Raw genomic sequence first — 71,226 nt, forward strand, 5'->3', positions numbered from 1 at the left:
TGCTTCCATTTCAGTTTTCAATTCTTGAACTGTTTCCATTACCTGTTTGTTCATTTTTTCTTGGTTTCCCAGGGTCTCATGTACGTATTTACTCAATTCTTCAAACTTTTTGTTATACTTCTCATCCATTTCTATAAAGGTGTTTTTTACATATTGTTTAAGGGACTCTATTGCTTTCATAAAGTCGATTTTTTCCACTTCTTCTGTGTTAGGGTGTTCAGGTCCTTCTGTTGTAAGATCATTGGGTTCTGGTGCTTTCATGTTGTTTTTCAGCTTATTGGGACCCACTTTCTTCCTTGGATTGTTCCCACAACATGAAATGGGTAGCAGGCTCCAATGGGCTTCAGAACGAGCTCTGAGTCCTCCCTGCTAGAGCTGATCTGAGAAACCAGGTCCTAAGAGGTTCTTAGGGCTAGGGCTCCCCTTTATTTCCTGACTCATTCTTGCAGGCACAAAGGTGTCTCTCAAAGCTAGGATCACTTCAGTCAGGTTGCGGAGATGCACATTCTCCACATTCTTGGAATCCCTGAGGCTCCTAACCTCCCAGCTTCCTGCCCATCTCTCAGGAAGGAAAACCAAGACCACTGGGAAGGTGGAGAAGCAGGGGTGACAGAGTGGTTCAGGTGTGGCAGGTGACCTCAGGCTGGCTAGGACACAGAGCTTGGCCTCCCCTTCTGACCAGGCATTGCTTAGCAGAAGGCCAGCATTGAGCTTTCTGGGGCAGCTGGGGTGTCCCATGGTCCTGTGTGGGGACATCAGTGTCAGGCTGCACAGCCTTATTATTAGGACATCTCTGAAGGCAACGGGGAGGGGCTCTTCTGGAGCGGAAACTTAGAGAGCAGGCGGTGCCGTTCACTAGGGCAGGGCTATGAGAGGGCCGGAGGGCAGCCGGCTGGGCTCAGGCCAGGAAAATGTCTGGAGTCCGGATTCCAGGCCAGAGGCCAAGTTCTTAAAGTGCCCCTAGCAGTCACTCTTTTTTTTTTTTTTTTGTTACCTCCAGGTCCCTCTCCGACACCGGCAGAGGTTAAGGCAGGAGTCACCTTGGAATTAAATACTGCTCTGCCCCTCACAGCTGTGTAGTCTTGTGGACGAGATTTAACTTTTCTGAAACTTGACCCTCCTCCACATTCATCCACCCACAGGGTCGTGAGTGGGTAAGTTCATGTAAGTTGAAGCCCCCATTTTAATAGAGCATTGATTGTACCACGCCCCTTGCTGATACACCCCTACTTTGGGCGGAGGATGTAGTTGGAGTGCACAGAGTCCTTGGTTTGGTCCCCAGCACTAACTGAAATGGGTGCAGTGTGTGCTTATAACCCCAGCACTCAGGAGGTAGAGGTGGGGAAATCACCTCCTGCTGAGCTGCCTAGCGAGTTCAAGGCCATCCTGGGCTACTTGTCCAGACTGGGCTACACGTCCAGACTGGGCTACATGAGGCTCTTTCTCTAAATCAATCAAAAATAAAATAATAAAAGTTTATGCTGGACCAGAGGGGGCTCCAGTGGCTCCATCCTGTGGTGTTGAAGATTAAAGGAGGTTTCTGCAGAGCATCGAGTCACCAGTGTCTCTGCGTTGATAATAACGATGCTGAGTTCTGTACCTGATGGTAAGTCTCAGGTACCTGGCATCTAAATGCAGTGGCTTTCCCAGTATGTGGGACAGAGAACACCCTGCTGCCTCCCCTTTCCTGGAGCACAGAGTCTGCCATGGAGTAGATTTAATGGGATACACGCAGGGGATTTTACATTTGGTGGTGGAGGACCAGCAGGATAAAAATCCCCCCACTCCCAGGTTTACAGGGAATTAGTGCTTGGCAACTGAAGCATTATTATTATTTTTTGTTCACCTCTCTTGTCTGGAATGGATCTGTCCTGTCTTGTTTATTGGTTTCTTCCTAGGTCTAGGACAGCGTTAGTCCCATCATTGTAGTTCAAGTGTCACTCAGTGATGGGTGAGTTACTGAAACAGTCTAAGTATGAAGTGGACTCCACACAGCCTCACTCACCGAAAGAGGTCATGACAGGGGCTAGGGAGCAGCTGGGTGAGTAAAGTGCATGCTATACACGTATGAAGACCACTTACATGTGGGAACATGACCTTTGCCTATGATACTGGGAGCTGAAATAGCAAGTTACTGTTCTGGTGAGTGTGATGGCTAATCTTGCTAGTCAACTTGACTACATCTGGAATCGACTAAAACCCAAACAACTGGGTACAGCCCTGGGACTTGATTGGATCATCTGAGGCCAGAAGGCCCACCCTAAATGCACACACACCCCTCCATTTAGGTGGAGCTTAAAAAAAAAAGACATGAAAGAAAGAAGTCTTTTGCCTTTTGCCTGTTTGCCCTCACTCTCGCTGGCAAGGTCATCTACCCTGCTGCTGAGCATTCCTTCGCTGGTGTTAGGACCTACTTCTCCATATACACAGACCACCTGAGATATCCAGCATCATAGACTGAACAACTACTAGATTCTTGACCTTTCCGTTGGGAGACAGTGATTGTTGGATGGACCAGAACACAGCTGTGTTAGTCAGGGTTCTCTAGAGCAACACAACTTATAGAAAGAATCTCTTCATATATAGACAGGATATTTATTAGAATGATATGCAGGCTGTCCAACAGTGGTTGCCTATGAACCAAAGGTCCAAGAATTTAGTAGTCATTCAGTTAATGAGGCTGGATAAAGTATGCTCTAATGCTATTGGAGGAATGGACTTACTAGTGTGAGCAAGAGCAAGCAGGCAAAGAGCAAAAACCTCTTTCTTCCACATCCCTATATAGGCTTTCAACAGGAAGCATGACTCAGATTAGAATTGGAGGATTCCTCATTCAAAACATCTGGATTAAAGGCATGTCTTCATACCTCAACATCTGAATTAAAATTGGATCTTTCCACTTCAAAGTAAGCAGAAATCCCTCATAGGTGTGCCCCTTCACTTCTGGGTTTTGGATAGTTCCAGATGTCAAGTTGACAACCAAAAATAGCCACCACAACAGTCTATAAACCTCTGTAATGAATTTCCCTTTGACACACACACACACACACACACACATACACACACACACACTTCCTTCTATCTCTTCTGTTCCTCTAACTAATACAGTGAGAGAACCAGTCTCAAAAAGCAAAGCAGACGGTAACATTGGAAGTCATCCCGTTGTCAACCTCTGGCCTCCATACGCACACATCTGGGTAAGCACATATGCAAATAACACACACACAAACACACATTCATGCACACACTCACACTCATGCACACACACACACAAGCTCACAGACACACTCTCTCTCACACACTTTCTTACAAACTCTCACAATACACACACATTACCACTCACCTATACTCTCACGTAACACTCACATTCTTTCATACATACACACACTCACACACACTCACATGCCCCCCCCCACGCACCCATACCACCACACACACTCCACACTCACCCCCAAAGCACCCATACCAACATACACATACAGACACACACATGCACCATCACACACTCACCCCCTTACACCCCATGTGTCATTTGCAACTTTGAATTCCACTGTTTTTGGAATGTATCCTCTCCAACCCACATCTGTCTAAGAAGACAGGCATTTGTCTTCCGCTCCCTTTCTTTCTAGTATAGTCTGGCTTGGGCTCAGCTCCCTTTCTGCCGGGAGAGACTGCAGGTTGCAAAGGCCCAAATGGCTATCAGCTGGAGCAGCCAACCTGAAGTCAAACTCCCTGGTGGGGTGGAGGGAGAGAGTTTTACATGCTCATTCCATTTTCCCTCATCTGCCTGGACTCCTGCTGATAGGTGTTGCAAGCTGCCCAGGAGCCTAGGGACTGAGCTTTCTCTTGGACTCTGAAGCCCAGCTCTGGCGGACCCAGTGCAATGTCCAGACAACTGCACACGAGCAGGAGGTAAGAGAGTGGTCCCAGGGAAGAGGAGGGCCAAGGGTCAGGTGTTTTCTGGTCCTTCTCTGTACTTTTTCACTGGGTGGCTCCACACTCCCTAACCTCTTTCTCTTCATCCACAAAATGGGGATAAATATCTTCTTCTTTCCAACAGCCAGTTGCGGGAATCCAGGATCCGAGAGAGAGACAGAGACAGAGAGACAGAGACAGAGACATAGAGAGGAGAGAGAGAGAGAGAGAGAGAGAGAGAGAGAGAGAGAGAGAGAGAAAGAGCGCTTTGGAAAAAGATACTCCAAACCCTGTAATCAACTGGTCTCCATTCCTCCCAAAGCCACGATAGCAGAGACCTGGGATGCTGACTCTGAGGTCCTGTTCAATTTTCAAATGTCCTCAGAGGAGTTGCACAATGGGGAGACCAGAGGGAGGGAAGAGAGAACCAGTTACCTCAGAGTGGCTTTAGGGTAATGGTATCTGAAAGGTGCGTTTCCAATGACAACAGAGGCCGGCTGAGAGTCCAGTCCTTATTCTGAGGCACTTCACCTCGGTGGGTCTGGGCAGGTCACTTGGCCTTTCTGACCCTTCTTATTGTGTGTGCACAGGAGTACTGTGGTTCCTATTTCATGATGTTGTCCTGAGGTTGAAGTGAGAGGTAGGTGATGAAGTGAGGCTCGATCCTCTCCAGTGGTGAGGTGTTGATGTTATCAGTAAGGGTGGCCAGTAACTTCTCTTTCTATTGGTGAGACTCAGACAGCCAGTTCAACCTCTTTCCCTAGCGCGGAGGGGCCAACCTTGCCCTTCCTTTCATTCCTATGCTGCCATCTGCTGGTGAGAATCAGAATTTCAGCCCCTGAAGAGAACACGGTGATGCACAGGGCCTAAGCTTCACTCTAGAGGCATGCAGCAGGCCTTGGCAGGGAGCCAGGGAGCATGTGCAAACCTCAAATCCAGAGGCCGCCATTAGTGTGAAGAGATACTTGACGCTTGTCTACAGCAATGAGCAAGTCAGCCTCAAGTCTCATTTATTTTACCTTCTGCTAGACCCCATCCCACATTAGCCTGTCATCTTCTGTTCCTTGATGACGCCGAAACTTATTCTTGGCCTCTCTACATAACACTGAGGAATCAAAAGATAAAACAGTAGCCATTCCATGTCCAGTTTAAACATACACATCACCGCTGTCCCAGATCCAAGCTCTCTGCCTGGCACAGAAAACTGTTTGGTGCTCAGCCCACCCATTCAGTCTCTTTCCCGCGCCCAGCCCTCCAGCCTTGTTTACAGTCTGCCCATCCAGCCACACACCTCTGTCCCATCTGCTGTCTGATGGAGAGGCTCCCGTAGAAGCTACCTTCTTTCAATGCTTTCCCCGCCCCAAGAATGGAGAAGGTGTCTCGGGTCCTTCTCATTCATAACCCTGGAGCAGTCACATTGCCTTCTGATGTGTACGTGACCCTGCTCCATGGGTCCTGCTTCAAGAAGCCCAGCGGATGGTTAACGACTGAGGAGTGAGGAAACTGAGTCAGGGGGATGTGGACCCAATACTCCGCAGTCACATTCTTAGACTCAAGTTCTTTCGGCCTCCATCCTGAGCTGAACCGGTCATCCTTGCCATGGCTGCCACACCCTGAAAACATGGCTGACTCTCACAGTGTTGGTCATATTTGTGACCCTCACCCCTGCCAGGCTGTGTGGCCGCCTCCGGTGTCAGTCTCCTTGGGGGCTTCAGAGAGTCAGGTGCTGGACACGCGAGTTCATTTTCTACACTGCATCTGAGGATATGTCAGTGGGGCATTGTACCTTGACAAGGAGGGGGAGATCAGTGGGTCTTGAACGTGCCATCTGCCTGGCCCTTCCAGCATGGGACAGCATGTGTCCTGTTCCATAGCAGAAGCCATGTGGCAGCCTCAGGCGAGGCTCCTGGCCTACAGCTCCTCACTCTTGGAGAACGGACCCGGACACTACAGCTAGCTGGTCACAGAATGGCGCTCTCGTCTCGTAGCCCAGGTGCAGACGGAGTCTCATCTAGCTAGGCGCACTCAGGGACCTCAGTCCCTGTCAAAGTCTCCTGTAGATGATTTATTAGGGCCTGGCATCTAGGGAACCCTGCTAAGGGAGAGGAAGGACAGGATACTTCAGGCTAAGTGCCAGCTTCTGATGAAGCTCATGGGCTCAGGTTAAGACAATGAGCCAGCTTTCTGTCTCCACTGTCAGTGACCAGCTGATGGCCCTTAGGGGTGAGGGAAACCCAGGCGTCTAGGAAGGCATTTCTCTAAAGAACAGGTCAAGCTGACCTTTTGTGACGATGCTTCTTGACAATTTAGCAGGTTCTAGACTCATCTAGGAGACAGCCCTCTGGAATGTCTGTGAGGAACATCCTGAGCTAACTGAAATAGGGAGACCCACCCTCAAAATGGACAGCACTGTTCCTTGAGACAGGGGGTCCCAGATTGAATAAAACTGAGCAAGCAAGCTGAGCACAAGCGTTTATCGGTCTCTTCCAGACTGCTGTTGTCATGTGACCAGCTGCTTCATGCTCCTGCCACTATGACAGACTGTGAGTATCAATTTCCTGCTGTTTCCAGAATATACTTTGTCACAGCGATGAGAAAAATAGTATACCATAAGAAGCCATCATAGGGCTGGGGACCTGGGTGCGGTATTGCGGTTCCCCCTCCTCTGCTGCGTCTTCAAGCACTTTCATCTGTGGGAGGCTCCTTCCTCGGTTCTGAGCTGGTCACAGGCTCTCAGCCTTGTCTACACACCCAGGTGGCCACCTAGGTCTCTTCTTAAAATAGCGACCACCACCAAGAGCTGTCTGCCTAGTCCTCCTGTCTCTGGCCGGGAACTCACTTTGGAAGTCTTTATTGGCTTCTTTTAAATCCTCTAAGGTATCTCAGCTCATTGTAAGTAAACATTTTCAGGAATCCAAAGGTGTTTGTGAAAACTGTCTGCCAATGTGAATTCCCACGGTGGGCTTCTGAAGCATTGTGTTCATGTGGACACAGGTGTTTCTACAAAGCCCTCTTTGTTCCTGAAGACATTCTGGGTGAGTCCGAATCAGAGGGGCTAATGGGCTGGCTGAGTGGGCATCTTCTAGTTTCCTGAGCTCAGCTTGTCCAAAGCCTGTGTATCATAACAAATAAAATCCCCTGGTCCAGAGTCCCCAAACTCTATCTTCTCTCCACCAGGCCCTTGACATACCTGAAAGCCCTCCCTGTGCTTGGGGCTTAGAAACTTACCATTTGAGACTACTGGGGATTTTCCCCTAGTAAAGCTTAACATCAGTACACACTCCTATGAGCCCCTACTAGGATTTGGTCTAGAGCCTGAGATTGGACTCTTCTCCGAGACCCTGGCATCTGCTACGATTCTTTTTCCTCTCATTGCACCTACTGGTCTACCGGCACCTGGCGTTGGCATCTTTTGGCCGGTGACTCACTGTGAAGACATCGATAGCCTTTCATCCCTACGTGGGGTGGATAAGTCCGTCCCCCCCCCCCCCCCAGGAAGGATGACACCAACAGCCTTGCCTTGCCAAATAGTTGGCTGCTCTTGGTATATAAACAGCCTTCTTCTCCAGAGCGGAAGGACTGCCATTCCTCAGGTGTGTGTGTGTCAGACAGAGTCCCTGTTGTGGAAGAATTGTTTGTATAGACATTCTACTGTGCTCATAAAGCCTCCTTGAAACAAAGGACGGAGTCAATGATTGGGTAACCGGGATTAGCCATAGAGTTCTTGGAAGACTGAGGAGGTCTGCTAGAGAGGTCAGGAAGAGAGAAGAAGGATTTCTGGAGCTGATGGTTTGGGAAAAACATGGAGAGAGGGTCAGCCAATCAACTGTTTGCTGTCCTTGGATTTATCAAGTCTTTATCTCAATTTCTAACTCTCGAGTTTTTATTAAACTGGAACAATTTAGGTAAGTCGTTACAAGTCCCAAAGTTTCCGGTGGGATCTCACTCTAGTCTCCAGTAGCTGGGCTGGCAACACTGGGGGGACACGAGCCCACTTGAGCATGTGGCTCCGGTTGGCCTTGCCCTTCTCCCCCCTTCCCTCTGCCTTGCTGAACACGGTTGGGTTACACTCGCAAAGCTAACCACCAAGGTCTAGTCCCTTACTTGTCTACTTTCTCCTCCTGAGGCTGACTACCAAAGTCCACCAATCAAAAGTCCCCTTCGGCTCACCTAATTAACATGCTCATCCTAACACGGGGTTTCCCCATTTACCTTTATAAACTTCCATTTGCCTACGAGCCAACTTAGTCTCCCCTCTCTGCAGAGGCAGTCCTTCGTCTCTCCAGGACAAAGACCTCTGCTCCCTCTCCCTTGTTCCTTCCCCCTTTCCCTCATCCCCTATCTCCATTACCACCACATTCTAGCCCATCCCAACACAGGGGGATTTTTTCCTTTTCTCCTCTTAAAAATTACACCTGCAAGGTCATTTGCTGCTGTTTTCTGCCTGAGTCAGAAAGCAGCCACGCTGACTTTTCTCGCCGCTTAATAAAGGATCTCTCTGTGAAAATAGGTGTTTGGGTGTGATTTGTGCCTAATCCAGGGTGTGGGAGGGAGTCCCTGCTTTTCAGATGGTCCCCATAAAACACCCGTTATTGACTGTCTCTTTCCCCAGACACAATACCTGCCCTCAAATGCTTGTTTCCCAGTCTACCTCCGGGGAATCCAGAGCCAGGCAGATGTTAGACACCTGTTCAGTGCTGCAGACCCTTTCTCTGCCTTAGATCCACTCCCTTCCTCTTTTTCTCCAGCTCTGGGTTACCTGTGACTTGTCTTAAAAGAGTATGTCAAGAATGATGTCCCCTAGGCTTCCCTGCTCCTGTCCATCTTGAGAACCCAGGCTCCATCCTGGCTGCCAGATGAGCTTCCCCTACCTGTCCAGACCCAGAACACATGCTACCTGAGACTAGACCAGTACAATCCCAGGGAGAACCACAGCAAATCGGAGAGGTTGCAAGGTTCAAAACCAGCAAAAATTAGAATTTAATCCTGCTTAAGTGTAGGCAGCCAGTCCTTCTGGAGACAACCAGGGGCAGCCTTGGAAGGTCTCACTTGTGTCCACCACAGCTGGTTCTGCAGGCCCCGTGCGGCTGCCCATCCCCAGGCTGGTCACTGTGGGGCATGGGAAGCTGTTGTTTCCTCAGAGAAGTGAGTCACATTGTGTGTGGGATGGTCAGCGCATCTCATATGGCTTCTCCCTTCTTCCTCCTAGTCAGCGTCCATCAGCACAGATCCAGCAAACCTGAGCTCTCAAGTCAGTTGGGTATGTCTTTCCGGCCATGGTCACTCTAAAACACCTTCCGTGGCACACAGCCCTCCAGCTCTAGTAACTCCGGCCAGCCTTCATATTTGTTTGTTTCTGGGTTGTTTTTTAAGAACTGGGGAGAGAAGAGAGGTGTTTCAGACAGTGGGCAAGGCTGTCTAGGACTTGTGCAACGGCATTTACACTGACCCTCAGCACTTGGAGGGCTCTCTGACCTTTGCCACAGCCTCATTTTCCAGATGGGGCAAGAAGCTCAGAGAAGAACCACAACTTGCTTGAGATCCCAGAAACGGGATTGGAGCCTACTATGCCAGACAGGGGCACCAAAGACGGGGAGAGCTTGGAGAGCGCTCACCCTTCTCCCTTAAAGCCCCAAATCACAATGATAAAAGCATGGAAAGGAAGAATCCTAAGAATTATTGATCATCTGTGGCATGCCTGGTGCTATCCCAAGCTGCCTTATGTATTTAATCAGCACAGCAGCCCTGGGAAGCACATACTGTTATGGTTCCACCCTACTGCATGGGAAACTGAGGCACGGAGAGGAATTGTTTCTGTGTGTGTGTCTCTCCCAGTTGGGGAACTCTTCATGTGATTTCTTTAATGTGTTACCAGTATGGGAACATAGGATATCTTCGGGTCCTTGCTGTATGGCCATCTGCCTTTGATGAATCCGGACCCTTCCCAACAAGGAGGAAGAAAGAATATCTGCCTGGCTAGTGCAGCGTAGCTCTGCCCGGTGTCCTGACTTCCCTGTGTGTGCTAGAGCCCAGTCTGGGGCCTGCATTCCCACCCAGAGGCCACGGATATTCTCTTTCTCCTCCTCCAGTAGGCTGTCTTGAAGTAGGCCTGATGTCTAAATGTGGGTGATGGTTAATCTGATTGCCCATTAGCTGGACTGAGAAGTGGCTAGGAGGTTCATAAAATATTCCTCTGGATATATCGGGGTGAGTGTCTCCAGGGAGGATTAATGTAAGTTGGGGGCCTGACTAAAGGGAAAAAGGAGCAAGTCACTAGCTCAGGCACTTGCTCTCTGCTCCCTGGCCTCCGTGGGATGGTCCTCCCTTCTGCTTCTGGGTGTAGTTTCTGCCCAACAATGTAGCCTATGGCACTGACTGTCCTTTCAGCCGCTGCAGCACCTTGTCCACCCGGCCCTTTCTCAGACAGGGAGGCAGCTAGGAACCCACCTGCTCATATGGGCTTTTATTCTTGAGGTCTTTGGCACCTAAGAAGACCCAGCTGTCCCGGAAGCCCAGCTGATTTGCGTAGGAACTCCCCAGGTTGGAGAAGAGCGTCCTGATTTTGTCATTCATTCTGCAGAGGACCAGAGAGAACATTTGCGGTGAGGCTGAAGGACATTGATGGGGGTGGGAACAGAGTGAGGCTCTCAGTGGGGGAGCCCACTGTCTACCTGGACACATAACACCTACTTTTCGAGTCTCTCAAAGTTAACTGGATTGGGCTGGGGGCTGAGACTTTCTAAGAGAGCTTTGGGTGGGGCTGGACAGCGGTTTGAACAGTACTACCCTGTCTGCAGGTACTGCACATGTTCATGTGGGAAAAATGGGACGTCGTGAAGAGTTAAGTGAAAGGTGGGGCTTACCCCTCCCCCTTGTGGAAATCATAAACATTTTAACATGGCCACAGGTTGTTTAACAATGGGATCCGTTCTAAGATTTGTGCGGCTATGTTTTCACACAGATGTGCTATTAGGTGATCCAATGTGTGAACACCAGGGGTGTGTTTACACAGATGTGCTCTTGGGGGATCCAGTGTGTGAATACCAGGTGTGTGTTCACACAAGCCAAGCTGGCTATGGCATTCACTAAATGATTTGTGCAGTTAGTCATAACAAGCTGTGTAGCACAAGTGGATGTTTTCTTTTTCTCATATGTTTGTACATGCATGTACATGTATGATTGATGTGTGTGGGCAGATGTGTGTATGTGATAGACATGCGTATGTCGAGAGTCGTTCTCATCCCTCTTCTGATTTATCCTTTTGAGTCAGGGTTTCTCAGTCAAACACAGAGCTCACTGATATGACTAGCTTGGCTCGCCTACTTGCTCTGACAATCCTTTGTTTTGGCTTTCAGAGGCCAGAATTACAGGCTGGCTACTATCTATAGATATGAATAGATATCTATAGATATGCCTACCCATCCCTGATGTTGGTTCTGGGAATTTGAACTCAGCCTTACTCAGCAAGCTCTTTACCCAGCGAGCCACCTCACCAGTCTAAGGAGCTCATGTATTTATTTTACTCCTTCTGCCCTAGAGGCTGTGTGTCATGGTTTGAATAAGAATGTCTCTGGTAGACTCATGTACTTGAAAGCCTGGATTATGCGGATTAGGAAGTCTGGCCTTGTTGGAGAAAGTGGGTCACTGGGGATGGGCTGTGAGGTTTCAAAAGCCCATGCCAGGCTCAGGCTCATTCTCTCTCCCTCCTCTCTCCCTGGAGATTAGGATGCAGCTCTCGGCTACTTCTGCAGTACCCTGCCTGCCTGTCTGCTGCCATGCTTCCTGCCATGATGATGATAATGGACGAAATCTCTGAAACTGCAAGCCAGCCCCAATCAGATGTTTTCTATTATAAAAGTGGCTTTGGTCACGGCGTCTCTTCACAGCAATAGGACACTAAGATAGCAAGTACCCTTGCAAGTCCTTAATATTTTTCCCACCATCATTTGCAATGCAGCGCATCTTCTTATATGCACATATAATATATAACACGATGCTATAATTTCTGCAACCAGACAGTGCTACTGGATGGGGAAGACTTTGCCATCATTGTAATGAAGGTCACAGCATACACCTGGACTTCATTTCCCAGACTTCTCTGATTCTTTCCTCGGGCTAAATTAGCTGGAGGGCGGGGCTTTCAGGAGAGGGAGAAAGTGTGTGCAGGTGTAAAGTATTTGGTTTGCATCGCCGCATGGGCCTAACAAGTGATGTTTCCCACTTACTTGGTGCCTGGGTCATCATAGGAGGCCACTAGCACCAGCGTGCTATCTGGAATTTTTTCAAGGAACTCTATCAGGAATTTGGGTTCTGGGAAAAGAAGAAAAGAAAAGTACTGGTCTTTAGGAGAAATGCAGCTGGATCCTTTTTCTCTTCTACCCTAACAACTCAGGGCGGTTCTGGGCCAGGCTGATGGGGAGCTTGGAAGTCAGATGGGGGCCAGCATTGGGGGGGGGGGTTTGGAGCTTCCTGCAGCTTTATCTGAGGGCAGGAAAATATGAGGACATCAGGGACTTCATTTGTGTGACCTGGAGTGGTGGCAGTAGCATTGTCAAGTCCCCTGGGCGTGGGACTAGGATGCATAGCTCCGTTGCCTGGCATGTCTGGCAAACTGAGTTTGGCCCCCCAGCACCATATAGACCTAGTGTGATGGTACACACCTGTGGTCCCTGCACTTGGGGGGAAGAGGCAGGAGGATCAGAACTTCGTAGATCTCTACTATCCAAGGCCTCACAGCATCTTCTAAATTACCACAGTCTAGGCTGTTGCTCATCCTTGGTTACATAATGAGTTTGAAGTCAGCCTGGGCTACATGAAACTCTGTTTCAAAACAGCTCTCTGTGGTCTGAGACAAGCATGGCCCATGGCCCTGCTTATGGCATCACTGTGAAATTTACACGTGACAATCTGGGACATACAATACAGGCCCTTAAATGGAGCTATAAATTGTTAGCAGAACTGGCTACATAATTTGTGCGGTACCGTGCCAAATAAAAATGCAGGGCTACTGATTCAAAAATGGTTAAGAATTTAAAGACTGCGCCTACAGAGCATCAAGCCACCAGCCAAGCTGTTCCTGGGACTCAGATCCCTGGATTCCAGCCCGTGGTGAGCTGCTCTGCCTGTTGTGTTAAAGCAAGGGGACAGTGATGTCCTCAGAGCCAGCCACAAGCAGAGGTTTCAAAAAAAAACAAACCAAAACATGTCTATGCAGAACATCTTCTACAGAGAGATGGAGAAGAGGGGCACCTCTCAGAGGCCCTATCTGGACCTTAGGAGGTTGTGCCCTCTTCGTGGGTCTACCAGAGAGCTCTGCAGCCTCAACTTTTCTCAGGTGCTCTCCCTAGCAGGGCTTGAGTAGGTGCTAGGGCCATATGCCCTCATCCTCAGCACAACACTGGGGGCACACTTGTCTGGTACCAATGACAACAATGACTTTTTTTTTTTTTAAACCAAGAACTCTGCATGGCTTCAAGAGTCCACTTGTCAGAATTGCCAGGAAGCGAGGAGAAACCAGTACTTCAAGTACACCCCCCTTGGGTTATGTCCAAGATGGTGGTGCAACAGCTCTCTAATTCCCCAGCTTGGCTTCACATTTCTCCGGTCTTACTCCTTGACCCACCGTGAGCATTTCTTGAAACCAGATTCTACATAAGCCATCATACTTCAACTCTCTTCCAAGGATCTGTGCCTGAGTCTAACTCAGACCCCAGGAAGGTGTCTAAAACAGAACAACCCCCACCCCCCAACCTTCCCATCCTAGTGTCCACACGTTCCCTTCCAGAGCAAAGGTTACCCCCATGACATCAGTGCCAACAGAGGTGCCTACCTCCAGAGTACATGTCAAAGCTGCCCTTTTTCGTCACCTGTCCCGTGGATCCTAGGGAAAAGAGAGAGAGAGTACTTCCTATAACGTGAGTCACCCTGCCTGTCACTTCGCTGAATCTGGCCCACGGGTAGTGTAAACCCTAAAACCAGAATGAGAGCTGAATGTAACTAGGTCTTGGGAAGGTCATCAGGGGCACAGTGGGGGCCTCATACTGTCTGGGCTGGGCTTTATTTGAGAGGTAGATCGCACAAGCTGAACATCCAGTGCACAACAGAACATAACCACCCAGAATCTGTGTTCCGCCGTGACAGCTGCTCACACATGATTCAGCATTTTGTCCTTAATTTCTGCACAAATTCAATGGGCTGTTGGTTTGAAACGGAACAAATACATCGACAAGAGAAAGTGTACTAGATATATTTTCTGAGAAACTGTCCTAAGGACATGGTTATAACTGCTCCCACACAAGTGGGAGATCTGCAAGCCAAATTCTCCTTTTGGAGGCATTAAATTTCCCATGATAAAAAGGTCCTCAGATTTCCAGGGTCTGAATTGCTTTTGTCGTTTTTGGGGGCAAAAACGGTGATCTGAAGGAAAGACGCAGCTCTCAGCCTTCACCACTAGATGGTAGCATTGCAGAGGGCATGGCAGGGCTAGGGGCCCGTCTCCCTGTAGACGGGAGCAGGCTCACCTGGCAAGCCCTCTCAGTCTCAGAGCCATCTGGAGTAACCCGGGGGCTTTGGAAGGGGTTGTGCGTCTCTGAGAGCGTGCTCATTTGTGGGTTTTTCTAGTATCAGGGTAGAGGGGAGCAGCATAGCGTGAACTGTTTCTCAGAGGGAGCTCTGAGCAGTAAGAGGTTAGGTGCCAGCCATTAGTATCCGCGAGGAACCTGAGGTCCCGTCTATACACAGACCGAGAGACCCTGCAGTGCAGGGAAGAGTTGCTGGAGTCGGCCAGATCTGGGTTCAAGCTGTACGAAGGACATGCTCAACACATTACTTTTTATTGTCAGGGATGATTATTTTTTTATCCTGTTGGCTTTGTGAGAGGCCAGATAGGAAGTCCCAGCCTGGGTCCTTCCTTCCCTCTTCTCTACCCTGCTGCCCGGAAGGGGTGTTTCCTTTTCTCCTTGCTGGTTTTTTTAGCTGTAACTGACCATCGCCCACTCTGGAACCTTCTGTGATGACACCTGCGACCACTCACCGTTCACCAGCGCAATGTTCAGGCCTCTGCCCACGTTGTTTCTCACTGGACTCATGATGCTGCAGACAAAGAAGGGAAATAAAATAGGCCAGCGTTCCCAGGAGCAGAAGGAATTTGTTCTGCTTTTGTGAAGGGGACCTTGGGAGGCTTACTCCTGGGGCCCAAGGTCACTAGTGTTGTGAGATATTTGATTATACTGTGTAAAGATGAGTCACTGTGATTGGCTTAATAAAAAGTTCAACAGTCAATAGTTAGGCAGGACTTTTGGGGCAGAGAAAATGCTGGGAAGAAGAAGGGTGGAGCCTCCAGGAGATTCCATGGACACGGAGCAGGTAGCATGAACTTTACTGTGTACAGGTTACCGAGCCACGTAAAATAACATAGATGAAAAGAAACGGGTTAATTTAGGTTATGAGAGCTAGTTAGAAACAAGCCTAAGCTTTCATATTTGATGAGAAGTCTCTGTGTTGTGATTTGGGAATTGGCTGGCGGGGCAGAGCATGACTCCCTGCACACTAGGAAACACAGCTTGGGCTGTAGGATTTATCCTGGAAGCCTGTGGTGTGGGCTGTGTTCTTCGTGGTGAAGCCCTTTGGTCCATGACACATTTGGACCAGTCTGCACAGAAAAGAGGCTGAGCCCCTACCTGGGACTTTGAGATGCTAGGGTAGGGTATTCCCCCACCCCAGGATGTAAGAAGCAGAAACTGGAGAAGTTTATTCGTCCTAGAGTGGCTGGTTCCCCTGTGGAGCCCAGCGGGGTTCCCACCAGCTCAGGGTCTGTTCTCTCCCTCCTGAGGAGGGCAGTACTTTTCCACTCCCAAGGGAATGAGGAGACCCAGTCTGGGGATGCTCTGCTCTGGTTCTCGTGAGGTGCTAGGGTGGTGCTAATTTGTCAGAATGTGTGGCGGCCTCTCTCATCCACAGAGAAGTCCCATTTTCAGTGGAAGAAAAAAGCAGCCAGCAGGAGAAAATAGAGCCAAGGACGGCGTGAGAGCAAGCTTGATGTGCAGTCTGAGCTGCTGGATCCCGCACATCCTGAAGCTCAGAACTCTGGCTTCAACTACACAGACCAGTACTGATTGTGTAGATTCAGCATCGTGTTGGAAAGACCCATTTGTTCTCCACAGCAGGATAAACTTAACTGTTGAGCTTGGGAATGGGTACATAGATATCACCCACAGGGCATCCCTTACCCCGGAAGCCCAGCAACTTGTCTGTTGGACAGACATGCCTTCCGCTTGGCAGTTGTCCCTGTCTGAGCCTCACTTTTTTTTTTCCCAGCAGGGACAACAGCAGCTCAACCCCTTGTGCAGGGAAGGGATGGGGGCAGCTTAGCAAGGGGTGGCTGAGCTGGGAGCTCTTTGGCTGATGGTTATTTGTTTGAGCACCTCGAATCAAAGGTAACCTGGGAAAGGCATGGGCGGTTCCTTAAAGGCCTGCTCTGATGTCTGACTTTTCAAATGGATGAGAGAGAGAGGGAGGGAGGGAGGGAGGGAGGGAGAGAGAGAGAGAGAGAGAGAGAGAGAGAGAGAGAGAGAGAGAGAGACAAAGCAGCACAGCCACCCTGGGTACTCACATTTCATTTTCAAAGCACATGGAGGGGCCCACGACGTTGGCAGCCCCAGTGCTGAGTTTAAATGCGAAGAAGTTGTCTAGGCAGGGCTTGCTGAGCCCACACTTGGTGTTCGGGACCCCTGGGAAGGTAACACAGAATTCTCACATCTGGGGAGGAGACTGGGCCTTGGGGGTTTTGTTCTTTTCTGGACACTGTGGGGCCTCCATCAATAGTGTCAAAATATACAGGACTCTGTCTGAAGTTCTGGCCACTCCAGGATTAATCTGAGAGCCTCCTAAGCGAGGTTGCTTCTGCAGAGCTTTTGAGAGCCTGGCACGTGCCGTTCTGAATCACCCCAGCAGATTCTGTGCCTGGGCTTTGGCCCTTCTTCACAGGCTGAACATGGAGCCTCTTGGTTTGGAAGGATGATCCAGACAGAAAGACAGCAAGCTGTGAGTCTCCCTGGCCCTCACTGGCGGGGAAGAGTCCTAGGCCCCAGGGACCGCAGATGGAGTTCTCAGGGCTTGTTTGCTCAACTGTAGCTAAGTCCAACAAGTTCCATGTCAAGAGCACAGCTTAGGCAGGCTTTTCTGGGAATGATTTCCTGTCCATCAGCCTCCACCACCAGGCTGCTGCGTGAAGACAAGTGCTGTCCTTGGGGGAGATCTCAGGGGAGCCAAGATCTGCTTTCTGGGATCTGATGGAAGGGGCTGTCTCAATAACTGTTCTGAACCCTGGTGCCATTGCTCTGGGCCTGAAGTTGGTGTACTGTCTTGAGCACTGTGTGTGTGTGTGTGTGTGTGTGCGCGTGCGCGCACGCGTGCGCACGTGCACATGCATGTATGTACATTGGGGTGATATGAATTTTCTTCTGCCAATCTGCTTTGTGGTTTTGCTAGGAGCTTCTCCAATTATCTTTCCTGATTTATCAAGTCAGGAAGTTGGTTCCAATCTGAGCTAACTAGTAAGTTCTCTCTCTCTCTCTCTCTCTCTCTCTCAAAGATTTATTTGTTTATTATGTATACAAGTTCTACAGTGGCCTACATGCCAGAAGAGGGCACCAGATCTCACATGGTGGTTGTGAGCAACCATGTGGTTGCTGGGAAGTGAACTCAGGACCTCTGGAAGAGCAGCCAGTTCTCTTAACCTCTGAGTCATCTTTCCAGCCTCCATCAGGCCTTCTCTCTCTCTTTTTTTAAAAATATTTATTTATTTATTATGTATATAATATTCTACATGTATGCCTGCAGGCCAGAAGAGGGCACCAGACCTCATTACAGATGGTTGTGAACCACCATGTGGTAGCTGGGAATTGAACTCAGGACCTTTGGAAGAGCAGGCAATGCTCTTAACCGCTGAGCCATCTCTCCAGCCCAATCATCAGGCCTTCTCTTAAATGACAGTTTGAACTTACTGTGAAAGGCTTAAGGATAAAACTCTTGAGGATAGCTATGGGCTTGGCGAATGAGGATGTGGGGATTGACTAGTGATGTCTGCCATGGGATCAGAAAGGGCAGAATGTAGCACACATGCTTGAGTTTTCTATTTATTCCAGCAGATGATATCTTCAAGATGTCATAACTCTGTGAGTCTGGTTTAGAATTGGACTGAGGAGGCTTCAGATGGCTAAGATCAAGGATAAAATGGTTTATTCTGTAGTTGGCTCTCGGCAATGCTGTGTGCATTGGGTTTCCGTGTCATCTTAGCCAATAAAACCCTAACCCTGAAGCTCAGCTCTCTTTGGAGTTACCATGTTGGGTTATGGGGTTTTGCAGGGAGGTCTTATGAAAAAAAGCTGTTGGGGAGATGATCTATGGGCTGGCAGGGTGGGGGTGTTTGACTCCCCTACTTATCACTACAACTTTTTGGCCTTAGCCAGGAGATTTCACTTCTCTGAGCCTGTTCTCCTACCTAATGGAACCTACATGGGAGTATGTTAGCTTTAGATGAGATGCCTATGAGGACAGAATGCATCATCTGGCTCAATCTTAGGATCAGTAGCAGCCATGCTCCCCCTTCTACCTTCTTTGTTCCTTGGAAACCCGCATCCTTGCTGAAGACGTCTTTCAATTTTGGCTCACAATGAGGTTTTAGAGAGGAAGCAGGGTGCCCTGCAGAGTGCCCTGTGGTCTAGACGACCCAGAAGGAATTGCAGAAGGGAAAGAGCTAAGTCATGTTCCTGCTGGTCTGAGTAGCTGAGAGAGGCCACTGTCACAGAGGAGTGGGTTAGGAAGACAGACTCTGGATACCTGCATTTCTCTGGGGCCTGCAGCACTGGAAATAGAGGCCTTGGGACCTCCTGCCTGAGGACTGATGGGGGTACTTACGGGGCTGGGTAGATACTCACGGATCTCCTTGGGGGGCACGCCTGCTTGAGAGAAAGAATCTGGTTAGTGAAAAGGTACTTGGGCCTCTTGCAGGAAGGAGAGGGGGGCTGATGGCTGGGTAGAGGGAACAGGAGACCTTTGTGTGCTTCTGCTAATATGAATTAGCCCTCCTGTTACATCTGGGAGCTTCCTCTAACCTGCTGCTGCCACCCTTTCATAAATGGACACACACTTGCATATACACTCATACATATATGAAAGGCACATACATGTACACAAATACATATTTAACACACATGCAGAAACATACATGTGCACAGACTTTGATGGAGGAAGGTCATTGGCTAATAAAGAAACTGCCTTGGCCCATTTGATAGGCCAGCCTTTAGGTGGGTAGAGTAAACAGAACAGAATGCTGGGAGGAAGAGGAAATGAGCTCAGACTTGATAGCTCTCCTCTCTGGGGCAGACGCGATGAAGCTCCGACCCAGGATGGACGTAGGCTAGAATCTTCTCGGAAAGCGCACCTCGGTACTACACACATTAATAGAAATGGGCCCGGCAGTGTTTAAATGAATACAGTTTGTGTGTTGTTATTTTGGAGCATAAGCTAGCCAGGCGGCTGGGAGCAGGGCGGCAGGAATGCAACCCGCAGCTCCTTCAACAAGACTTGTTTTTTGTTTCAAATCAAGCTGTGAGAACCTTGGAGATACTTAAATATCACACCCACCAAATATCACATAGCCACCATGTGTTTGGTGGCTATGATACTTAAGCATCATGTGGCTCAGTTTACTTGACAGCACACAGAAGGCATCACAGCCATCCTCACTGGGCTCTGGAGAGGATCCAGTGAGACCCTGGGGACTCAGCGAAGGAGAGAATTGTGCTGCTGCTGGTGCTGTGGTCCCTGGGTCATCTCTTTCTTGAATGCCCATCTGTGCTAGGCTGGAGGGGTCCTGGTCACTGCCTGACATCTTGTCTCATTCCATCCTAGCTGTTTCTGGGTTTCTAGGTCGGGTGTCCACCATCCTGCTGTGTGCCCTGGAGGACAGGTTCTTTCAGAGGACACAAACATGTCTGGGAAGGAGTGTGCCTTCTCTGGGCCCTACCACAGCAAATGACCAAGGCTGAACCAACCACAATACCATCGTCCTCTGGAGACAGCGCTCTTCTCTGAGTTAATATATTCCCATGGTCCTGGTGTGTGTGTGTGTGTGTGTGTGTGTGTGCGTGAAGTGCCCTTTTCATTTATAATGTGGGCATCTGGACAGCTGGTAGCTATCATATGCCTTAGAGAGAAGCTGACCATGGATGTAGCTTCTACCTTGTTGAAAAAGAACAACACCTAGGGGACTGGGATGTGGCTCAGCTGGTAGAGTGCTTGCCTAGCATGCACAAGGTTCAACTTCTAGCATCCTATAAGCCAGGCACAGTGGTGCCCACCATCACTGAGGAGGCAGAGGCAGGAGGATCAGAGGTTCACTGTCATTCTCTGTTTGAGGCCAGTCTGGGTTACACGGAACTGGTTTGAAAACAAAACAAAGCAAAACAGCAGCCACAACATCCAAGGGTACAGTCAGATGGGCCCTTGGGGCTTTGTGGTACCCCTGGAACCAGCCACCCCTGACTTTTCAATGAAGAGACTTAAGAGACACTGTTATACTGAAACTAGTTAGAGTTGATTCTGTATCTCCTGCCTAGTTTTCCAGGTAAGCTGGGAGTTTTTAACCTCTTCATCCCTGTGCTGGGCCTTTGTGGTCTGGCAAAGCTCATGATCTTCTCAGAGTAAGTCCGTCCTCACTCCCTTGAGATAATTAGTACTTTCTTCTTGAGCAGGGTGCACACTGAGTGCATAAAATAAACCAGATTGGATTATGCAGGAAACCAATTATTATCTTCCTGTATAATAATGATAAGCATAAATTTGTACAGTTATAGATAGGCTTTTATCAGCATATGAAATCATAAAATAGGGGTGTATCCCTTAGGGCAGGAGCCTGTGAAGTGAGGGAAAGTTGGCACATTAGTCCAGGCAGCTGATGGGTTTCTGTCTGTCTTTCCCACTGAGCACACACCTGCATTTCTGCGGACTCTGGGTTAGGGGAATACACTGCTGTTTTTTGGGAGCATTGTAACTAAGTCTGTTTCTCTGGCTTAGACCATAAGCAGGGGCTACCTGTTCCTTGTTTTGGGGTCCCTGTGACCTCACACAGAGCTTAAGCTCTGATGCTTGTGGGTTGGAGTTATTGGTTTCTCAACCCCCAGTAACTGAGCTTTGAGAGATAAATAGTTGTAGAGATTCAAAGATGTGAGCTTAGCCCACGTTGTCTGAAGGTCAGAGAGTCTGAGTTGATTTTGCTCGCTCAAAGTTGTTGACAAGTGTGGCTACACACCTGACCTAGGGCGTGATTGCTTGGTGTTTTAGACATTGGAATGGCTCATAGAGGTAGATCCACTCTATCCTGAGCAAAGGTCAAAGAATCCAAGCATACTTCTGCTCCTTCTTTTGAAATAGGAGGTTTGACCTAGGGACACTTGGTCTAGGGTGTTTTCACTGCCCCAAGCATCAAATACTTTTCTCAAGAATTAGTGATGTGATGTCTCAAGTATTGGGACTAGTAACTGTTCTGGTTGTCCTTTGCATCACGTTAAAGCAGTCTTTTGCCTTCTTCCCCCTTTTGTATTGGGGTATAAAAGTGTATGGAAAATGAAACACAGGTGAGCTCAGTATGCAGAAAGCACTGAGTGGTCCTCCCGATACTATCCTAAGTCTCTGTGTTTCTTATCTCTGTTCCTTCTAACTAACTTTCCTAATCCTCATGCCCCTACCCTGGAATATACGAACCAGCCATGGCTAGGATCGTGGCAGAAGTCACCCCAAAAAGGGGGCTCACGACAAATAGTTATTGGACGAAAGTCTCTACAAGAGTTGCCTGCTGTGTTCCAACTGTGGCTCTGACAAGGTGTGACAAGACATCTTGACCCTCCTGCAAATGGCCTGGTTCACATCTCCTTGATGTCAGCAGGCAGCAGAACCCAGGTTTGGTCAATAGCAGTGTCCCTGGATCAGGGACATGGCAGTCACCGAGTGTCTATATAAATGAAATTCCAATACAGGCTTTATGTCTCCGCTGACAAGAGGCAGATGGCATAAGGGCTATCAAGCCCTCCACTGTGGAGTTCTGATAAAGATGGGGTACCTGGTTTCTCACTGTCGTGGGAAGTTGGGGGCCGTTTTGGTCCTTGCGGATCATGTTGAACTCTGTCAATGGTAGCAGTTCTCAGTCTCTCAGGAAGATAAATCTAAGGACTCACACCCCTTCCCTTCTGTCTTGAAAGGATTTGAATATATACACCCAGGCTCCATCCCTGTCCTGACATCTCTAAGGGAGAACTTCGGTTAGTTTTAAAAGTCTCCTTGGCTTTCTATTTTCTCAGAACACACATGAAACCGTGCCGCCAATCAGGCTTGAGTCTGTTACAGAACCACACCAGGAACCACTCCCTAGGGGTATTGGTGCATCTTCAATGAGACTGAATAGGCAATCTTCAATGAGACTGAATAGGCAAAACAGTAAGAACTTGGCCATCTACTTGTTTATCCAATCGTCCATTCACCTACCCATTCACTGATCCTCACTGTCCTACCCACTAACTTATCCATCTGCTGGCCTTCTATCTAATCATCAATTCTTCTATCCATTTACTTACTTGCTGGTCCACCCACCTACCACCTGTCATCCTGTTCATTTGTTTGTTCACAGACTATCCATTTACCTACAAGTCCACCCCTATCATTCCATCTGCCCATTCATCTGTCCATCTGCCTCCATAATGCAGCCTTCCATTCATCCGTTCATAAATCTATCTATCCATTTATTCACCCACCTACAAATCTATCCATCCATCCATCCATCCATCCACCCATCCATATCCATCCATCCACCCACCCATCCATCCATATCCATCCATCCATCCATCCATCCATCCATCCATCCATCCATTTTTCTTTCACATATCAAATACTTATTGGACACAAAATCCTTGCCTTCAGGAAAGTTATATTCTAAGAGGCGGAGTCAGGCAATAACTAGGGAAACAGATAACATGATGATGGTGTTTGGAAAGAAACAGGCTGATAGAAGCTAAATGAGGAGGACAGGCTACAGCTGGAGCTGGGGAGGTCAGAACGGCCTTTGAGCAGGGAGCTGAAGGTGAGAAGGAGCCGGCGTGCAGGTCCTGTACAGAAAGGGTTTGCAGCAGAGGGAACTGCAGGTAGGAGCAGCCACTTGCAACTCAGACAGTATTTTTTTTCTTCACTCACAGCCCAGTATCATGTCATCCTCACTCACAACTCTCTTTATAAGTATTATTTCTCTCCTTCCTTAGACCAGGGCCTTGGAACACTTGTGTTCCCCATGGCTTCAGTCTTCCTTTCAGTTCAGGATTCTTACACTGTGCTCCACAATGCCAGTGCACAGCTCACCACATCTAGCTGGCTCCTGGGTCACCCCAGAAGAGAGGTCCTCATTGCCCCATCCCTGGTTCTGCATCATGGGCCATGAGCTCCACTTACCCAGCCAGCGTGGCAGACGGATGGTTTTCCTGTTGATGCTGACGTAGCTACGGAGAAAGACCCACATGGCAACCATGGTGAAGACGAAGGCCACAACGCGAACCAGACCTGCAAGTAGGAAGAGTCTGTCAGGTCACGTGCCACACCCCGACAGGGGGCTTCAGGGCAAAGCCATGTAGAAAGTCCGTGTGTGAGTTCTTGCCAAATTCCAGCAACACCACCACTGTGGGAAACCCTCTGTTGTAGGCCACATCCACACATTGAGACTATGTGCCAAGACCACATAAGAGTCCCTGATAGGATCAGACAGTGAGATCATGATTAGATTTTGTGAACACTTCTCAAGTAGCCATTGTGAATGAGTTGAAAAAGCTTTTCTTTGGGCTTCAATTAGATTCCGAGAGCGCCTACAGAGAGGTGTCCTGGGGTCTGTATGTGTGCGGGAGTTCACCCTCTTTGAGCTAAAGTCAGTCAGTCTCAAACAGTAAATATGGCTCTGCCCTGACTGCTGAGGTCCCTGGCCTCCACGGTCCCAGTTGCAATCCCTCTTCATTTAATCGCTCAACCATCCTTTTTCTTTCCAAGTACCCTCATCATACGACTTGGCTGTTACTTGACTCTATTTCCTGGAATGCGACTTTGTTGTAGGCAAGGGTTTTATTCTGTATATGGAACGCGTACTAATAAGGACGTGATAAGTGAAAGGGAAACAGGTGAATGGAGGGAATGGCGGGTGGGTGGATAGATGGTTAGATGATGACAGATTAGAAGACTGGATGAGTGGGCAAATGGATGGATGGGCAGATATGTGGTGGCATTTCATTTGTAGTTTAATAAATCAAGCTGGCCTGAGGATCAGAAAAGTAAAACAGCCACACTGGCCAGTCTTACAGACCAGGCAGTGGTGACACACACCTTTAATCCCGGGAGCCACACTAGCTTGCCACAGAAACCAGTTGGTAGTGGTGCACACCTTTAATCCCAGAGAGGATTATAAAACGGGAGGAGACAGCTCTCACACATAGTCTCATTCTGAGATTCCTGGAGGCAGGTTCGCCATTTCGGATTGAGGTAGAGGTAAGAGCCAGTGGCTGACTGTTTTGCCTTTCTGATTGTCAGGATGAACCCCAATATCTGTCTCTGAGTCTTTATTAATCATGCTTCACAGATGGATGGCCTGGTTTGTTGATATTATAGTCATAGTAGTAGGTAGTATTCTGGTGGTTTGGGGAGCTGGGGATATCCTCCATATTTTTAATCAGCTCAAAGTCACCAAAAATAACCACACAGTGGACTTGTTCAGCAGTTTCAGAACAGGCATAGCTCCCCAGTCTCCCCTACTTCACAGCCAGAGCGATTCTGGTTCCTGTCACTGGGGAGCAGTCTCACACCCGGGAGAGGCACCAGGAGCCCATCTACTCCCTTGCCTTGCAAGGATCACAAAATTAAAAATAAAAAATAAAAAAAAAGAAAAGAAAAGGCTATGTTTAAAAAAAAAGTCTTATTGGAAAACATATTTTGTTCCTTTATTTTTTAGGATTTTCATTTGAGATAGAATTTTGAAATTTGAGGGTTGTGATTTGAGGGATGAAAAGGAATGGGGAAGTGATATATTTTAATTGCAAAATTTGAAAACAAAATAAAAATAGAATAATAATAAAAATAAAATATAATCACCTAAAAAAATGTAACCATGCAATTTCATTTAGTTTGGGGGCTACCCCTTGTCTTCTGGTGCAGTGGGCTTGCAAAGCAGAATTCCCCGCAGGGACCAGCCCATGTTAGTCAGCACCCACTCTGTGCCAGGCTCTATGATGACCACCTGAACATAGACGATCTCAATTCATCCTCCCATTACATTTTTATACTTCACAGATGAGGAAACTGAGGCCAGAAGAGGTAGGTGCTTTCCCATGACCGCTTTTGGAACATATGCAAGTCAGCTGACTGTAAATCAGAGGCCATACTTTCTCATAGTTACCTGGGAGTCAAAGTGGGGTGTGTGTATTGCACATGCTCCCATTTCAACGCCTGTACAAAGGGGCCCATCTGAGGGCATGCCTGAAGACCTCTGCCTTACTGTGCTGCCTATGGTGTGAGGACCCTGGAACGGCCCTCCTTGAGGTTCAAATGTGGTCCCTGACTTCTGGCCAGAGCCAGGTGTTTCTAAGTTGGGATTCCAGGCAGATTGGGCCTCTGGGAAGCAGCTGTCCAGCTTCCCCAGCCTATAGGTGTGTCCAAACTATGACCTGTGGAACACAGGCAGCCTAGGAGAGCTACGACTGTGACTCAACACAAAACTATAAACATTAATTTAATGTGTTTATTTATTTTAATTGAATGAAGCGATGGCTGGTAAAGCGCCAGCATGAGAACCTAAGGTCAGATCCCCAGCATACATGTCAGAGCTGGTGCTGAGGTGTGGATCTGTGTACCCAGCAACTACTGGAGGAGGTAGGTAGAGAAGGCAGAGCCCAGGGGCTCTGCATCTGGGGAACTCAAGTTCAATGAGTAACATAGTAGACGCGAGAAGAAAACATCTGACATTGACTTCTGACCTCTATGCACACCTGTGCACACACATGCACACACACAGCATCCATCCATCTGTGTATCTATGTATCTATGTATGCATCTATCTATATCTATTATCTATCTACCTATCAATCATCTGTCTGTCTATCTATCTATCTATCTATCTATCTATCTATCTATCTATCTATGTATCTATCATCTATCTATCTATCTATCTATCTATCAATCATCTATTTATGTAACTTAGTGTTTACATAGTTAAAGTATGGACTTTGTAGATGACAGTGTTATGTATGTCACAGTGTTCAAAGGTTGGACACACCCATAGGGATGGAATTGTGCCTCCCATCCTCCCAGGTTCTCCTGCATACTGTCCTCCTGGAGTTCTTGCTGGGGCCTTTGACAAGAGACACTGAATCACCCCCGAGGCTGGGCTGGGCCGACACTGATGATAGAAAAGTGAATTTTAGAGCTCCCGCCCCATGAAGCTGCAGAACGCAGTCCTACCTGTCACTCTCATCCTGCCGAGGAGAACGGCTCGGAGTCAGCGTAGTCAGCGTTACCTGTGGAGAGAAGAAAGTCCAATTACACACTGGCCTTCGGGGTCTGAGAATCAGGAAGAGTGCCGAAACTGAGTGTGGCATCTAGAACCCGTTGGCTCGGGGTCCTCTTGCCTGTCCTGTGAGTAGGGGAGCAGCGTACTCGCTTTTCTACCTCATGTCTCCTACACTCAGGCTTCCTAGTAGAGGAAGGTGCATCTTGGGAGACTTGATTTACCTTCACTCATTCGGCCCCATTCCTACTTCCTCCCTTTCTCCATCTCTTCCCCAGCCACCCAGGGCTGTCAAGCCAGGAAAAGCATCAGGGAACCGAGGCCTACACGTGACTTTGGTCAATGTATGGAGGCCTGAGGAGCCAGGCCTGGCAGCCTGCAGGCAAGCCAGGTGCTGTGTGAAAAAGAATCTTTTCAGGGATAAGTAAGGACAGCTCGCAGAGTTAAGTCCAAGGTCACTCAGCTGGGGAAGTGAGAGGAGGGATGTAGACGGGAGTCTGCAGCTACAGGGTCCCCTGGGCTCCCGTCAGGGTCCCACTTCTAGTACTTTTTATTTCAGAAGAAAGCTTAAACCAGAGTTTTCTTCTTTTTTGAGTCCTGGGCAGAGTCTGAGTCATCCTCCCCACACCTTCTGTATTCCTCTCACACACTGGGCAGTTGCCAGTTAATGTGGCAGCTTTGAAAGCTTTCTGGAGGCCAGTGGTAGTTAGGAGAGGGGAGGGCTGGGGGTGGTGAGCTGGAGTCTGGGCTAAGTGGTCTTTTCGTTCTGTTGTGATTTCATTCCCCTCCTCCCCTTCCCCCTAGAATTTTCTTTCTCCCAAGAATCTATCTTAACAGACATTATCTCAACTGTCTCCAGGGTCTAACTGCCCTGGTCACTCTCTGGTAAGACTGGAGGTGGGACTATGCCCCACAGGGCTCTAACACCCTTCTACATCAGGTCAAGCATCTCTGGCCTGCCTGTTGGTTGTCTGTATGGGAAGTACTAACATATAAACAATGGTAACAGCTACAGAAACCTCCACTGGGAAGATCTTCTGCTCTGACCCCCCCCCCTGGGGCCTTCTAAGGAAAGTCTGAGCTGTTACCTTGCTGTGTCCCCCCCTTTTCCCTTCAAAAAAATTTCTAGAAACCCTTTAACTTCTCTGAGATTCAAATGACAAATTGGTTTTCAGATTCTCTATCTATCTATCTATCTATCTATCTATCTATCTATCTATCTATCATCTATCTATCTATCTATCTATCTATCTATCTATCTATCTATATCATAATGGCACGTGGTCCTTAGGAATGTGACTTGTAGCCCTGGGACCTCCACCTGAGAAATGAAGGACATTCTGAGCCCTGCGCCATTGAAGTGTTGGGCAGGCTGGGTAGAAGGGCAGGCCTGGAATAGGACAGGCATGGATAGGAGAAAGTGTGCAAAGAAACAGAGCTGACCCAATCAGGGGCAGGGGTGGAGGAGGCTGAGGAAGGAAAAACTAAAAAGAATGAATTGACAGACACAGGGATGGAAGGTGATGAGGATGTGAGGGAGGCAGAGGGAAGAGGAAGGAGTCTTGGTGAGTACTCAGAGATACAGAAGAACCCTGCAGTGTTTAGAGGTTTAGAGAGGAAGAGAGAGCCAGAGCACAAGGAAGACTGGCTGGGTACCAAAGCTTGGCAGGACCTGGCTTCAGGGTTGGGGTTGGGAGTGGCAGGCAGTCCTGCCTTGGCCATGGGCTCTCCAGCCTGAAGTATCTCCCGAGGAGCTCCCCGACCTCCGGAGTCCCCCAATGTGCTCATCGTGGAGCCAGAGCGTAGGACTGGTCTGCTAGTGGCAGGGGGTGGGGGTGGGGTGCTACTAGGAGGGGAAAAAAACGACACCAGGAACAGGTAAAACACGGCGGGGCAGCATTTTCTCCTAGTCACAACTGGCCATTCAGGTGGCAGAGCTGCAGGGAAAACGTGAGCTTGTTCTAGATGTAGCCAGGCCTCCTGGCCTAGGGCACAGATAAATCTGCAGGCTCAATCTCACCCAGCAGGTAGGACGGGTATGCAGAAAAGCACAAAAGAAGGGTTGTGAGGAGGGCCTGAGTTGCTGTGAGCTGTCCCTTCCCTCCCTGACCAGAGATACACCAGCACCTCCCTGTCCTTGGCCTCTCCCTCTGTCCTGCCCTTCCCTACACTCCCTGTAGTTTTCCAAATCCAGATCAATTCAGGAGCTGCAAACATTTTGTTCTCCCCAGCAAGCCTTGTGTCCTGCAGGCCCAGAGCTACAAGACCATGGAGGAGTGCTCAATATATATTCAGAGATGGGACTGCATTGAATCCTGCACAGTCCTGGAAGGGGAGGGGAGGATAAAGCTACCACATGGAGAAGGCAATGGATCATAGAGGTCAAGGGATTTCTAAGGCCACACAGCAGATTGTGGGTTTTGTTCCTGAAGCATTTTCTGAGCATCAGGGGGAAGCCAGGTTGGGCACTGGGCACAGGGGATTGGCTGTGACAAGTCATTCTTGAAAGCACCCCTGAATTTTTCCCTTGCTAGTCTTTTGTCTGAACACTGTTACTAAGAGGCTATGCCTGGAACAGTCTTACTCAATTTATAGGCCTCATGGCAAAAACTACTTCCTCTGGGAAATCGTCTGTGACCCTGGAAGCTAAGGTTAAACACATACAGGTAGTCGTGGACAAAGGCACATTTGTCACGTTCCCCTGTCACACGGGGCCTCATCACATCCTTTGTGATTGCTTTTGCAGTTAGCAAGGGACTCAGACAAGACCAATCTGATCCTTCACTGAGGGGTATATGGAGGCCAGGGGAGAGGCTGTTCCTGGGGGTCTGGCAGACATGGCCTTGCTGCTTGTGCACTGGGGCTCATGTTGGGCACAGCTCTCGGAGCTTTGACAAGGAGGCGATGCTATTTCCCCATTGTGGAAGTGGTCAGGCAGCAGTCACCCTGTCTAGAAGGGCTGTGCTGGCTTGACAGCGTCATGCCATCTTGCTTACAGGGCTCACTGTTTTCAGCTCTGTTTATATTCCTCCTTGGCGCCATGCCCATAGGGATGTTTATTCTTTCTGTGGAATCAAGGTGTAACCAGAGCTTTTCTGCCTGCTGCCTGTGACATTTCCTTGCCTTTTATCTCATTTTTTGTTTGTTTTTCTTCCTTCCTTCCTTCCTTCCTTTCTCTCTTTCTTCTACTTCCTCCTCCTTTTTTTTTTCTTTTTTACAGTGTTAGGCATTAAACCTAGGACATTGAGCATGCCAAACATATGCTTTAACACTGAACTCTACCCTAACCCCCCAATCTCCGTTGCCACATTTCTTAAAGGCCCTGCAGGATCCAGGATGTCAGTTTCTTCCTGTTTCCAGTGACTTTCATCTACAGCCCGTCTAGAGTCAAGGTGGACAGAGGAAGGAGAGACTCTCTCTAGGCTGAGGATGGATGACCGAGGAGTGGTCAGAGCATCTCATCAGCATCACTACAGAAGTGAGAACTTCACCTGTTAAATTCTGACTCTTTGGGGCTGGAGAGATGGCTCAGAGGTTAAGAGAATTGCCTGCTCTTCCAAAGGTCCTGAGTTCAATTCCCAGCAACCATATGGTGGCTCATAGCCATCTGTAACGGGGTCTGGTGCCCTCTTCTGGCCTGCGGGTATACACACAGACAGAATATTGTATTCATAATAAATAAATATTAAAAAATTCTGACTCTTTGACCTCTCCTGCCACCACAAGGACCCTTCCATCTAAGTACTTGAACTCCTTCCTGGGTAGTTCAGGTTGGCCCTGAGCTTTGGTCCAGCTCCCCTGTGGCTCCTCTGGACAGCCTTTCTTCATGTCCCCATTTTGGCAACGGGCATATGGAAGGTGTGCTGAGAGTGAAGGGAAGCTTCCTGCAAACTGGCCCTCTCCCTGCACCAACACAGCTTCTTCCTTTTTTTTTTTTTTTTTAATCTTGCATCATTTCCCCCTCAAGCTAGACCACCCAGAGGACATCCCTGGACTTTAGAACCCACCCGGCATCTGCAAATCTAAGCCCTGGTTATTTCCACACCATTCTCAGACATTTCACAGATTGAGCGAGTCACAGAAGGCTGCAGATCACTGTCCTCCCAGAACTCTACCTGTCCCCCCATCCCTGGGACTCATTGCTAGGGACAAACACTTTGGGAGACGGAAGTCCTGCCAGGGCAATGATAGGGTCTGGGTGACACAGCCCAGGGGGAAGAAGATGAGACCAAGGTAGGGACCTGATTGAGAGTGAAAACTAAGACCCTCAAGGGACAATGGGACACAAGCTGACATTGCTGTGGAAAGCCCTGCCCACTTGTTCCTGTCCCTCACTCTCTCACCATCCCTATCCACCCTGAATCACCAATCTGTGCGAGGCCACCATTTATTCCTGATAGCTCTCCTAACACCCTGATATTTACAGCAATTATTGATGATGTCACCAATATGGACAGAGCTGTGTAGTGAATAAATCCATAAACAATAAGACTGCTGGTGGCAATAATTTGTTCCAGTGACATTTATTGAAGAAAGAAATAGATGATTACTCCCATAATATCCTTTCCTCACTATTATCTTTTAGAGAAATTTTTTTAAAAAAGTGTAGGTACTGCTTGGTTTTTATCAACTTGACACAAGCCTAGACATTGAGGAGAGGGAACCACGGTTGAGACAACACGGCCATAAGATTGGCTTATAGGTAAGCCTGTGGGTCTTTTTCTTAATTAGTGACTGATGGGGGAAATTTCACCCTTGGGCAGGTAGACCTGGGGTGTATAACAAAGCAGGCTGAGAAAGTCGTGTGCAAGGAAGCCAGTGCACTGCACGCCTCTGCTTTAGATTCTTGCCCTGCTTGAGGTTTTGCCCTGGCTTCCCTCAGTGATGGAGTGTGATTTGAGTTGTGAGATGAAATAAACCCTTTCCTTCCCAAGTTGCCTTTGATTGTGGTATTTTATCACAGCAATAGGAACCTTAAGGAAGGTGTTCTGTATCTCTGCGTGTGTGTGTGTGTGTGTGTGTGTGTGTGTGTGGTTTTGTGTGTGGTACCGGAGGAGGCCAGAAGAGGGTGTCTGATCCCCTGAGGCCGGAGTTACAGGAGGTTGTAGGTTGCCAGCCATGTGCTGAGCCATCTCTCCAGGCCCTATTTATTGATGAGATTTTACTCTCACAGTTCCTGTGGGGTTTAGGCACTGTGTAACCTTGAATTATTATTTTTTAAGGTTATTTACTTATTTATTTATTTATTTATTTAATATACAATATTCTGTCTGTATGCCTGCAGGCCAGAAGAGGGCACCAGACCCCATTACAGATGGTTGTGAGCCACCATGTGGTTGCTGGGAATTGAACTCAGGACCTTTGGGTGAACAGGCAATGCTCTTAACCTCTGAGCCATCTCTCCAGCCCCCAGCCTAAGGTTTTCAACCAGCCTTAACATAACCAGTAACCTTACAGGAATTGCCAAATGACAAAAACTCTGTTAGAACTAACTGGACTCCTGTACCAATGTTAAGGAGATTCAAGGAAGTCATAGTCTCATATGGCATGCACCTTGAATTATTGTTTTTTAACAAATTTAATCCTATAGTGATTAGTGAAGAATCTGGGGGAAAACTGAGTCACTGAGTGATCAGATCATATAGCTAAGAGTCGGAGGAACAAAAGATTACAGATGAGGCAGTCTGTATCAGGAGTCCATTTTATCCTCTTTTAATTTAAGTGAGTGTCTCGGGCTGGCCTTAAGTTCTATACAGAGCCTAGGCTGGTTTTATCATCCCCCTGCCTCAACCTCTGGAGGGCTGGGATTACAGGCATGTGCCGCCATGCCCCCTAGGAGGTCTGTCCCATGCTTAGTCAACTATTCTAATTGATTAGGTGGGAAATATTCTGGGCGCTGCAGGCTGTTTTTTTTTTTTTCTTGATTGTTCCCAGAGATGACAGTTCAACTTTGAACTGGAGTAGGATGGAAACCGTGGACATGTGTATGAGTGGATGTGTGCCAACAAAGCTCTAAGAAAGAGGCGTTGGGCTGCCTGTGGGGCCTAGTTATCTATGTGTAGTTCTGTTAGCTAAAGGTGCACATGGGCCTGAAGCTCAGTTTAGGTGATGGAGAAGGGCTATGGGCTTGGGATAAGAGAATGTCTCAAAGGTTCTGTCTCCACCTTCATCCTCCTGACTGGCAGGCCAGTCCAGGAGGCAGCTCCATGAGAACCTGTTCACTTTGATGACTGGTTGCTTGTCTTCTGTCTTTACATGGGTTTTAGGAGGCCACTCCTCTCGGTATATCTGAGAGGTCATGGTCTGATACGCTTTGCTCAGTACGCCTCTCCTGCGGCCCTGGCTGCCCAGGGGAGGCCCTCAGGAAGATGACGGCTTTAGTTCCTTCACTCCTGTAAAACTTCAGGTGGCCCAGGAGCTGAAAGCCTGCAGTGCAGGGTGGTTAATAATGGGACATGGTGGAGCCTGCTGTGGCCTTCACTGTGGTATTGCAGGCATAACCCTCTTTCAATGCATTTTCCTGTCATACATGCCCCTCATCATGGCTGACTTAATGGGAATTAGGTACAGGTTTGCACCAGACACAGTAATCCCACAAAAGATGTGCTTCTTAAGGAACAAATGTAAGGTAATGAAGCAACACTCCTGACTTCATCTCTGGGAATGCTGTACGTACCCTCAACTATACCAGTACCCTGGAAGCCAGGAACAAGCTAGTTTTTGGATGATGAATAGGCAATGGAGTTGCCCAAATACCTACAGAGCAGCTGGAGAAAAGTGGAAGACATCTTCCCATACAGCCCTTCTCCTTCTCTCACTTGGCTGAGTTGGGGGCAACTTCAAGGGCTGGATATAGTCAGGTAAGCAGTTTGAGTCACCAGGATTCTCTTTGCTGAAAGTCTGGCTGGGGCCATCAGAATACCAACTGAACTATGGTAGGGCTACCTGGACCATGAGGGTTCATTCTCTGGTCACAGCAGACCTGCTGATGACTTGGACCACCTCAAATCAGGTGGAGCATGAGGAAATGCACTCACATGTAGGTAATTTGGTTTCTATCAGAGGCAGCTTAAAAATTTTAATAATTCAAGACGGTTGCCTCTTGGGAATGTGCTTGAATATGTTTCATCTAGAAAGGTATAAGACCCAGATATCTGGCCAAAGGAAAAGTAATCACAAAACTGATTCTAATAAGCCCCATTGTTCTACCAACTTGGAATCCCGACTCCACCCTTAATTTTCCAGCAATCTTGCCAGGATTCTTTTCTATGAATTACATTTTTTTGCCAGGGAGGAAATTGTGACCTCGGAAGGTTAGGCAACTTGCCCAGTGTCAGTTAAGTAGGATGGCTTAGTCAGCCTTGCTGTCTGTTACTGCTGTAACTCGTTAAGTGAGGAAGGGACAGTGCAAGTGAGGATGTGGTGGGCATCTGTTGCCATGGGGACCTAACACCCAGAATCCATTCTCTCTTTGACTGGTGAGCACTCTAATTATCATCTGGAGAAAGATGTGCCTTCTGTTCATCTGGATAGAGCTGACCTTCATCCATGACTCCAGGATGGCCATAGGGCCTGGATGAAGAGAGTCTGTGGCATCCTTTGATCATAGACATGGCAGAGATGTTCAAGCAAAGAAAAGCTGCCTTCCTGTTAGCATCTGGAGTCCATGTGACTCGGAAGTAGAGGTTCTGAGTACATCTCTGCTCCCCTGTAGGGACAGCTCTCCTGTGTGGGCAGCTCATGGGGAATAAAGCAACACGGAGACAGGACCCTCGCCGTATTTCGGTCACCCTCAGGCTTCTCTGTTTACGTGCCGGTGCATGTCTTTTATTTTTCCCTCGTTGGCACCCAAGATTCCTGCCTAAAATGCAAGGGTTTTCCCACGTACGTAGGTGAGAAAATTTCGATTTACACTCCCATTCTGTCTCTTCCCTCTCAAAGTCTGATCACAGGACTAAAAGAATCACGTCGACTCCCTGTGTCTTCAGCAACAGTTTCCTTCCTGATGTCAGCTCCAATGAAGCCATCTTTCTGCCGCTACCTTCGCTGGAGGAATACCTATGGGAGGAGCTAAGGCCTTGGCATGGTTCCTGTAAACAGACCGTTGACTCTAGCTCCTGCCACCACCCTTCCGCTCTTTTCCAGAATTGTCCATAGCTGCCTTCAGTGCTGTTTGGGAGGTCTTCCTGGTCAAAACGTCTGTCACTACCATTCCCAGCTTTGGCGCTTGCATTTTGTCTTGAGACTTCGGTAGCTCATCTGTAAAATGGGGCTAAGAGCCACCATGCAAGGTTGTAGTCAAGTGCTCAGTGCCATGCTAGATGCAGAATCAATCCCCACATGTACCACCTGTCATGTTATGATTGATCATGCAGATCTTTTTACCTGTCCGTTCTGGTTTGCCTGTGAGATATTCCCCAAAAGCTCATGTGTTGAAAGCTTGGTCCCCATCGCAGCGGTATTGAGAGTTTCAGACCCATCACTATGGGGGTGATTGGACCGTGAGGGTTCTAACCTTAGGACTGGATTGATCTATCACGTCCACAACTTAACGGGTTAGTAGGACATGGTGGACACTTTAAGACGTGGAACCTAGTTTAAAGAAGCAGTTCCTGGCGGTATGGCCTTGAAGAGGTTTGTCTCCAACCTCTACCTCACTCTCTCATTTGCTTTCTAGACGTCAAAACGTGAGCAGCTTGGTTTCACCAAGTCCTCCTCCCCATGATGCCCTGCCACACCACAGGCCCCGACCATCACATCAGAGCCAAACAACAGCACTGCGAAAGCGGGAGCCAAATAAATCTTCTTTTCAGTTGATTTTCCCTGGTATTTTGTCAGCGTGACAGGAAGCTGACCAACAGAACGCATCTCTTGTGGTGTCACCACCTGTTTAACTCCTAGTCTTCAGTGTGACCTTTCTGAGATAGCATTCTGTCATTTTAAAAGCCTGGTACCTTGCACAGTGCCTAAGGCACGGTAGGCATTGAACGCTGAAAGGAGTACCAGCTTGTGTGGTCACCGGCTCCAGGCCAGCACCACCAGGGTGGGTGATTCACTATTGACATTTGCAGATTCACACCAGTCCAGCCTCAAGGAATACGTTAATGTCCCCATTCTTTATTTTTAAGAGAAATAAAACTAAATATAAATTGCAGTAAGTAAATGGCTTAAGTTTATCTACTATAAAACAGGTGCCCCGATCTTTGGAGACAGAGGCTGAGGCAAGTACAGAAGATGAAACAATTGACCCAAGGATGAAAGAGGAGGCAGAGCTGGGATCCAGATTCTGAAGCTGCAGGGTCTCTCTCCAAGCCTCTGGATCTCTTGGCTGCTCCCTGGGGAGGAAACCAGAGTTCCCACCCATCTTCTAGAGCCTCCAAAAGGATTGGTACCAGTCAGCGGAGGTTTCAGCACCCTCCCCTACAGGCTATCCATGGGCTATCTGAAGCCACACCAGCTCCCCCGTTAGACAGACTGGTGTCATCCCAGGAGGAGCAGCTGCTTCAGACTAAGAAAATGTCAAGACAGAACTTTTGAATATCTTCCACCATAAAAAAAAAATGCCTAAGTGCCAGCGAGGAGGTTCAGCGTGTTAGCTCGGCAGATCCCCAAATTCCTACCCGAACAGAGCAAGCACCTGGGGTCAACTTGCAGACAGGGCAATTAACTCAGAAAGAGCTGTGTATCTGAGCACAGCACAGAAGGCTCCAAGCCTCCAGGTGGACATCAGGTGACACACAGGGGGATCAACTGGGAGAAGCCAAGCTCTCCCCTACAGCTGTGCTTAACCTGGGTGTAACACGACCTGATCTCACCTCTGACCACCAGCTCTTCCCTGCTCTGGTCTGCACTGCTCCTTGTTCCCCTTTCCCCCTTCCCCTACCCCTTGTCTTCCCCCTTTCTAAGTTCACACTGCCTTAGCACATGTAACCTACTGAGAGAAATCCATCCCTAATTCCCAGGCCATCTCTACAGCAGGTGACAAAATTTGATAATGGTGACCCTCGCTTTTTTTTTTCTTTCCGGGTAGAACAATGGTGCCTTTGCCTGTCCTGCAGGACGTGCCCAACTAATATACCATGAATGAATCACCTGCAGGGACACTCCCGAGCCAACTCTATCACAGGGCACCATAGCATAGTGCCAGGGTATAAACTTTGCAGCCACTCTGCCTGGGTGAATGAAGACTCTCCCATTTTCGGAGCGGCAGTAACGATGAGAAACGGCCTCACATAGGATGCCACATGGAGAACATTTAGCACCCAGCCGGTGCCATTTTCTGTGCTGCCCTGATTCCTCCCACAGAGGCTTAACGGGCAAGAAAAGAAGGGACTGAGCTGGGATATTCAGCCATTCACTCCCATTTCACAGATGAGGAAAGCAGATCTCAGCTAGAGGGCTCAGCCCGGCACTGCTAGACAATCTCTCATGACCACACACTTGTGACTGACCTAACATTCCAGGTCAGTCATTTCAGAGATAAAGGAAATCCATCTGCCCCTCTTTATCCAGTATTCAAACACTCGTGGAACTTGATGTTCATCTATAACGTATGTTTTTTTTTCTTTTAAAAACCAGTATACACGGGTAAATTAATACATGTGGAGATTCCCTGTGGTCAGGGGATAATATCATCTACAGTGTGGGTTTTCAAAACCTAGGCTTTTTGGACCCCAGATCTTATCTTTGTACCCACAGCAGTCTTAACGAATCAATCACAGCAAGAACTGCACAGAGTGCTAACCCAGCCTTCCCCTTGACTGTCAGTTGGGCTAGATCTCCTCAGAGGAAGCGTATTAGAAGTAGTTGCTTCCTTTTCCTTTTCCTCTTGCTTCCTCTCCCAGGCACACTTAGTCTTCATTTCCCATCCACCCTGCTTCTATCCTTCTTTAAAAAACGTGGACCAAGAGGTAAAACCCTCACCAGCCTGGCAGAGACGTACCTGAGGGTCAGGGCTCACGCTTCCCTACCTTGGTGGAGAAGGGGTGTAGAATCAGCCGATGATGCCTTGAGTCCTGGCTGGACCAACTGCCCCCCGAGCCTGGCTACCGACGGAGCAGCGTCCTGGTTCCTGGAGGGGTTGTGGCCTTCCCTAGGTGATTGCCCTCCTCTGAACGCAGCTGTTTAAGGAAATGACACGGCAGGTCATGGGCTCCTCGGGAAGGCAGCTGCTCCTAACCCTGCCCATATTCTGCTCTGCTGGGAAGAGATTTGCCCATAAACCCTCCCTGCCTCATTAAACAGTCTTACCAGGAAGGAGGAAGTTTAATCTAGAGCTCTCTGGGGAGGAAATAAGGCTAAAGTCTGATGGGCAGGGCTCTGCTTGTTTTCATCCACACACACAGACACACACAGCGCTCCAGTCTTCCTAGGTGACACTTGCGTGCGAACTTGAACAATTTGGGAGTGAATCTCTCCCCTTCCCCAACACCAACAATGAAACAGAAAACACCCAATTGGTGATAAATATCCCAGGTTTGAGAGCGAGGCTGGGCATGCGCAGTGAGATCGAACATGCCGCAGTGAGGTTGTGAAAGGACTGGTTGAGGGGGCACTTAAGGAACCTGGCCATCTTGGATTAAAAGTGAAGATCCACGGAGAGAGGAGGGGGGGGGGAGAAAGACTCTGGATTTAGGTTGTGTTTGGTTCGAAGCATCATCACCTCAGCTCCCTGGCAGCCCTTTATCCAAAGAGTCTGGAATGTTTGGTTGGGGCCTCCACTCCAGCTCCTGACGTGCATTTTGGAATGTTTGAGTGGAAAGCTCCATTTCAAGCTCCCTCCCCTGGGAGTTGCTCGGTTCAAACTCCACTTCCTAGAAAGCCTGCCAAATGGTGACCCCTCCCACAGACTATTTTAACTGCCCCCCAGAGAACCAACACGTGGTCATTCCTGTCCTTTCTCCCTGTGTTTTCCCAGGGGCCACCCGGGGGTGCTGGCATCCATTAAACCTGGGCTTCTTCTATTTGGTATTATTTGGTTTAATTTGGATTATTGCGTTGGCAGAAAGGCTTACTGGGCCTAAAAAAAACTTAACATGTTGCGGGGCGGGGGGGGGGGTTACAAGAAATTAGAGATTAATGTTGCAAGCAGAGAAAGGAAACAAGGACGGTGAAAGGGGTATTTGCCACCTCCTGCTCCCTAGCAACCAAGTATATCTGGAGGGAGACAACATCCCTGGTCACCAATGGAGACTTTCATTCCTTATATCTCTTTAGGATGAACTTTTGTCCAGAAGGACCTTTATTCCTTACACATTGGGCAGGGGTGAGGCTGGGGCTTCCACATCTGTTAACCCCTATTGCTCCCCCAAAAGATGTGCGACCCCCTTGGGTGCGAACTTGAACTACTTGGGAGTGAATCTCTCCCTCCTCAACGAACACCAACAATAAAATAAGAAAACAGAAAACACTCAATTGGAGATAATTTTCCAGGGTCTGAGTGAGCTTGGGCAGGCATCTGCAGAGTCAACTCTTCATAAGCACAGTTCTGCAAAAAACACATCACACTATCCTGGGGGTAGAAAAGGGAGTGATCTCTTTCCTTCTCATCACAAAGAGTCATGGCAGGCAGCCTAATAACAAAAGACAGACTACCAAGAGAAAACATTGTATTTATCAACATTCACATGCACAGTGGAGCTATCCATGATTTGAAAATTCACAGGGCTGCAGGGCGGTGGTGTTGCACACCTTTAATCCCAGCACCCAGGCAGGAGGCAGAGGCAGGCGGATCTCTGGGAGTTAGAGGCCAGGCTGGTCTACAGAGTGAGTTTGTTCCAGGACAGGCTCCAAAGCTACACAGAGAAACCTTGTCTGGAAAAAACCAAAGGCAGAAAAAAGAAAATTCACAGGGTCAGAATCTAGCATTCTGTCCTCACAGGGAAGAGGGACATTGAGTAGGTGGTCCAGGCGAAGAGAGACCTCACTCAGACACAGCTCTAACTATGCAGATAGGCCACCACACAGTCTCCCAGGGTTGGCTGTCCAGTGAAAAGCCCATGAAAAGCCTGTCTGGGTTTGGTGGTGACTTTTGGCCTCCTTTCCCAGTGTTCATCATTCCTGCTTATGGGATAGAGTCCCAAAGAGTTTATCGTCACTGCATTTCCTGCAGGAGAACCTATTCCAGAAGGAGGATACCAGTGAGAGGCCTCACTCTGCACTTCGGGGAGAAGCAAGAAGGTCAAAGGGACCCAGTGTCCGAAGCTATTCTTTAGCTTAGTTCTTTGGCATAGTGTTAAACTTTGGGGTATGGTTTTCTAGTTTCCACTTCTCTGTCCTGCTGTATGAGAAAGTGAGTTTGCCTTAGTTAGGGTTTCTATTGCTACGAAGAGACACCACAACCCCAGCAACTCTTATAAAGAAAACATTTGATTGTGGTGGCTCACTTACAGTTTCAAAGGTTCGGTCTATTATCATCATGAGGAGAGCACGGCAGCGTGCAGGCAGACATAGTGTTGGCTACATCTTGGCCAGAAGGCAGCAGGAAGTCAACTGATAGTCACACTGGCTGGTATCCTGGGTGTAGGGAACCTCAAAGCCCACCCTCACAGTGACATAGTTCCTCCTGCAAAGCCATACCTGCTCCAACAAGGCCATACCTCCTAATATTGCCACTCTCTTTGGGGGCCATTTATTTTTTTTCTTCAAACCACCACAGTTTCACAGAGTCAGAGAACACGGGTAGTGTTCACCAGAAATCGTGCCTCAACTGCAGACAATGCCCAGTGAAGACTTGGCAAGTGACAAGAGAAGCGTTAGTTCTGGTTCTGCAGTAAAGACCAATCTGGTCACCAGCTGGGGCCCTGGAGTTGCTTGATCTGGGGTTTGGGGGCCGATCCTGAACATTTTCATAGCAACATTGTCTTCATAGGATGGTCCCTTTGTTATAAGGTAGCTGTGAGCATAGAGAACACACATTACAGCCCTCCAGGCATGTCTACCTTGCAGTTTGTGGGCTGCACATGGCCCTAGATGGCTATGAACATGGTCCAGTGCAAAATCCAAAGCTTACTTAAAACATCGAGGGTTTTTTTTTTTTTTTTTGCTACTTTTTTTCTTCTTCATAATTTGATTGATTGTCTCTCAAACATGAGCTTTGGTGATGACAAGGTTGAATTGCAGTGCCACAGCTGCAATGCTCAGTCAGCCCGGACTTGGGATCATACCATAGCACCAGCTGTGCATTTGGCTTTGCCAGTGACAGAAGGCAGCTGCTCTCTCTTCTTTCCCAGAAATAGGAAGTTTTCCAGAATGGGAAGTATCGAACATGCAGCAACTGGTGTTTGACTATAGTCTCCCCGTCTCCCACCGTAGGCATTTGCTGCCAGAAGCTGACCCAGGAGTGAGAAGAAGGTGAGGACAGTCACCACCCCTTAGTGTTGCCAAAGGGTCCGGGGCACTGGCTTTGTCAATAGCAATCCATGTCTCAGGGGAGCTATGCTAGGGCAAAACTGGACTTGTTTTTATTTAGTTAAAAATCAATATAGTCCCATCACAAAAAGTTTGAAAGACTTTCTTCACCAGTGTGAAGGGAACATAGCCAGACTGTGTCCCCTGGGACTGTTACTGCCTTGGCTTGCTTCCTGCCCCAGCTGTGGTATGGGTGTATATTCTCTTCTCTCTTGTGCCTGAGGCTCTATTCTCTAGTCTTAGAAATCTGTAGATACGGGTTCTCGGTGCACACACTTGCACATGGTACAGGGCTATGCTTGGTTTACTCTTTCCAGAGCTGGGCATTTAGAGCCCTCCTGTGTGTGAAGGTGTGGGGTGTGGGCTTACAAAGAGACTTGTGCAAACCAACAATTGTGAATCATTTTCCTTCGTGTGTGTGTGTGTTTGTGTGATGTGTGTGTGTGCTGTGTTTGTGCTGTGTTTGTTGTGTGTGTGAGTGTGATTTATGTGTGAGTGTGATGCGTATGTATGTGTCTGTGAGTGTGATGTGTGTGTTGTGTGTGATGTGTATGTGTGTGTGTGATGTGTATGTGTGTGTGTGTGCTGTGGATAACAGATGAATGTGAAATTAAGAACAACAGTATTCAAAACGTGGTGAGTATAGTGGCTCATGCCAGTCCTTGGGGTTGTAGACAGACAATGAACACTTCAAGGTCATTCTTAGCTATGTGCAAGTTCAAGGCCAGCCTGGGCTCCAATGAGATCCAGTCCCAGGAAAATAACAAAAAATTATGAAGGACATTATTAGATGAGAGATACACACATTTGTAGTTCATCTTAACAATTTCCCATAAATGTTGTTACCTACAGCTTGTAAGTGGAGAAACCGAGGCACAGAGTAGTTAAAAGTAATTTGTCCATGCTGACACGGCTAACAAGTGGGAGCAATGAACATTTACACACACGCTCTTCTCTGAGATCATAGACACCAGCAATCTGGGTCCTTAAGCACATTGCTTTCTTGGAGCTTCAGAACACACAAGGCATTTTCTGAACTGAATCTGAAGATTTAGTTTATTTCTTCAGAGCTGGTGTGTTTTCAGAATTAGAATCCTTCATCCAGTGGGGGAAAAAAAAACACAGAGGAATGAACCCTCCCCTGGCTAGTCAGAGAGTAAATACATACATGCACATTCATGCACACATGAAGTCCACATGTGTCTGTGCACGAGTGTGCATGCAAAGGAGGAGCAGAAGTGCATGTCTGGGCGTCTACAGACCCTATCTGACCTTCTAGGTGCACAGGCAAAAATAATTGGCCATCAGTGAAATAAATGTCCCATTGCTTTAATTCTAATCTTTGAGAAGAGAGTAGACCAGGATCTACACCAAGGTTTTTTTGTGATCACTTCAACACCAAATTGGCATCATTTTTTTTTTCAGTACCTGTGGGCCTTGGTAGCAAAGGGAAGCCATCATGCTGAAGGAGGAAGACATAAAGCATTGCTTCCCCATGTGGCACTATCAATAAATCACCAACAATTCACAGTTTTCTTTACCCTCGTTAACTGAATCTAACACGATCCCATGTGCTTTATGCCATGATCTTTGTAATTAAATCAGGGCCTTGGCGTGAAAGTCATGGTTAGAGATAGAATACCAATGTAGTAAGCAATTTCTCTTGAAAGGATCCGTGGCGCATTTCTCCCTTCGGTTTTTTTTTTTTTTTTTTTTTTTTTTTTTTTTTTTTTTACGACTACTGCAGCTCCTTTCAAAATCGCAGTGGTGAAGGCTAGGGCCAGAGTCTGTCGGCATGTGTGTCTGTGAGTGTCCTTCTCTCTCTATGTCCCAAGTCTGACGTGGCTCTCACTGAGCTAAGACTATATTTCTTTCTGAAGGCTGCTAGGGAGAGATTTACTTCTGGCTTCGAGATGCTGTCTAGATGCTGTCTTGGCTCGTCTCTATGCCCTTCCTCCATCTTCAAACCCAACGCGGTTGGTTGCCTTTCTGCCCGCCCCTCCTTCCTCACATCTCCCAGTTAGTTACCTAACTCCCCCTCCTTCCCGCCTGCACTAACCCAGCCTATCCTGCTGTCTTCAGATTAGGTGGTGAGAATTCCTCCCCCCCCCCCCTCCCCCCCCGTCTGTGGCTTTCTGAGGGTTTGAGTAGGAAATGCTCTCCCACTGGATAGATTCAGGGTGCCATCATGGAAGCTGGCGGAAACTTTTGGAGCTAAGGTCTGCTGGAAGAAGTAGCTCATTGGGGGATGACCTTTGAAAGGTATGTGTGGTCCTTGGTCCTTATATTTTCTCTGTGTCCTGGCCATGTGATATGAACTCCTTTTCTTCAGCACGCCATCCCCACAGTGGAATAAAGTATCTGAAGACACGAACAAAGTAACTCTTCCCTCCTAAAAGTTGATTTTTCTCAGGAATTTTGACAGGGTGGTGATCAAATTCACACAACTGCAATTTTTCCTTCGCCTCGGAACAATTACCTACTCGTAATATACGAAGTGGAAAAACCACTTCAGATGTTTCAAGAATTATGAAAATAACACTTTTTTCATGGTAAGATATTCAGAACAGCACATGGGAAACACCTAAATGCCCATCTTTCTCTTAATTTTCTTAATCAAGTAATTTTCATTTCAAACGGCCATTTGTCTGGGTGTCTAGAATGTCTTTACTATCTACCATGCAACTTCAATGTCAATCAAAGCTCCCCTTCTCCTGGGGTTGCTTAAAAATGGAGTGGGAGGGACTTAGCGATATGGAAACAGGATCTGGAATTCCATCCTGACACAGGACCAAATTTCAGATCAGTATATGTGGATCAGGATCACAACAATACAAGTAACAAATGCACAGACAGAAGATTGTAAGAAACACAAGTGCCAAAAAAATCATGGCTCAGGAGCACAAATTTGAGCTCTTTCAAAGAGCATGCTCTAGTGTGGGGAGAGTTTTATGAAGTCTTAATAGGAACAGAAGAAAGAAAATCATGAATCAAGAACATCAGGGCGGTAGGTCACAGCCAAATGGGGAGTCTCTGCCATGGGATGAGGCTCTTAGCCTTTGAGTTGGTGAAAACTGGAGTCTATTGTATACGCCAAACCTTTCTGTGATAATCACAGGCTGTTAGGTCAGACAGCGGTGGGCAATGAATGAGTACTTAGGGAGCTAAGAGAGAATTCGCGTCTGGACCTGTGACAATCACAGAAGTACTGATCAGTCTTTCAGGTTTGTAGGAAATCTATTATCATATGTGGTTCATTCTTCTTGTGGGGTATTTTGGATCACAGTTTTTTTTTTTTGTTGTTGACCACACATCATACTTTGCATGTAGGGGTTGTGTCAGATGTTGTATTATGATATATAATATTAGGAGGATGAAAAGGAGCACCACCTGGGGCAGCTCTATCTTAAACCTACACCTCCGAAGTTCCAAAGGAATGAACTTCTCCCCACTGAGAAGAAGGAGGGAGATATTAACTGGACTCAACCAGTTGGCTCACCATGTTTCTGTTGCTATTAAAAATATTAAGACACAGTGAATTAAAAATGCTACAAAGCCTTATGGCAATTCAAACTTCTTAAGATATTTCTATCTACTGGTAAAATCTATCATATAATGTCTATATTTATATACACACATGTCATAAATTAGGCAAAGGATAGTGATTATCCTAAGTAATCAGTTTTTAAAAAAATGTAAGATTAGGTGGCTCTTCATTTTGTTGCCTACTTTTAGGAATTTTACTCTACATGAAAACAGTTATCATGGGCACATATAACACAACCAGACATTACATATTAATCTAACAAAGAAATGTCACATACCGCACAACCAGAGGGTGTGCCTTAGTGAAATAAAGAAATGTCACATTTCTGTGTCTTTGAGATGCAAGGAAGGTCTATTGAAAGGAAGAGGATCAAAGACGAGGCTTGGTGTGTGGACTTAGATTGCCACTGTTCCCTATTTAACCATTAATTAACAGAGACGTGCCTTCACAAATGCAAGTTTTTTAGTACAGTATAGGATCTCTTTTCCCTTCTAAGTTTTATTATAGAACAGGAACAGAAATTTTGTTTTTATCAGAGATAAAGAAGGGAGAGCAAGGTCAGGCGAGGGTGGAGTGGTTGATGAGAGTTATGAGTGAGTGTGTGTGTGTAATTGTGTAATTTATCTTTCTTCTTACTTAATCTCTAAATTTTCTTATTAATTTTCAATTTACATTTAACGTATCCTTTTTACTAAAATTTAGTTTCTTGAGCTCGTACTAATTTTATAAATTACCAGTTTTATCATTTTTTTCTTTAGATGCTTAAAAATTTTAATTAAAGCAGACTGCCTGTTCATTTTAAATTCTATCCTTTAATTCTATTGCCTAGGTCTTCCAGTTTTGTGTGCAAAGAGTCTATTTGGGATCAAATGTTCTTCATTGAGGGAAATTTAAGGCCAAATTATCTCTAGTTAGACTTGTCCATTTTCCAAATACTTGTAAGCTGATTTAACCCAATTATCAAACATAAGGCCAGCTGGAGCACCAATGGCAGATTTTGTCCGTTTCCTCCTTCTTTGAAATAGATACTAGAGGAGCGGCTGGAGAAAAAGGCCAAATGATTGCAAATTAACCAACTGAGTAGTTCGAAAACAAACAAAAATAAGTCAAATGCTTTAGAACTGAGTGTGCTGAAAGCAAACAGAACGGATACTTTCCAGGCTGGTGAGATGACTCTGGTTAAGAGCACTGGTCACTGTTCCAGAGGACCAGGGTTCAAGTCCCGGAACCCACACCTGTTGTCTCACAATCATCTGTAATTCCAGTTGCAGGGCACTCAGTGCCTTCTTCTGGCCTCTCTAGGCACCAGGTACAGAAGTAGGGCATGGATATTCATGCGGGCAAAACACCCACATGCATAAAATGAAACAAAAATAACACCTTACGCTTTGAAACCTGTTAAGTGATGGTGCAGAGAAATTACCAACGTAGACACCTCCATAAGCAGAATGAAAGATTTATTACCAAGGCAATCTCTTGAGGGTGTGGGAATAGGAGTAGGGTAGAGGTCAGAGTGAAGAGCCAAATGTCAGGAAAGCAAGCAGATTTTCTTTGGCAGCCAGTGGGTGGTGATCTGAATCGATACAGGCCGATTGGAACCAGCGCCCTTGCCAGAGGTAGTTGTCCTTTGGGGGAAGGTTAAGGGTTATTCCTGGCTTAAGGGGGCTTCCTGATGAACAGAAACCTCCTTAAGAGATCTGCTTGCTTACCCGATAACAATCCTTCTGTTTACCCAGCCAGAGTCCTTATGGTTAAGGTGTCACCAGCACTGCCGTTTTTGGAATGTCAGACCAGGCAAAACCAATGAAAGATACCCAAACAGGATCCTAACAACCACATCAGAATAAACACATGCACCATTGGCCAAGCCAAAGGAAGTCTGAGCCCATCCACTCAAGAGGGCAGTCCTGAGTGACTGGGTCGTAGAGGCCTATGATGTACTGGTATTAATTGAGTGACTAGCTCAGTGACAAGAATTCCTCTTGAGCACCCGGCACCGGACGCCCAAAACTGTCAACACAAAAACATGACCCTTTTCCTCCAAGGGAATAAGAGTTTCTATTGGGGGCAAATGAATGAATGATTACACCCAGATTTGGGTCCCCACGTACTGTGTTCCTGTGTGGTCACAGTTTTATAAAACTTTACAGCAACGGAAGAGAGAAAATCATGAATCAAGACACTTTCCACATACCCTGATGGAAACATTGGGTTGGTGGTTACTGCAAAGTGGGGAAGCCTCTGCTATAGGCCTTAGGGTTAGCGAAAGGTAGAGAGGTCTGTTTGTATGTTCCAAAAGTGGTTTTTGCCTGTTGGTCACAAGGCCATCGGGTCAAACACAGATGTGGTGACTTAGGTGGCTAAGATGCCACCAGATAATTTCTCGGGATCTGTAACATTTCAGCTCTGAGAACTTCAGTTGTAAGTGGTTGTTTCTGCGAGGTGGGGTGGTGATGATTTTTTTCTTTTCTTTTTCTGTTTAATCTCTCTTTCCCCCCTTTTCCCCTCTCTTCTCTTCTCTTCTCTTCTCTTCTCTTCTCTTCTCTTCTCTTCTCTTCTCTTCTCTTCTCTTCTCTTCTCTTCTCTCTCTCTCTCTCTCTCTCTCTCTCTCTCTCTCTCCCTCTCTCTCTTTCTCTCTCTCTCTCTCTTGCTCCCCCTCCCCCCTCACCGTCTCTCCCTCTCCCTCTCCCACTCTCCTTTCTCTTCTCCTTCATGTTGGGGAGGAACCCAGGGCTGTCTGAACAGCTCACAAGTGTTCTACTGCCGAGCTTCACCCCCTGGCAGAAATGTCCGTGGTTTTTTTTTTTTTTTTTTATGTTTCTCACCCTTTCACTACAGTTAACTGGGATCACTTTTATAATCAGACTGCTGGCAGCACTATCCTCTTTCTCTACCTTCCTTTCTTTCCCAGGCTCCTGTTGGCTAAGCCCTCCTGGCTATGAGTGCAGGTTTGATAAAGCAGAGAAAATCTCTGAGTGTGGATTGAACTAAATCTTCCCAAGTCACCACTGCCTTGGGGTCGGGCGAGGTGGGGGGCAGTGGGCTGTCCCATAGAGGAAGTAGCTAATCTTTATGGGCATCTCATTGCTTTTTAAACTGGAGTTCATGGCTATTGTGCTTTTATTGCACCAGAAAAAAAAGTTTGCCCTTCCTAGCTTTTAGGTTACTGACTGGGTTTGCTGGAAGCTAAGCCTCTGGCAAGGGAGTCTAACCTACAGTAGGCAGAGATGGAATGGATGAACTAGAATTTCTGTTCCAGAAGCTGGGCCCCTCAGAGATTTGGCTGGCAGGTCTTATTCCAGGGTAGCTCAGAGAAGGCCCACAGAGCACAGTTTGGGGCTCACTTCTTTGTTTCTCTCTAGGTACCCTAGTAATTGGGAAAGGAGGATGACATTGGGTTTGAGCAATTCCTACAACATTCAGGTTTCTGGCTGTTACCAATAAAATCTATTTAACAGATACATTCTCTTGCCTAGTAACCGGGCTAAGGCCTACAAGAACAACTTATCGATTTCCTGATACTGTTTGGGGTAGATACCACCAGATGGCTCTGTCATTTGTTTCTTTCTGCTCCTTCCTCTCTCTTCTTCCTTCCCTCCCTCTCTCCCTCTCATGTCTCCTATCCTTAGACTGATAGTATTTATTTCCTCTGTATCAGTGGATTCTCTTTCTGAAGTTTCAGTGACCCGCAGTAAACCTTGGGCTTAGAAAATTACATGGAAATATGAAAAGAGAAAAAATATAGGCAGGGGATAAAGAAACTACATCTAAATAACATTTTATTATAATGTATTTTCATAACTGCTCTTTGTTCTTAGTAACTGTGCCCGGAGAGGAAGTAGCCCTTCTTTTTTATGTATGTGCGATAAAAAAACATCCAATAGATAGGGTGTGCTACTCTATGATTTTAGGTGTCTCTGGCGGTCTCGGGATGTAGCTTTGGTGGGTAAGAGGGGGGTTCTCTATTAGGAATTCTGCAAAATATTCTGAAAACAAAATTTTCCTTCTGGTTGAAGGAAATAATTTATTGTCTAGGAAATATGGAAATAAAGAAGAGTTTTGTTTCTGGTGCTGCCATGTGTTGCCATCACTGTTGCCATGGTGAGCATCGGAAGAGGACTTACTCTCCATGCCTACCTCCAAGCTCACATTTCATCTTCCCCGAGATGACCTAGCCTCACCCGTTACTCTAGGGGCACAGGGTCTGAACTTGCTTGACCAAGTCACTTCCTCTCTTTGAGCCTCAGTCTCCCAGGCACAATGCAGATTCGGGGAGACAACCCTCATCCATGTCATGGCGAGTAGCTTGCATCCTCAGAGGAGACGATGGGGGTAACGCATGCAGCCCATCACTCTTTATCGTAAACTTCACACAACCAATTGAGTCTCAGTTGACTCTCTGCTCTTACTCATTTTTACCAACTTGTACAAGCCAACCTACGGCTGTGATCTGACAGCATTAAACCACGCGTATATATTTGATTAGGTTCTGGCGCAGCAGAGAAGTCTACTGAGTTACCAAATGACCGAGTCTAATGCTGTCACATTGCTATTTTATGTTAATGGGCCAGGTGACAGAAACACATGTAAGACACACTCCAAAACTTCATCCTCAAAGACACTAGCGACTTTGCTGAAGCAAATTACTAAGTTTTGAATATTCCTGCCATTATTTTCTAGAGACAGGATCTTACTGTGGATTCCACGATGGCCTCAAATGTACCACTCTCCTTGAGACTCCCAAGTGTTGAGACTACAGGTGTCAGCCACTACACCCAACCCTCTCAACTTTTGATTTTGTTCCCAACATAATGGTTTTAATCTTAGCAGCTTTTTCATATTTAATCTGTATTATTAATATTTCTCTGTTAATTTCTTTTCTAAGGTTTAAACAACCAGGCAAGTATAGACCAATTTCCACGCTAGACATATATACAGTACTTACGGTTTCAAGCTGCCATCAATAACTTGCTATACACGCAGTTGGGAAGAGATGGGAGGTATCATTCTACAGACACAACATACCATAGTGTGTGGTGGTTTGAAAGAAAATAGCCCTCAGGGACTGGAGAGATGGCTCAGAGGTTAAGAGCACTGGCTGCTCTTCCAGAGGTCTTTAGTTCAATTTCCAGGAACCATGGTGGCTCACTGGTGTGGGACAGTTCTATATTCTGTCAATTATGTTTTAAATAAACACTGACAGGAGACCCCCTCTTCTACTTTTAGAAATCTCTTTCACACACAGAAGATAGTAAAGTTTAAGGGAAGACTTCAAAAGAAGTAACTCTGAGGTTGGGAACTAAAGATGGGAAAGTGGAGCAGGGAGAGAACATTGTAGGGGCAAAGAGAGTCCACCGAGTTCCAGACTGAAATCCTCGTTCTGGCATAGCCGCAAGTGAGAAAGGAGGGCTGGTGAGGAGGCCAGGGCACCATGTGGACCTGTTCGGAAGACTGAGCTCAGAGTTGATGGACTGGTCCTGGAAGATGAGGGGAATGCAGTTCCCCACCAAAAACGACTCACTCATCCCTTGAGACTTGGATAGAGCCTCTAGCACTGACACACGTGTCAAAGATCGACATGCATGCCGACACACGTGCCAGGATCGACACGTGCCAAAATCGCCATGCGCGCAAGAACCGACACACGTGTCAGAAATCGGCACACGTGTCAAAGATCGCCATGTGTGCCAGAACCGACATGCACGCCAGAATCGACACGCGTGTCAGAACCATCAAGCGTGTCAGAACTGTCATGCGTGCCAGCATCGACACGCGTGTCAAAAGCGCCACGCACGCCAGAATCGGCACGTGTGGCAGAACCGTCAGGCGTGTCAAAATCGCCACGTGTGTCAGAATCGTCACGTGTGCCGGAATCGCCACGTGTGTCGGAACCAACATGTGTGCCATGATCGGCACACGTGTCGGGACCGCCACGTGTGTCAGAATCAACACGTGTGTCGGAAACGTCATGCGCGCCAGAGTCAACACGCATGCTGGAAACTGTCACGTGTGTCGGAATTGTCATGCGTGCCAGAGTCGACACACGTGCCAGAATCGTCACGTGTGTCTGAATCAACAAGTGTGTCGGAATCGTCACGTGCCTAGAGGAGTGCGCGTGTCAGAATCGGCACATGTGTCAGAGCCGTCACACACCTAGAGGAGTGCGCGTGTCAAAATCAGCACGCGTGTCAGAACCAGCCCGCGTGCCAGAAATGACGTGTGTGTCAGAATTGTCATGTGTCCCAAAGGCACTGGGAGCATTTATTGATTCCTGTGCTGTAATTACTTTCATTGAGGCCAATACCAAGCTACCAACCAGTACTCAGTAATTCTGAAGAACCAGCTGTTGTGAGCTGATAGGATCTCTCCGGTACAAAAAGCAGTCACCAGGTCTCTTCACACTCTGTCCTGGGAATGCTGGCCATGAGGTGGCATTTACACTTGAGTTACTTCTCTACCATCTCACTCCTCTCCCTTCTTTCTTCGTATTTTCCCACAGCTACCTCAGGTGGAAGCCACAAGGAGAAACACCACCTCCCACTACAGCTGCTCTTAGGGCTTAATGTTCCATATGCTTGATGACAGTTGTCTAATTATGTCTTAGGCGCTCACTCCAAGCTGATAGACACCTTAGTACAATTAATTAGTCTTTATAAAGCATTTTGGAAAACCTGGTCTGTCATAAGAAGCCTTAATCTAGAGGGCATGCCTAGCAGAGCCTGAAGTAGAAAGGGCTCCCCCGAAGATCAAGAAGAGGAGGAGAGTAGGTCATCCATCATCACTGCCCAGCACTGCTCCCCTGATTCCATTGGATGACGCCATTTTGAAATCTCAGCTTCAAGGCCCTCTAAGTCAGAACCGTTAGCATGCCCTGCAAACCATTGTTTTTGGATTTCCCTATTCTAGGTATAGATACTCTTTATTTATTTTTGTGTGTATGTGTATGTTTACACAGGTGTGTATGTACATGTATGTGTGCATGTGTGTGAAGGCCTGACCTTCATATCAGGTATTTTCCTTGATCACTCTCCGTTTTTATTTATTTATTTATTGAGGCAGGATCTCTTGTTGAATCCAGAGCTCGCCAGTTCCTGCCGGTCTAGGTAACTAGTGTGTCCCAGGAATCCTCAGACTTTGCCTGCTATACCTGACCAGTTTTTATGTGGTTTCTTGAGATCTGAACTTGGGTTCTCACACTTGTGCAAGCAAGCGTTATCAACTGGAGCGTCTTCTCAGCCCAAAGGCGCTATTTCTATGGTGAGGGGACTGAGGTGTAGAGAGGTTTCATAACAAAAACACACAGCCTATGAATGGAGGATATGGGTCGTGCTGTTGGAAGATTTCCCAAATAGACTTTCATGTGTCCCTTTAGGTTGTTTGTAAACATGGCCCATGGTCCCACACACAGCGGGGGCTTATTATGACTTACATGTTATGAATAACAAAAACCCCCTTGGTAGGCAGTTGGTAGGCAAGGGCCATATTAAATCTGCCTGACCTTTTCTCCGAAAGATTCTATTGCTTTAAAAGCAGCCCTTGACTTTCCTCTTCCCGGGGCCATCCTGCTCAAACCTTCCCATTGCTAGCCTCTGAATAAATTCCACCTGTAGCTCATGGATAAACACGCCGTAGCTCTGCTGCACCCATTCTGAGAAGCCCGGTCAGCTGTTTCAGAAGCAGCTTGCTGAGGCTGCTGGTTCCCTTGGCTGGGCCTACCAGCAGCGCAGTGGAGGGAAAACACACTTGAGTTTCCAAATCCTTGGAAACCTTGCTCTTGTCCAATCACTGCCCCAGAGGTTGCAGCCCACTTCCCCAGGATTGTTGAGTAGATAGAATTTTCTTTTCTGTCACTTTCTGACTGACCAATATGAAGGTGGAGATTTAGCCTTTGGCTCTGAGCAGAAAAAGGGTGCTTACAGAGCTGGGGTCACACCGTTTCCTGGAGTTGCAAGGGGATGATGTATTATGCTTATTAAAGTGTGGCCTTGAATGCGAGGTCAGCTAGGGGCCCCTATGCACACTATGGGAAGCCCCTCTGCAAGAGGTTGTGGCTGAGCACAGATGAGGTCTTAGGGAAGAAGGAAGGAGAATGAACATTCAAAAAGATCTTAACGGTGACAGCAAAGTTGCCCAAAGAACCAGAGGCTCAGGTCTCAGGGCTGTAGGTCATGCCAGGCTGGAGTCCGGACCACCAGGGCCTGGACATGTTTAGGCTTAAGTCTGTGCCCTTACTGTCCCACCAAGGTTCTAGCAGTACCATTCTTGTTATCTCCCACTGTTCCTTAATTTCCACACTTGCCTGGTTGTTTCTATGTGGACAGCGCTGTGTGATTGGAGAAGCCTGAGGGGTTAGCTTCGCCTGAGGCCTCTTGCAAAACACGGAGCCTTGGGACCCCTCCCTGGCTTAGGACTCAGGAGGTGATGGTCTCTGCTGCCTGGGCAATTGGATTCCCGTGGAGGCTGGATAAACTACATAACAGAGAGAATTCCTGATGCTCTTGGGAGTTTGGGAGAGAACGTGTCAGGCTGGGTCTCTGCAAAACTAACATTATTTCCACTGTTCATTTAGCCTCCCCGGCTGGTCTTTCCTTAAACTCCTCTGCATGTATTTCTTTCCTCTTTTGCTTAATGTTGCCTTTGGCCACTCTGGAACACCTCTTTCACCTTTGATACTCTTGCCCTCTCCTGTGGGAGAGAACTTTGCTACCTAGTTCTCAGAGCTTCTGTCGTATGTAATCTGTACAAAAGATAGACAGCTAAAGAGGAAAGGGAGAAGACTGAACTGAAAAGGACACAGTGAGATAAGGTGTAAAGGGCTGGAGATGATGGTGGGGGGGGGTGAGTCTTTGAGGGCAAAGGTCTAGAGTGTTGGAGAGAGAGAGTCTGAGAGGTTGAAGCTGGGAAGGTGGAAGTGTTCTACTAATAAACTGGCTACCCATGAGAAAGGTAAGTATAAATGGAATCTAAAACACTTCTCTTTGAAGCTGGACTATTTTTTTGACAATGATTTTGCAGAGATTGATGGCTTCTGAATGCATCAGAGTTGAACATCATTCACTGCCCCTTATGCTAGGCACTGAGTGTCTGAACATGAGCGAAAACAGACCCTAGATTGGGAGGCATTCGATGAGTGTATGGTTCTCAGATGGATGTTCTAGCACTCTTCTGGTCTGAACTTCTTCACCCTGTGGGATTCTGTGTGTTGAGTGGACAAGGAAGTTCACTTTCCGCACTCGAGTGAAGGATTTTTGAGAAAAGCTGTCTGGGTCTCTTCTTCCCTCTCTGGAAGAGTTTGGGGCCTAAGTGGGTCCTAGGACTATAATCAGCTGCCTTTGGGAGGGTCCAGATTCTGCTTTGAGGATATTTTTCCTGGCTCCAAATGGTCTTTGTCCAGTGGTATAGGAGGTCCTTCTGTTTATGTGTTGCTTTCATTGGTTAATCAATAAAGAAACTGCTTGGCCTGATAAAGTTCTGCTTGGCAGAACTTAGGTAGGTGGAGAAGACAGAACTGAATTCTGGGAGGAAGGAAGCAGAGTCAGGGAGAGACACCATGAAGCCACCAGAGACAGACATGCCGACTCTTTCCTGGTAGGCCACTGCCACTTGGTGATACAGATTAATAAAAATGGGTTAAATCAGGATGTGAGAGTTGGCCAATAAGAGGCAAGAGATAATGGGTCAAGCAGTAATTTAATTAATACAATTTCTGTGTGGTTATTTTGGGTGTAAGCTAGCCCTGCGGCTGGGACAAAAAGCAGGCCCTCTCTCCATCAACAGTCCAGGCCTGTCCTCACTCTAGACCCTAGTCTGTAGACACACTGCATCACCAAAATGATGGTGCATAAACTCACCTTGACCTAAATACATAAAAAGAATATGTCAGTGCCATGACAGGATCAATGTGTAGACAATATACTAAAGGACAATGGCTTGTTAGCTTAATTTAGCCCTGTATTTTGATGAGAAATGTTATTCAGAGAAACTATCAAATGCAGTTTTGCCACGTGCGTGCTTGTGGTGTTTGTGTGTGTGTGTGTGTGTGTGTGTGTTTGACAGGGTCTCATGTAGCCCAGGTTGGCTTCAACAAAGTGCCCGAGGATGACCTTGAATTTAGGATCTTCCTGATTCTATCTCCCTAGTGCTGGGATTACAGGCGTGTATCGCCATAGCTGGCTTATGTGTTTGGAGGCTGTGTGCATTCTAGGCAATCAGTTTATTGCTTGAGCTACATTCTCCAGCTAGTAGTTCTGTCTTTATAGAAGGCTTACAATTCAACCCTCTTGACTGTTTATGTGACTGTCTCATAGACCAGCAAAAAACAAAGAACTCAACAGATGGCCAGACAGGCGATGAGTATGACAGTGTCCTGACTAGTTTTATGTCAACTTGACACAAGCTAGTGGCATCAGAGAGGAGAGAGCCTCAGTTGAGAAAATATCTCCATTTTCTGTGGGGCATTTTCTTAATTATTGATTGATGAGGGCGGTGGTCCTAGGTTCTACCAGAAAGCAGGCTGAGCAAGCTATGGGTAGCAAGCTTGTGAACATCACCCTTCCATGGCCTCTGTATCAGATGCTGCCTCCAGGTTGTTTCCCTGCTTGAGTTTCTTTCTTGACTTCCTGTGATGATGAATTATGATGTGGAATTGTAAGCTGAATAAACCCTTTCCTCCTGTGACAAAGTTGCTTTGGTCACGATGTTTTATCATAGCAGTAGTAACACTAAGACAGTGATCTCTCTGCTTGATATTAGTCTCTTTTGTTTTGCTTAAGTTTTCACACATCTGTTAATATTTTGGTTATATTTTCTCTTCTTATCTATATATCATAAATGGGTGCATACAACCCTGGAGTTTTCTGGATTGCTATTTGCTGGAAGAATGAATTCATTTGCTTTTATCTTTGTAGTTATTATAGCAGTGATTTAGGAGTGTAAGTTTTGGGAGCAGGGACCTGGGAGCAAATACCAGCGTTGTTGTATTTTTTGTTTTTAGTTTTTAAACATAGACTCACTACGTAGCCTAGGATGACTTCAAACTCACAATCCACTTGCCTTAGTGTCCTGACTGCTGAATTCACGTATCTGCCATTTTGTCTTATCTCTCATCTTGGCTTTAGGATAGCCCTGGGATCCAGTTATTTAACATTATTTCAGCCCCCAATGCCATTGGAACATATGAAATTATGCTTGTGAGCTTGCTGCTGAACACAGGGCTAAGTATCAGTAAACAGAAGCTAATATATGCTGTAGAAGGACGTCTGCTCCTGTTTTATGGAAATACAGAGAAGAGTTGCCCCTACTAATACTCTTCCATTCCTGGACTTCCCACCTCATGAGGCTGTCTGGCACTCCTCCATGAGGACAGGTACCATGGAAGGTGTCACTGCGTACTGGTGTGATAGGGAATCCTCGTTTCATGCTTCCCAAAGGATGGAGTACAGTGTCATGTGTTGGATCCAGGTTGCTTCTCTCTGCCTCCACTAAGTGCTTAGAGCTTTTTCCCTGTCTCCTATTCAGCTGACCAGTCAGTGCTTGATGGGGATCAATTTCTTGCACTGTTAGAGGCTATCATTTCCTCTTTGTTTCCTGCCTCTGCTCACACCCACAAAAAGCACACATTGAAAGCAAACATTGGCTAAGTAGTTCCAAAAGCTGATAGTTCCACCGTGAAGGGAATAATCTTTGCCAAATACATTCGGTCCTGCCAAACACATGCTTTACTGCTGGGTGTGTTCTCTTACCACACATAAGCCACCTTTATCAGGACTAGGGGTCAACCAGGTTCTCACAAGATTTAACTTCCACCCCGGGTGCAGGTGTGCACCTTTCTTCATTGAGCTGGGGCAGAATCACGCAGGAGGGGATTGAGGGTGTTTGGACAATTGAAGGACTTAATATTTATTTATTTATTTATTTATTTATTTATTTAGTTTTCAAGATAGGGTTTTTTTTCCCTGTAGCTTTTTGAGCCTTTCCTGGAACTTGCTCTGTAGGCTAGGCTAGTCTTGAACTCACAGAGATCTACCTGCCTCTGCTTCCTGAGTGCTGGGATTAAAGGTGTGTACCACTACTGCCTAGCTGGACTTCATTTTTAACAGCCACACTGTTCTAGTTGGAAAGCTTCAAAAACCAGGTATTCTGGGCGAGAGAACCGATTTCATGTTGTCTGGCAAGAAGATCACCAGTGCCCTGTTGCCACTCCTGCCACACCACCCCTGCCCTCTGACTTTTATCATGGCAGAAAACCCACACTGGGTTCCAAGAATCGGATGCAGACTCATTTGTTGAAGGCAATGACCTCTTGCCATGAATCTACCAGTAGGAAATAGTTCAGCAGTGAAGGGTGGCTCCCGCCAAATCCTGCCTCCATCCCCTGGCTGGCTGGCCCATTCCTATGTAGACCCAGTATAAATATTTGTTGTGTTCAAAGTTTGTGATTGCAATAGCTGTGTATTCCCGGGAGGTTTTATCAATGAGCCATTTGTAACTCCATGGTGTTTATCAGTAACCATTCTTATGGGAAAAAAATTACCCTAAAACCCAGAGGCTTCAAAAGAATAAATATGTCTTTGCTGCTTCACAATGCTTGTGTGCCAGGAATCCAGAAACAGTTTAGTTCTGTGAATCAATCTCAGAGCCATACAATCAGATATGAAGTTTTAATTAAGATGGTGGTTTGACTACAATCATCTAAAGATCCCCCTGGGGCTGAATGAGTCTATGAAAGAGAGCTTACTCACATGAATGTCCAGTTTGGGCTTGCCATTTCCAGTTTCTCTAGAGGACTGCTCGGATCTCCCCATGGTGTGGCAACAGGCTGCTCTCTGCAGAGACTGATCCAAGAGAAGTCACTTTGGAAGAGACATAGCATCTTTCATGACCTAGTGTTGAAGGTTACTAATTGTGACACAGATCAGCCCTATTCAGTATGTAAAAAGATCACCCTCTGGTGTATGAATATCAGGAAATGATTGATTAGGGCACCTTGAAGGTTCGCTGTCATGCCTTGCTTTAGTTTACACATCTTAACTAGAGTTGTCTTCTCCACTCCCTAACCATTTCACAGAGGACAGCAAGACTCAGCCTCGGTTATACCTGTATAGAAACCTTCTAATATGAACTCCACCTAGCGAGAGCTTGTGGGTGACAGAGGACTTTTGTCATTGTGCGATACTGAATAAGTAAAATCCTACCCGTCAACTTCTGTTTATGTCTGGAGGACTTATTTATGGGATATGAATGCATAGAGCTATGTATCTAATGAATATGGTATTTGTTTATCTTTGTGTGTTGTGTGTACAATCTTTTGTTTGTCGCCTCTGTTTGTACCAAAGATGAGGAGTCTATGTGCTTGAGAGAAAACTGATCTGAAATATTCATCAGAGAAAAGTGAGGAAGGGAAGAGCCACTTATCATTTTCACTTTGGAACCAGGTGTTTGGTTTCAGGTCCAGAACTGGCTCAGCCTTTTGTGGTGTGCCTGGTCTAACGGCTTACAGATGCCTCGTTAGAAGGAAAGTGGGCCAAACCTCATTGTATGAAAGGTCAGATTCTTTTTCCTTTTCTTTCTTTTTTTTTTTTACATCTTTCATTTTTTTTATTTAAAAGTTTTATTACTTTTCCATTTTACATGCCAACCACAGTTCCTCCTTTTTCTCCTCTGCCTGCTCCCACACCCTAATCCCCACTCCTCAGAAAGAGTAAGGCCTCCCATGGGGAGTCTCCAAAGTCTGGCATATCAAGTTGAGGTAGGACCAAACCCCTCCTTCCTATATTGAGGCCAAGCAAGGTATCCCTCCATAGGAAATGGGCTCCAAAAAAGCCAGTTCATGCACTAGTGATAAATCCTGATCCCACCACCAGTGGCCCTCCTTCCTAAGCCACAGAACTGTCACCCACATTCAGGGGGCCTAGTTTGGTCCTATGCAGGTTCTCCTGCATTCTTCCAACAAATGTTTATCAAGTACCTAAGGTGTGCTGCCAGTTGATGGAGGGCCTCTGCAGTGGGAGGCCTGCTGAGGAAGACGCCCTGGGAGCATAATAAGGCAGATAATCCAGGAGGTACTACTGCTCTGATTCACAGCCAGCCTGGGACATTTATCATTCATTCTAATAATTCTTCTAAGTAGGGCCCTCAAGTCATCAGAGAAGACTGAACAATGTTTCTGCCCTTTGTTTGTTTGTTGGCTAATGACTTCATTTCACGTGTTCTGGTAAATGGATCGACTGCCCTCTTCCACCTCTCTCTGTGGTCATAATTCTTTCTGTTCCCATTTTAGTTGGAGACAGGTGCCCTCCAAACCACATTCTCCGCATTTATCAAAGCTAAATGGCTTGTGGCTGCCACCCTCATATTTCTAAAAGCAAGCTGCTCTTGCCTCATGCACAGAACCAAACCTGAGTGGGAAACTTGATTAATATACAGCTTCTCTCTTCCCTCCAGTTATTTATGTGTTGGTCAAAATTCTTAGTTGTTGGCGCAATGAGAATGCTGACTGTCCTAAGTGGATGGGAATATATTGGCAGGACACGAGAGTTCTCAGGGTTAGTGGATGCCTTGAAAATAGGTGAAAACCCATGACTTCCTCTTCAGTGAGATGGCAATATGACTTTGTAATCATGAGATAAGGTATTGCCAACCGTCCTCCTGTCCCTGTCTCATATCCTTAAGATTCAGATAGCTTGGCAGAGGTCAATACACAGGTCAGACTCCATGAGGGGAAGCAGAATCTGCTCCATTTTATTCCAGGCAAATAGTTCTCACCTTTCCTATTTCCCCAAATGGTTTAGTGGTTTGTAATGACACTATTGGGACTAAACCTTTGGAATTCTCAGTGAAGAGTCAGTTCTATTCTAGGGCTCAGGCTCCTCCCAAGCCTTGTATTTTCCACTAGCAAGCCCTCCTAAATCGGAGGTCTTCCATTGGCTATTATACTAATTTATAAATAATTATCTTCAAATGATATTTATTGCAGAAAAGTGTGTTAATTAAGCACAAGCAGAAAAATATTGATTTCCTTTATTTAATATAAAATATAATATATAAATATAATAAACAAAATGTAATATATAAATGTGAGCATTTGATTTACAAATGAATCTTTTATTTGTTATTTCGATGCTGTAGCAGCCTTTGAACCCAAGGTATGGCACTGAGGACCGTCGTGACGTCTTTAGTCTAGGGAGGAGCTCAGATTCTGATGGCCTTCTTCTATAGCCCAGTGTTATATCTTGTTGAGCAGGGGCATCAGAAATTTTGGCTTGTTGGTGCTTTTTTATTCTCATTGCCCCATCCTTCATTCATAGTCTACCTACTTATTTTGGCTGGTTCAGAAGAGCATCGGGTTCTCATTGGCTCAAGGGGTCTCTGGGGTCCTCAAACCTAGTCCCAGCCAAATAAGTATCAGGGGTACAATAATTATTCTTCAAATGATGGAAAGAATAAAAGAGCAAATGAATACAGTCTCAGTTTATTTAAACGGCTGCAACGAAATGCCAGAGGCTTTCTGTGGCTCATAAGCAGCAAAAAAATCCATCATCCTTCAGGTCTGGGGGGCCTATATGAGGGGCGCTTTCCCTCCTTCAGATTTAGATATATTTCAAAATTTTAAATTACTAGTGTATGTTGTTCTACACAAAACAACTTTTAGCATGATGTTTTCACACATGTGGTTTGGGTGGAAAATGTCCCCACATGCTCATGTATTTGAACAGTTGGTCCCCAAATGTTGATACTATTTTGGAAGACTGTAGAGCCTTTAGGAGGTACAGTCTCGCATGGTAAAGTGGGTCACTGAGGGGTTGGCCTTACATGCTATAGTCCAGGCCCCTTCTGACTCCAGTCTCTCGGTTTCCTAGTCAAAGCCAGGTAACAAGCAGCTATTGCACGCTCCTGTGACAGAGCCTTCTGCCACCATGCTGTCTCCTCAAGTCACGAGCCCAAATCAATCCTTTCTTCCTGAACTTGCTTCTGTCGGGTGTTGTTACAGAGATGAGCTAAACAGTTAATTAACACATATGATGTGTTCCAAATGATCACGCCCTTCCCTCCTTTACTTAGTTTGTGCCTTCCTCCTATTGGCCCTTTGCCTTCTGAGATAGAGTACAATGTAGCTCAGGTGGGCCTTGAACTTACTGTATGACTTTGAGATCCTGATTCTCTTGCCTCCACCTCTCAAGTCCCAGGATCACAGGTATGTAACCACCATGCCCAGCTTTCCAAACTTCTAGAATCTACTCACAGGAAAGTGTGTGCAATGTTTGTCTCCCAGAGTCTGGCTTAGTTTGCTTTCTACCATGATCTCCAGCTGCATCTATTTTTCTGAAAATGATATCTTTTTCCTTTTTATAGCCAAATCACTCTCACACACACACACACACACACACGCATACACCTGTGTGTGCACACACACAAAATATTATAAAAGAGCATATAAGGAGACATATTGCACTTGACACTTTTGTTTGCTACGGAAGATGTCAGATGTTGCTGCAAAATGACCATATTAAAATGGCTAATGGATTGTTATAATACTGTGGAAAATTATTTCACAATACACAGTGAATTTCATTTTTTCTGAACCCTTTCTCTGCTAAATTTACTTTCAAATGATATGCAGATCTTGGAAAACAAGCCAACAGAGTCTACCTCATTTTCTTTATCACTTGTAACTATGAAAACCTCTTAGGTTGGTTATGACATTGCTCTGGGTAAATGCCATATGGGGACTCCCCTGTCCCTCAACAGGGGAGTGAAGGGGAGGGATGTTTATGAAATGTGTTTCCCTGGAGCTTGAGGCTTTCAAAATGGGCTGTTTCCACACAGCTCTCAAGTTTGGCTTTGTGGGTTGTAGTGGCTTCAGTCACTAATATCACTCCCTTCAATTCGTGAATTATTGATATTGTTGGCAAAGAATATACCACTGAGGGGATGGGACCAGTGCCAATGAGTATTCAGTATTAATCATGGGGCTTCACCTGCACAGCAGCATCTGAGTAGGAGCTTAGGAACTTTGAAATGGGTCCTATAGTTAGGACTCCATGCCCCACAGTCTCCCCATCCTCCTACCTGAAGCATACTTCTTAAATGCTTCTAGAAGAGTCAGGGGTAGGAATTCAACTCCCAGGATGGGAGTTATCTGCTATAAATTGAGTCCGCTGTGGGGACCTGGGAGAGTAGAAACGTGTACACTTTGGATTGAGGTCATTGCTACCCTATCTCGGAGTATGTACATCTAACAGTCTGTAAGTCCAGCATGGTGACATCTGCAGCTGGATTGGCAAACAAGACTTGCAAGCACCAGAGATCTTACCTTTGTCACATTGAACTGATGATTTTAAGCTTAACTGTCATGGTGAAGCAAAAGTGAACAGGAAGAGCCAGGGGCCACCACACAGTTCCTCGGGTCCTTTCTTCCGACTGGAGGATGCATCTGCCACCTGCTACAAGTGATGTCTTTGATGCCAATGGGAATGGCTGCTACAGAAAACTATTTCTATCATGAGATGTCTCTGTGCTCCACTCTGGTAATCACAAAGGCTGTATGATGACGTCCTGGAAGGCATGGTCTAGAAACCCATAAATCCCAGGTTGTTCGCTGGATGTCACCCAGCATCCAGGTATGTTTTGCTGAAAGGGTTCTATGTGTAAAGTCTCTGCCTTGGTTTTATTTCTCAGAACATCTGTCATTAGCACATTTATGAGGAAATCAGATTGGATTCTCTCTCTCTCTCTCTCCCCTCTCTGTCTGTGTGTGTGTGTGCGTGCGCGTGCGTGTGTGTATGTGTGTTAGCAGTAGACACTAGAGCCTTTTAATGTAAAGTCATATTTTTTATGTAAAAGTATAAAATTGCTCTACTACGGAGCTACATATCCAGCCCTCTTTTCCAAGGTGTTTTATATATACATATATATTTCCCACATATATTTCTTGTGTGTATTTCATAAGTATTTTTTCTCCCCCTCTGTACGTGCAATGTGTGTGTGTATGAGAGAGAGAGAGAGAGAGAGAGAGAGAGAGAGAGAGAGAGAGAGAATGAATATGAATGGATCGCTGGCTCAGTCTGTCTTTCCAGTAATTGGCTGTAAGTGTCTGCCATAGGTAGCTATGGAGGGAGTCGGAGCAGGAGGTTAAGACATCAAGTGTTGCTGCTAAGCATCTATGTGCAAACCCAGGCTGGTATTTGTAACCTTGGCAGGGAGAGAGAAGAGGCATGCCGAAGGTCACGACTAGATGGAGAGCAGAGGCTCGTCCCTAGGCCTCTGGACTCCAGGGCTTTTAACCAATATTCTTGTATGTCACAGAAGTTAAATGGAAAACCTCTGGAGTGTTTCTTCTTGCTTTTCTCTTTGAGATGGGATCTGGCTAAGGAGTTCAGACTAACCTGGCGCTTGCAATCCTTCTGCCTCAGCTTCCTAAGTGCTGGGATTAGAGGTATGTGCCACAACAACCAGCTCCATATATCTTTTGCTTGTCACTGGCTGGGGTATCAAGCTCCTAACCTTTAAGAATTCTGAAGAGGAAGAAGGTTGCTTCTCTGTGTGTCACCAGGACTTATTCTGGGACCCAAGCTCGGCTCTCAAGGATCTGATCTAACAGTCCCTGAAGCCAGTGCAGTGAGCCCTCTCGTCATTCTGGCTTTATTGAAACCAAAGCCCAGAGAAGTTAATTTCTTTAAGGAGTATGGAGTGCAGGGGATTTAACAAGTAGGCATGCCCCTTGCTGGGGCATGGCATTGCAGCCTACACTTGGTTCAACTGCAGGGAGAGGGGCGTCTCTTATAGAGCAGCTTCATTGAGGGGGTTAGCCACCATCTCTAGCCCATCATTTTTTTTATGCTTGATTTTAGACACACTGTTGAGAAGCAATTATCCCAGCACCTTCTTCCTCGGGATTCAGAATGAATATTCAAGTGCCTGCTTACTCGCTATTTGCCACCTTATGGTAGTCACAAGTTTATCACAAGGTCTTTCAAACCAATTGACAGAAAAAAAAAAAAACAAAAGACAACAAACAAACAAACAAACAAAAAAGCTACAAGTAAAAGAAAGGGGCTGGGGATGGGTTTTACAAGTCAGAACACTGGATATTCGCTGAAATAGATTGTTGTCACAGTGGCCATTGAAACACAACATATTGCTCCCCGCTCTGGTCTCCATAGAGACCTTACAAAGACGAAAACAGAACAAGTTCTACCTCTAAACCTGAAAACAGAACAAGCCCCATCTCCAAAGCCTTCAGGACACCTGGGACCCCGGACTCATCAAACGGCCTTCCCAGTTCTCCTCTCCCCAGGCCTCTGTTTCACTCTGATGGTTTGGAGCAGCCCACCGCAGGCCTGACAGCTCTGTATCCCCCACCTCTTTCCTCTATTGGTCCTGAGATACTGTCTAGAACATTTGGGAAGCATAAGGAGATAACTCACAAGAAAATGGGAGTGGTTCTTTGTCTGTTTGGAAATCCACCGAAAGCTGCCTATCTCCTTCCCAGCAATATCGATGAGCCGGTGTTTCGCTCCAAACCCCAAGAGTCCTAAGGTCTCCCAGTTACCTCTAGGCTTGGTTGGCAATTCACAATTGTTCCTTGATAGTCTTCATCAGGACCCTTGGTGGATACCCGGATATCACATAGAAAGATAGAGCGTTTCCATGGAACCCGTGCTGAGCATCTCAAGACCGCGTACTGTAACTAGTGCAAAGTAAGTAGGTACAGAAACGCTTGCAGTACTGTGCTACTCAGGGGGCCGCGACAAGATACGCTTATGATGTAGAGTGGGCTGAACCCAGGAGCTGGAACAGGTGAAGGTCAGGCAGTTTCAGTTAACTACACACTGCAATGGGCTGCTTCTAGAGGGCTCCCAATAAGCCTCGGGTCTTGTGCACCTGCTCCTGTAAAACCATTTCCCGGAGCTCGTATTGGGCCCATGACTTGTTTCCGCTCTGTAGACTCACAACGATGGGAGGGCAACTACCACTTTCACTGTCAGGATATAAGCAGGTTCTCTGCTTTTTCTCCTGTTTAATCTCTCCTGCTTTCCTACTGGCTTGTTCCAATGAAGCCAGTTGCCATACCGTAAGCACCCAGTGTAGGGGCCCAGTGTAGTGCTCAACGATGGGGGGGCCTCTGAACAACAGCCAGTGAGGAACTCAATAATGATGTGACCATGCTTGGAAGTCCCTCAGCAGACCCTTCAGGTGATCTCATAGTCAGTGCCCATACCTTGCTGCAGCCCACGAGATACCTCGAGTCAGGGATCCTTAGCTAGGCAGTACCTTCATTCTGGGCCACAGGGATGCTGTGTGTTGTTACCAAGTTACAGGATAATTTGTTTGACGGCACTTAAATTAATATAGACAGGTCTTTTAACCCTAGATGCAGCATGCCATACAAAATCCCAGACAGTGTCACTGAAGGAATTCACAGATGGAATGTTCTTAAGGAGTTTGAAACTGGCACACGTTAGTCTAGACCCCAGTCTGGGGTAACAGACAACCTTGCCTGAAGAGGCTTCTTGTCACCCAGCCATCGCCAACCTTAGGAAAGCTTGAGAATCTTCTGGCTTTTCATTCTCAGGCTTTGGTTGTGTCTCTGTGGCCAGAGACAGTTGGAGAAGAAAGTTGAATGGCTTTTATCTCTAAGGAATAATGATATGGTCATCTCCCTGGGGCACACATTCTGTGGCCACACAGGAAGACTGACCTATGCTCATCTCGTGGATGTGACATTATTTCTTTTGGCTCCTTAGAGGGCTGATAGGAGTCATGTCACAAGAAGCTGAGAGCCTCCGGTCTAGACAAATGACTCTGGCAGACTCCAGCTTTGATAAAGGGCAGGTTGAGCAAAGGTTGCACAAGCCAAGCTGGATAACTGGATAACAGTCAGCGTGCAAATCATTCCAGTTGGAAGACATCATGTCAGCCTCTATAAAGCATCCTACCCAGACACCACCAGCACTGCTCCATTGGGGGAGGGTAGGTGATGGAAATTCTTCATTAATTAAAAAAATCTTCCAGGCCTTAAAAGTCCACACTCACATGAGGGCAGCTATTTTCCACCTCACCATCTGGATTTGTCCTGTATCCGGAAAGTCCTGCCAGAGGAAGGACTGTGAAAGAGGTATGTGGGTGCTGGGAATTGAACCCATGACCTTTGGAAAAGCCAGTGCTCGTAACCACTATCAGTACTTTAACAGAAGTTTCAAAGGTCTAAGTAAAAAGAGTTAGGACTATGGAGAAACCCTGTCTTGAAAAATCCAAGAGAGAGAGAGAGAGAGAGAGAGAGAGAGAGAGAGAGAGAGAGAGAGTTAGAATTAACAGCTGAGTGGTGATGGCGCACACCTTTAATTCCAGCACTCAGGAAGCACAGGCAGGCGGATCTCTGTGAGCTGGAGACCAGCCTGGTCTACAGAGTGAGTTCTGGGACAGCTCATTGTCACAAAGAAACCCTGGCTCGACCTGCCCTCCCCCAGGAAAGAGTCAGGACTAAAGGGAAGTGTGTTCCAATGGCTCTTGTGTCATCAGTTTCTCAACTCTGGGTTCTAGAAGTTACCATCCCCTTGGTGCTGCCCATGCATGGCCTAGGCACACAGGAGGGTTCAGAATTCTGTTGGCCACAGAACTTAACATAATAGAACACATACTCTTTTGGGGGGGTGTTTTGTGTGCAGCGTGACCCTGTCCCCTTGATAATCTGGGGATGCCTGATAATTCTTTCTTAGAAGAAGCTTTCTTTTTTCTTTTTTTAAAATTGATTTGATTGTACATATGTGTATCTGAATGTGTATATGTGAACCACATGTGTTCAGGTGCTTGTGGAGGCCAGAAGAGGAAATCAGATCCCCTGGAACTGGAGTTATAGGCAGCTGAGAGCTGTCTGAGGTAGGTACTGGAAACGGAACCTGGGTCTTCTGCAAGAGCAGAAAGTGCTCTTAATCTTTGGGCCATCTCTCCTGCCCCAGAAAGAAGTTGTCATGCATATAAAACGCACAGGAAAAACCCACAAAGTATTGTGAAGGAAACCAATTTTAATAGAGAGTTATTAAATATTTTTTAAAACCCAAGTTTGTGATATAGTCATAGATATGCTTTCTAATTAATATGCTCACCAGTTAGGGCAAGCAGTGAGTTCTCATAAGTAGCCATTGAAGGGGATCTCCCTGCACACCAGGGGCTTCCTCCTGGACCCAGGATTGGGCATCACAAACTACACTCATACACTTGTTTTCACAGAGAGATCCTTTATTAAGCAGAAAAGTTAAAGTGGCTGCTTTCTGACTCAGGCAGAAAACAGCAGCAAATGACCTTGCAGGGGTAAGAGAAGGAGAAAAAGAGGTCTGTGTTAGAATGGGCTAGGATGTTGTGGTAAAGGAGACAGACATGGCCCATAGGCAAATGGCAGTTTATAAAGGTAAAATAGGAAACTCCATGTTAGAATGAGGTGTTTGATTTTAATTGGACACACATGTTAATTAGGTGATCCAAAGGGGACTTCTGATTGCTGGACTTCAAATTTTGATAGACCTTGGTGGCTGGTTTGGGAATGTAATCTGATGGTTTTTAATAAACCAGAGGGGATGGGGAGAAGGGCCAGGCCAGCTAGAGCCACATGTTCAAGTGGGCCAGTGTTCCTTCATTTATCATAAAAATAGTGATAACTGTGATAAATTGAGATAGTGGCAATAACTGTAGTATCAAAGGAAAACACCTGGGATTTCCATTGACAGTGTAATAGCCCAAAGAGAAAGATCCACCCTGGATACATAGGATACAAGAGGGAATTTATTGTGGAAATTGACTCATTTACTTGTGAAGATCAATGGTGTGGGACAATGGTCTGTATTATGTCAATTATATTGTAAATAAATGCTGATTGGCCAGTAGCCAGGCAGGAAGTATAGGTGGAACAACTAGACAGGAAGTAGAGGCAGGTCAATGAGAACAGGAGAATTCTGGGAAGAAGGAAGTCCTAGGCTGCAGTCATGACCCAGCCACAAAAGAAGCAAACTGTGACTGCCTTGGTCAATAAGGTACTGAGCCACGTGGCTAACTCAGACAAGAATTATGGGCTAATATTAATTATAAGAGTTATTAAGAAGCCTGAGCTAATGGGTCAATCAGTTTATAACTAATGTAGACCTCTGTGTGATTTCTTGGGGACTGCAGGAACTGGGCAGGACAGAAAACTCAGTCAACAGATCAATAAGTTCAAAATATAAAACCTGCAAGTTGGAGAGTGAGGCTTATGTTTCAGTCTGAGTGTAAAGGCTTGAAAACAAGAGGTCACTCTTAGTGCAAGGGTGAAGGTTTGAGAAACTGGGGGAGAAGGGTGTAACAAGTCTTTCTCTATCCTGCCTGACAGCTCCCAAATAATGACACTGAGTTTTCTAATTAAGTATGAAAGCTTGGCTTTAGGCTTGTTTTTAACTAACTCTTATAACTTCAATTAACCCATTTCTGTTAATCTACATCCTGTCATGTACCACCCATCTAGCTTCTTCTGTGCCTTCTGGTATCTTTTATATGCCTAGATTTTTCTCCTACTTCCTCTCTTTCTGCCTGGAAATTTCACCTATACCTCCTGCTTAGCTATTGGCTGTTTAACTCTTTATTAGGCCAATCATAGCAATATATCTTTGCACAGTATACAAGCATCCTACAATAGGAGAGGCATTAGTATAAGCCTCAAGTCTATAAGTACAGTAATTTGGAACTCTGATATCTATGGGCGGAGAGAATAGGCATGTCTCAGCTTTGAGAGCATGAATTTGTCTTCCAGTCTCCCCATGGGTTAGATGACATTCACATCCAGACAAGATAAACCTAGAAATTGTACTTTATTGTCTGTTTGAGTTTCTGATAACCTAAGCACATTGCCATCTAAAATGAATCATTGTAATCTTACCCTTTGTCACCTTGGCATATCTTCTTAATCACAGTTAATCACAGTTAATCTCCAATGAAGACTGATATCAGGCTATAAAACATGGTATAGCTATCCTTTATAAAATGTCCTAATATTTGTCTCAAAAGAGGAAGTGAAGTATATGAGTACACTTATTTCTTTCACAAAACCCTACAATGTAAATACTATGACAATTCTCCATAATATGAAACATGGATATAAAACTGATAGAATTTGTTATATGGGATGAGAATAAGAGGGACTGGGGAGGATGAAGTTCTTGTTGTCAAAGTTGAGGACTGGAGTTTGGATCTCCATAACCTACAAAGAAACTGGGCAGCATGATGGCTTCCTATAATCCCAGTACTCTGGAGACAAAGATTGAGGATCCATGAGCCATGCTGGCTAGCTACACTAGTCAGAGATGTCAAGTGCTGGGTTCAGTGAGAGGTCTTGGCTCATTAAATAGAGAGTCATAGAGGGAGAGCCTGATGTCAACTTCAGGCATTCACATATAGGAAGATGGCACCTGCATACACTTGTGCTCACACACGTGAACATGTATACACACATGCAGGCATGTCACATATGCATATACATTCAAGAAGGAGAACACGAGATGGTTCTCAAAATGCTTCCATTTCTTGCAGACTTCCTCTTGGGCTCAGAAAAGTACTACTTTGCTTTGTGATTTGCAGGGTCCCCAGTATCTACCAATATTTCCAGTTTCCACAGTGTCCTCTTTAGAGACCTTTAGCACTCTCCTTCATATTCTCAGAGGTTTTTATAAAAATCAGTGGAAAACAGCCAAGGCCCAAGGTTGGTGCATCTACAGAGAAGGTTGGGATAAAGACAATGAGAAGACCCTGAAGAGTTACCAGGAGACAGAGCTGCAGAACACAAGTGATGGAGCCAAGAAGTCTACATCTAGAGACAAAGTCAGTGGGAAAAGAACGTGCTTGAGGTCTGGAGGATAGAGTGAGATTCCCCAACGTCATGCAGCAGAGCACAAAACAAGTGAGACAGGGGTAGAAGAAATCTTGATGAAGACTCAGAAAGAAAAAGGAGTCTCTGGAGATTCAGATGTCAGGTGTTTGAGATCCAGAAAAACTGGAGCCACTGTGGACAGTGGACCTAAGCCAAGAGTAACTTGGGGTGCCAAGAAAGACACAAAAGTTCCAAAGAAGGATGAAGACATTGTATATACCATGAAATTAAAGAAGTGACACGAATAGTAAAAATATGTAGCAAAGGCATTTAAGAAGGAAAAATAAATTTAGCTTAATGATACTTCACCGCCAGTGTAAAGGCAAACTGTAATATAATACTGCCCATGTTTAAGGAAGGAAACTTTGAGCTTTTGTGGTTATGTTCTTCTCAATGTACAATGGATATCATGAAGGTGGCCACCGAGGATCTCAGAGCAATAGTGATCTAAAAGTTTGGGGGTGGGCAGGCAGAAGTGTGGTCCTCTGTCCTGCACAATGAAGCTCTGAAGTTTACTGAAAACAAAAAAAAAAAAGACTGGGTGAGGCAAACAAGTAGGAGGAAAAGGGTCCTGAGAGCAAGCAGAAGAGTCAGAGACAACACTACTCCCACTGTTAGGAGTCTCACAGACATCTAAAGCTAAACAACCACAGCATGTCTGCAGAGGACCTAGCACAGACTCATGCAGATTCCATGATTGCTGCCTCAGTCTTTGTGAGCCCTATAAGCCCTGTGAGCCCTGCTTAGTTGATTTCTGTCAGCTGTGTTCTCTTGGTGTCCTTGACCCCTCTGGATCCTAGAATTCTTCCTCCCCCTTATCCATGGGATTCTCTGAACTTCATGGGGGGAGGAACCTGATAAAGATCTCAAATTTGGGCTCTCTCTCCACTTAATGTTTGACTGTGGGTCTCTGTATCTGTTTCCATCAGCTGCTGGTGGAAGCCTCTCTGGCGAAGATTGGGCTAGACAGCATGGTGAAATTTAAGAGATGCTCTAAGAACTCTTATATGTCAGACACAGTCTCACTTATCTCTTAGTTCCAGTCTGGAGTGGTCACCATATCCTAAACCATAGCCTTCTTCTTGGCCTGTTGACTCTGAGGCATGAGGAACCCAAAGAGTCAGGGAGGAAGTTTCAATTCCTAGTTCAGTGGGACCATTGCTGAGTCCTGGTACCTTTTTAGTTTCTAGTTTTTATAGAACTCAGACTTCTGGATCATAAGAGCATCAAGCTGGGGGAAAGGAAGTCTACAGGGTTAACAACCAATAGTGAATTTTCATGTCCACATTTTTGCTTCTGTATCTCTGAATCCTGGATCACAAAGGAAGAGTAGCATGTGAGAGATCTGACTCACAGTACACACGATCTTCTGTGAACCCTGCAAATCTTGCAAAGCATTGAACTATAATTATGTCTTTAAGGACCCTGTTACTACTCTTTAAAGGCAGCTTCTGCAAGTCAGTGAGGAGTAGCGTTAAGACCAGTGAATTCCTGGAGCATGAGCCTGAAGCTCATACACCTTTGGTTGGGAGTGAACATCTTGGTTAAAAGCAATACTGTGGAAAACCACAATAGGGATAAGACATCATTGTAATATGTTATGAAGCACCCCAGAAGCCTTACATGTAAGAAGGAGAATCTACATCTACTTTAGTTAAGAACAAAATGCTTCCTAGTCCATGATTGAAGTAAGCCAATGGTTTTGATATCTGGCTGATTTTTAATATCAGGCTTTTGGTGCTCATTTCTGCTTACAGATGACCGGGAAGTCAATGATGGTTATAGTAGATCAGACTTGGTGGATGGGAGTCATGCCATGACCATATAGGGGGCTTGTTTTTTCCATCTACTTATTATGGAAGACTCATGTATGTGGTACAAGTCTCC

At 46.5% G+C, this 71,226-nt stretch overlaps 1 protein-coding gene and 2 long non-coding RNA genes across 6 annotated transcripts; 2 read left to right on the forward strand and 1 right to left on the reverse strand.

The window, feature by feature from the left end:
• The first annotated feature begins 1,006 nt into the window (after window positions 1-1,006).
• Window positions 1,007-8,710, forward strand: LOC126513023 (uncharacterized). Of its 2 annotated transcripts, XR_007595233.1 has the most exons (5): window positions 1,007-2,906; window positions 3,806-3,912; window positions 6,406-6,458; window positions 6,826-6,950; window positions 7,093-8,710. It is a non-coding gene; the product is annotated as an uncharacterized lncRNA (long non-coding RNA). The 2 variants fall into 2 exon arrangements; XR_007595232.1 differs by having other exon boundaries at window positions 6,826-8,710.
• A 153-nt stretch (window positions 8,711-8,863) lies between these two features.
• Fam3d (FAM3 metabolism regulating signaling molecule D) lies at window positions 8,864-37,715 on the reverse strand. 3 transcript variants are annotated; one of them, XM_050161123.1, is made up of 10 exons: window positions 37,440-37,715; window positions 26,452-26,507; window positions 23,410-23,517; window positions 18,852-18,875; window positions 16,526-16,643; window positions 14,948-15,006; window positions 13,745-13,795; window positions 12,141-12,225; window positions 10,363-10,489; window positions 8,864-9,290 (listed from the first exon to the last, which is right to left on the reverse strand). In XM_050161123.1, exons 2-10 carry the CDS (start codon window positions 26,462-26,464, stop codon window positions 9,201-9,203), a joined length of 675 nt encoding a protein of 224 aa, XP_050017080.1. In that variant the 5' UTR covers window positions 26,465-26,507; window positions 37,440-37,715; the 3' UTR covers window positions 8,864-9,200. The 3 variants fall into 3 exon arrangements, with proteins under 3 accessions (XP_050017080.1, XP_050017079.1, XP_050017081.1); XM_050161122.1 differs by having other exon boundaries at window positions 37,468-37,714; XM_050161124.1 differs by having other exon boundaries at window positions 18,852-18,872; window positions 37,468-37,710.
• On the forward strand, window positions 26,492-30,193 carry LOC126513024 (uncharacterized). The gene is made up of 2 exons (XR_007595234.1): window positions 26,492-26,625; window positions 29,817-30,193. It is a non-coding gene; the product is annotated as an uncharacterized lncRNA (long non-coding RNA).
• Window positions 37,716-71,226: the final 33,511 nt, after the last annotated feature.

Source organism: Alexandromys fortis, unplaced genomic scaffold (genome assembly GCF_014885135.2).
Source record: "Alexandromys fortis isolate MF-2015 unplaced genomic scaffold, M_Fortis_MF-2015_v1.1 scaffold_123, whole genome shotgun sequence".
Taxonomy (NCBI): domain Eukaryota; kingdom Metazoa; phylum Chordata; class Mammalia; order Rodentia; family Cricetidae; genus Alexandromys; species Alexandromys fortis.

Excerpts from the sequence above, each read along its gene's own strand:
- Fam3d (XM_050161123.1), bottom strand. Across the intron at positions 16,644-18,851 it reads CGTGCCCCCCAAGGAGATCC|GGGTCCCGAACACCAAGTGT; the intron begins GTGAGTATCTAC and ends TTACCTTCCCAG. Across the intron at positions 13,796-14,947 it reads GAACATTGCGCTGGTGAACG|GATCCACGGGACAGGTGACG; the intron begins GTGAGTGGTCGC and ends TCTTTTCCCTAG.